At 33.0% G+C, this 71,641-nt stretch overlaps 4 protein-coding genes across 5 annotated transcripts; 2 read left to right on the top strand and 2 right to left on the bottom strand.

The window, feature by feature from the left end:
• Positions 1-1,142: 1,142 nt before the first annotated feature.
• On the bottom strand, positions 1,143-33,721 carry LOC134855338 (tetratricopeptide repeat protein 16-like). Of its 2 annotated transcripts, XM_063871834.1 has the most exons (13): positions 32,894-33,721; positions 32,178-32,302; positions 31,058-31,236; positions 25,832-26,041; positions 13,330-13,437; positions 12,915-12,999; positions 9,817-10,086; positions 9,391-9,492; positions 8,638-8,780; positions 7,922-8,124; positions 5,259-5,597; positions 4,917-4,977; positions 1,143-1,454 (listed from the first exon to the last, which is right to left on the bottom strand). In XM_063871834.1, the coding sequence occupies exons 1-13, from the start codon at positions 33,532-33,534 to the stop codon at positions 1,284-1,286; spliced, it is 2,637 nt and encodes an 878-aa protein (XP_063727904.1). In that variant the 5' UTR covers positions 33,535-33,721; the 3' UTR covers positions 1,143-1,283. The 2 variants fall into 2 exon arrangements, with proteins under 2 accessions (XP_063727904.1, XP_063727905.1); XM_063871835.1 differs by lacking the exon at positions 9,391-9,492.
• LOC134855507 (protein TsetseEP-like) lies at positions 18,902-22,448 on the top strand. Its single transcript, XM_063872048.1, has 2 exons — positions 18,902-19,456; positions 22,033-22,448. Exons 1-2 carry the CDS (start codon positions 19,195-19,197, stop codon positions 22,446-22,448), a joined length of 678 nt encoding a protein of 225 aa, XP_063728118.1. The 5' UTR covers positions 18,902-19,194.
• A 3,442-nt stretch (positions 33,722-37,163) lies between the features above and the next one.
• LOC134855497 (calcium-responsive transactivator-like) lies at positions 37,164-41,834 on the bottom strand. Its single transcript, XM_063872035.1, has 4 exons — positions 41,662-41,834; positions 41,053-41,256; positions 40,507-40,660; positions 37,164-37,411 (listed from the first exon to the last, which is right to left on the bottom strand). Exons 1-4 carry the CDS (start codon positions 41,673-41,675, stop codon positions 37,241-37,243), a joined length of 543 nt encoding a protein of 180 aa, XP_063728105.1. The 5' UTR covers positions 41,676-41,834; the 3' UTR covers positions 37,164-37,240.
• Positions 41,835-43,184: 1,350 nt separating this feature from the next.
• Positions 43,185-58,355, top strand: LOC134854956 (uncharacterized). Its single transcript, XM_063871337.1, has 4 exons — positions 43,185-43,539; positions 47,588-47,874; positions 53,659-53,811; positions 58,128-58,355. The coding sequence occupies exons 1-4, from the start codon at positions 43,275-43,277 to the stop codon at positions 58,353-58,355; spliced, it is 933 nt and encodes a 310-aa protein (XP_063727407.1). The 5' UTR covers positions 43,185-43,274.
• Positions 58,356-71,641: the final 13,286 nt, after the last annotated feature.

Genomic DNA, 71,641 nt, shown 5'->3' on the forward strand with positions numbered 1-71,641 from the left:
GAATTTATTCGTTGTTGTGTTTCCAAAACTATGATCCATAAAACTGCTTGCAAATACTAAAGCGTGAAATCCATAGTTGTAGTTAACCAATGTTTTAAGTTTTGATCGTAGATTCCACAGACAATGGTTAAATCCCTGCTTTTAAGTTCCGCATGTGCATAAGCAAATTCAGTAATAAACAAATTTCTTAATTCATTACAGTTTGCGGATTTCGCTTACAAATTTTGCGAATTCCACTTACATTTGCGGATTCCACATAGATCTTGCGGAATCTACTTACAGTTGCGGAATCCAGAACAACTAGCTATATTTGCTTGTCGCGGAATCCTCAACAAATTAAATGTTCCGACAAAATTTACCTTACAAATATATGTACACGGAATCCACGTAAATCTTGTATGTGGAGTATACCTACATTTTGGAACATGTTTTAAAACTTGTCTCTGGACTGCAGCATCTTACATACACAAAACTGCCCGCTTATCTAGTGCACAGTTTGGCCTGGTAGTGAAAAATGTTTTTTTAAAGTTTCTTAATATCAATGAAAAAACTACTGGAAGGTTTTAATATTTGAATGGTTCTTTGTGGTACGTTCTTTTGCGTGGAAAAAAAAACTGAAAACACCGAAACAGATTCAGAGACAAAGTTCCTCCCCGCTTTAAGTAGTGGGAATAATAATGATTCACTCGTCGTAGCTAAAATTGGTTGCATTGATTTGTGTTAGGTTGCTTAAATAGTTTGCGACGGAAGTCGATTAAAATTTTTGAAACATTTTTGAAAATACTCCCCCCCCCGTCCAGAAAATCCATCCTTGACTCGCCATTGATAATATTCACCCGGTGAATTATCAATTCGGGTCTTATTGTCAATCCTGTGGTTTAAGATGATATGATTTACCAAGTTGATCTCTGAGTGTGCAGAAGATACGCGTCTGGGGCTGTTGGAAACTTTCTTAGTTGCAATTTTCATAAAGCTACAAAAATTAGCACAGATTCTTTGACATTTCACACCTGATCATAAATAAAGTGATGCAAATCAGAGACTCAGTCAGCATTGACAAAAAAAAACAGAAACTTTTCTCTGAAACAGCAATGATTCACTAAAAGTTTAACACTTTTTTGTTCAATTTTGTACTTCGTAAATCAATTATAATACCAACTTCACACGTAAAATACTGTCAAAAACTCTTTATTGAACTATAATCTTTGTTTTTACTATTTCAAGTTGCTTAAAATTACTGATGTCACCAGCATTTTGACATCAAATGTACATCTAAAATAGTATTAGAGGTCAATCTTCGCTTCGTTTCTCTTTGAACTTGACCACCTGGAAGATGGCTTAGAGTTGTGTTTGTCCCTGAGGTGATTGGCATTCACCAGTACTTCTGATCTTTTGGCCAGTGATCCTCCCAGCTGGTGAGCTGTTTGGTACATTTTGCGCACGTCTTCATTTAACTGAACAAAAAAATTCCTGTAAGGTAATCAGATAGTAATCAATTATTTGAAAAAAAAAACACCATTTTTTGAACCATTTTCATTTCACGAAAAGTTCTAATTCAGCTAAAAACATTCATTGATATGAATCAGTAAGTGAATGTTTGATTAAAAAAACATTCTGTATTAATTCGAAACGTATTATTTCCTCGAAGTATGTTTCTCAAAGTATGATTCGGTAAGTATTCAGTAGATTGCAAACAAAAACATACTTTGATGTGAAACAAATTCTATTCACCAAACATTTTCCTTGAGTGAAACTAAACTCGTTGGGATTAATCAGAAAGTGTTCGCTCGAGCAAAAAAAAATTGATTCTGAAAAAATTCTTCAAACAATGGAAAGCATCCGTTTTTTTTTCATTCAGTTGAAAAAAAAATAATTTGAAAAATTTTTTGTTTAAAACGTTCAAGTTCACATGAAAACAATGCTTAATAAAATGAATCGAAAATTTTTGAACAAAAAATCGGTCATTACCGTAACAGATTGAGTAGGGCTTTATCAAGGATTCGGCAATGGGGCCATTTTTTCCATGATCTTTTTACAGTTGCGGAAATTTAGAGAATAAAATTTAAAAAGAGAGTCTGAAATTTTTTATCGTTTAAAGCAAAAAACATGTGAAATTTTTCCACAAATTGTGCTGAATCCAAATAAAAATAAGGAATTCAAAAACAAACACAATAGTTTATGCAGTTGATTGCGCGGCACGGGATTGTCACAATATCCGCAGTTTGAACTGAATCCGCATTGGTGATCAAATTTGTTTTCAATTATGTGGAATAAGCATTCATTTGCTAAACCCACTAAGTCATAATTGATCCAACTTTCGATACAAAAAAAAACGGAATGTTTGTGCTCGGTTTGGGTTTTTTCTTCAGACAAACTTTGACTATTTAACTGGCCATTTTTGATGAATTTTTGATATCATTCGAAACTTATGAGCTTAAATTTGAAAAGGCATTTCACCTGTGATCAATTTTCGTAAAGTTATGGGGTCTTAAGATTGCTAATTCGTCCAATTTGGAACAATTAACCAGCGATTATATTTCGCGCTGTTAACGCGTAGGCGGAGATTTAATCCGTCTTAGAAATCGTTACAAGTTGGTGGTTGAAACAAGCTTCTTTGCCATAAATGATTTGTTACAAGAAGCAAAATCTATCATTTTGTACTTTATATGACTTGTTGGGGGATGATTTTCATGAAAAATTTCAAATAGTCTGTATATAAGTTTTCTTATTAGTCTGCATTTAAGTTTTGAAAACAATCGGACAATGTGGTCAACAAACCTACTTGTAAAATTTTCCAGGTGAGGGGAAAAGGAAAAAGAGCCAATTTATGTTATTAAAGCTCCATAAGCTTTAAAAGGAAGTTGGAACATTCAGGGCTGTGCCCTGATGCGAGCAGTCTTGTTGTTATTGTTCACAGTGGAATTGCGCTGTCAGAGAGCCCGCCTTTTCTAAGCAGGATCCGCATTTTTTAAGCAGTAATGGTTTTTTGTCAACGCAATCCGGGTTTTTTAAATCAACCCACTAAGTGATGCGAGATCCATTTACAAATTGCGGAATCAACTCACAAATGTTCTGAATCCACAACAACTTTCCAAATTCACTCAGTGCTGATGCCGAGACACCATTAAAAGGACGAAATATTTTGCGCTACGAGCTTATTTTTGTTTCCAAAATGGTGCTGAAGTACTCAAAATACTAACTTTAGCTGAGCAAAACTGCCTAAACGCTATATTAAGCCTTTAAGCGGAGTAAATTTTACCGCCTAAATTAAGTAAATTTCACCGCCTAAATAAAGTAAATTTCACCGCCTAAATTAAGTAAATTGAGTAATTTTTCCCGCCTAAATTAATCATATGAAAGCCTTTAAGCTAATAAAAAAATATATTCTAAGCCTGCTCGCTGATTCAAAGTTAGACAAAAAATCAAAATTTCAAACCAATTTTTCTCCGCACTGAGAAAAAACTTTTACATTTTTAAAGTCGACCGAATCACGACTAAAAGTATCATTATTATAGCTTTCGGGGATTGCTTGTCTAGGTCTGTTCTCGCTCTCTAATTTAACGGCACCGCAAAGTGGCCCCTTTGGTAGTGAATTCAACGGGGCGACCGAGATTCACTACTATCCACAATCCCGAAAGGGCTAAGTTGGTGGCAACTACCCCGTATTGTATTCTGTCACTTGCCCCTTTCTATGCTTCTCATGCGGCTGTCTCGTTCACTCTCGCCGATCACACGAAATTTCAGCAATAATTAAATTCAAAAAATTATTGGCCTAAATGCAGAAGGGTCTAGGCGGCCCAAATTTAAATATTGTCCAATCAAAAGGAAAGGGTCCGCGATCAATCGATACAATTGCCTAATTTCAATTCGAGTTCCAAATAACTTAGCCAACCATTGTCTCATTTCTAGAGAATCTTAATTAATGAATTACCCAGAGTAATTCCGCTTAATCACTCAGTCCGACCTCACAATTCCTGATTCTCTTACTAACTGAGAACAAACCGCTCGTTCTCACAGCACAATTGTTCTTCTCTAGCTAACGAGAACCGACTGCTTTCCCCAGGGTTAGGGAAAGGCCCTTTTTAGGGGTCGCTAACTCATCCTAAGCATCTAACGTTCCGATCTACACTCTATTCTAATCCCGACCTTCTGGCTATCAGGGAAACGTAATTCGCTTTTAGGGGTCAAATGGTGCCAAAAAGCCACCTCCGGGGAGCTACGTAAGTATCCCATTCATTCATGTTATTTAGGAGTCCTACTGTCAATATATATGCTATACCTCAGTTACTGTCAATTACCTCTGGGACTACTTTTCTTTTACTCCTTTCTCCTAGTAACTAGTAACTTTCTCCTTGCTCCTAGTAACACATCAATTAAGGCAACTAAGCTTCCTTCAACCAGTTTGGAACAATTTCTAAGACGGATTAAATCTCCGCTCACGCGTTTATAGCGCGAAATATATTGCGCGTTAATTTTCCATAATCTTTAAACCCCCCCTAAGTTTACGAAAAATGATCACAGGTGAAATATCTTTTCAAATTTAAAATCAGGACAACAATACCTTTTGAATGATATAAATAAAATATCCCGTCAAAAATGGCTAGTTGAAATGTCGAAAATTGCTTGAAGAAAAAAACATACCCCGAGCGCAAATATTTCGTTACTTTCGCTACGAAAGTCGGAACAACAAGGATAGCCGGAAAACAAAAAAAAAACTAAAATACTCCCGAAAAAAAACTTTTTCAAATGGTCGAAACAAATACAATTTGCAATTAATTAGCTCTTTTTTATCATGACTAGTTTTGAAAACTGAATTCTACAACACTAAACTGTAAGAGAACTAGGAAAAAAGAACGTAGACAAAGTTTGCCCAATTTTTAAAAGAAAATAATGTTAATCCGTTTCATAAATTGTACCTGTTTTTTGCGTTCGATGAAATCGTTCGAAGAAATTTCTGTGAACATCGAAACGCTTTCCCTGAAAACAGAAAACCATTACTAATTGCGCAAAAAAAATCTATAGCAAACAAAGTGTATTCATCTTTTCGCTAGATCTTTCGCAAGACATCTCAAATTTCAACAGTGTTTGCTTTTTGGTATTGCTAGCCAGATTATCGATACCAAACATATTTCTGCAAACCGATTTTTGAAATTAATTTGTCTTCGTGGGTTTCCAGCCTGTTTAACGAGTGAGTGATTTATTAACTGGGAAGATACCAGATTATATATTTATAGTAATCAGATTAGATAGTATATAACCTTCCAGTTTCGTAATCAGGCTCATCGGCTGTTTTTCGGCCACTTCTCGAAACCGGATCTGCCATTCCGATCGATGACTCATTCCGTAAACTGCCCGAGTCCCGACCCAGTTTCGAACTAGTGTTCCTTGTTTCCGATACACGTTGGCTTGTTGTTGTAACACCGGTTGAACTTTTCTTTTTTCGTTGTTCGGTCAATGATCTCTGAGACCTCTGTGACCTTGCTGACCTCTGACCTTGTATTGACCTTGATGAAGTAGGAGAAGGTCCGACCAAGATTTGAATTTCGTTGCTCAAGTTTTCGGCAAGTTTAGTCGTTGTGCTTGCGCTTGACAGTGGTCTGAAAAAATCAAAATTTGATGATTTTAAAAGAAAAATAGAGAAAAACTCCGACTTAGTGATAGAATTGAAAGCAAAACATTTTTTATTGATGTATTTTTTAAATCAATTTACTTCATTGAACCAATGGCCTCATCTTATTTTGGATTCAGTTATTGTTAAAAAAAGTAGTTTCGGGCGCGTGTTACTATCATTGATTTGAAACACTTTTTTGAAGAAAGAGGAAAGATTAACTCAACATCACGTCTAAATCGACAAGTATGTATCGTTAAAAATAGCTAAAAATGTTTTCAGAGCTTAGAAAAACGGCTTAAGTGAAACTTGTTAAAATAATCAAATCGCTCTTGTAATCGACTCTATAATAGGCCTGCTTGCTCTCATGTTTTCTCATAATATATTAAGAAACGTCGTCAACAGACAAAAAAGTCATTAAATGCGAGGAAACCGAAAAAAATTATCGAAAAAAGACACGTTTTTTTTTTACAAAAGGCGCTTTCTAACTTAAAAAAAAAGAAGTTTATGCCCTTGAAGCTCGTGGGTTTCATTAACAAAATATGATTGACACTTTCCTGAAAAATTCACTTAATTTAACACTTTTTCTGTTTTATACTAGTTCACCATTCCTCTTGGCAAAGGAAAATATTTGAATTTAAAAAAAAATAAAAAGGCAAACTGCGAAAAATTGATTTTCAGCGTGAAAAAACTTCAAAACTTTTCCTGAAAAAAAAATAAAACTAAAAAAGGCATAAAAGGAATAATAAAAGATTGAATACAATGTTTTTTTCCACTCAATACAAAATCTTTAAATTGGTTATTCTCGACGATGATAAAAGTTTCGGGAAAAATATTTTATGTGCTTCGAATCTGGATTAAAAAATTTTATTGTGATATATCACTGGACACAATACGATGGTTGTTTGTGGTACAAGTTTTTACGAGAAAAAAAACTAGAAGAAAAATATAACGCAACTGAAGACAACGTTTCTCCCCACTTTCAATACACAGAACAAAAAATCATAGATGGCTTCTGACTTGGTTAAAGAGACAGTTTTTCGGCCAATTTACTTGTGCAGTCAAACCGGAAGCAATTTTGAATTGTTTATATTTTTGAGGTCCAACATCTTTTTCGAAAGATAGTTCGAAAGTTAGATCAAAAGATGGGCCCCCAATTTCCTAAAAAAATTTAAACAAGAGTTTTTGCCCAAGAAATGACGCAAAAAAGCCAACGTATAAAATGGGTTTCTATACCGAGGCGGATCTAGGGTTTTTCGAGGGGACGGGCGGACTTTCAAAATTTTTTTACGGGCGGATTTTTTTTTAGGTAGACCAATTTGACTTGGAGCGCTCCCAGAAAATTCAAAAGACCCAGTTTGACAAAAAAAAAATTTTGGAAAATTTTGATTAAAACTGCGTTTTTTCTTCGCACGCTCTCCATCAAACTTTGAATACATTAGCTTTGGTCGGTCTAAAATGGATATCATAAAAAAATACCAAAGGAGGACCCTTTAATTCGTCAGGGGTTCGAATCACTGAAGGAAGAAGCGTTAGCTCGGATTGCAGACAAATGCACTAGAAAGAAAAAAAAATGCAGAAAAAATAAAAGTTCTGAAATTTCTTACATATACATTTTTAGCGGTTCGAAAAAGTTTTGGAGACAAAAAAATTGAAATTTAAAATTCATGAATTTTGTTTAAAAAATCCACGTCAGCATTACCAATCCCAGAAATTAACAACAAATTGCAAATACCAGCGGCGCAACAGCAGCTCTCCGTAGATTAACATTCTCATTAAAGCGTTTCTATCTCGTGGATAAATCGCCCGATTTATGAACCAATCAAAATGAACTTGTTGGAACCCTGTTTTTGAAACTGATGACATTTTTCCGGGGCTAAAATCTTTTTTATTGATTTTTCAGTCAGGCTTTTTTAATTTTTAAATGATACCCCAATTAGCCTGCAAAATGTAACGTTTAAAATAGTGATTAAAATAGGCGCTACAGTGCCAGAGCATAATTGACCATTTTTAAGCTATTCGAGCTATTTTGCAACTTTTCCCGCGACAGGAAAATCGGAACAGCAATTTAAAGTCTTATAACATTCAAAAAAATTCATAAAAGAGTCTGAATTGACTCTTAGAAGATGTAAGAGTTTGCTAAGATCTCAGATTTAATCTTACAAGACATAAGATTCTTATAAGATTCTGAGTTTTAGTAACACCCGGGAACCGATTATTAACATGATTTTTTTTTAAAAAAACAATAGTTTTGTTTTGATTTTCAAACGTTTTTCATACTCCTACAAAAAATCCAAAAAACTTCAAACCCACCTTAGAAAATGGGGTGGTTTCTTTGGTGCTGATATCTGGAACGCCGTCTGCAGCTGTTTAACTGTGGCAACGTATAGCGCGCTGGATTTGATCTCGGCTATCTGTTTTCCAGGGAATAGTCTGGCGATTAGGGAAAACAACTCCTCGTTGTTGGGACTCAAATGCATGGCGCACAGGACATCTTCCCTCGCTCCTTTTTTGAACTAAGCAGAGCTTTTTCTTCATATCTATTGTGATCTTTTTATTTTGAACCTTATGGAACAAAATTCAGATCTGAGATGAGCGAAAAGCACCAATTTGTAATATATTCAATGAATTTGAAGAAAAAAATTGTTTCCTCTTCTAATAGATTTCATTGATTTGTTCATGAATTCTAATGTAAGTTTGTTAGGAGAAGAAAACTTTACGGAACATTGAACCTGTTTTAGCTATTTTTGAAAGCCAAAAAACGCATCGAGCGCGGATATAGGAATTGGGCACTTTTGGGGAAATTTACACCAAAAAATCGTGTTTTTTGGCGCTCTCACCCCCCTCTCTCAAATCCGCTACTGAAAAGCATATTAAGGCGTGCTAATTAGCTGTAATTGCAAATGTTTTTTTTATGAATCTTTTATGAACTCATGCAAACAAGACGAATCATTAAAAAAATAGTGCTCAATTCAAGTAATTTATTAATCATTTATTGTCAAATAAAACGGGAAAAGAACTTCTCTCACATCCAGAAGGTGTCTGACTCTGGCTCTGGATATGTAGTATTGGGACACTTTTGGGTTGTGGTGCAATGCGTGGGTGAATTTCTCCTCCGCCTCCAAATACCTCCTCTCAAAGTAGTCCATGATTGCAAACTCATTGAATATCACTGAAGTGTGTTAATGTTAAAGAAAATTAAAAATTGTTCTAACAAAGGGAATAATTAGTTCATAATTCACGAAAGTTTAAAATTATAATACAAAATCCCATTTTAGAAGTGCCCATCCCAAAAGCAAAAAGACCAGTTGGATCGCATGTTATCTTCAGGTCTACTTTTTTTCTAAAATTTTTTATGTGTTTGAGTATATTATTGAGTGATTTTTCTTCCAAAACTTTTTGAATACTTTTAGTGTAATATGTTTTCGGGCTTTCGGTAATTATCATTGTTATGACTGTTTTAGTTTTGCCAATCAAATGGCTGGATAGCTAAAAAATTAGAAAATTAAAAGTGAGGGATGTAACAACACATTATACCCCCGTCTTCTAGAACTTTATGAGTGACGGGTTTTCCAACGGTATTTTTGTTTTCCAGTAGGTAATTTTTGTCAATAAAAAACAATAAAATGATGTTTTAGAGAATTTTTTAGACTTTTTCTTGAAAAAATGCGATTTTTTAGATGTGTGTATTTAATTAATTAATTAATCTAAAATAAATTTGAGCCGGAGTTCCTTGAAAAACAACTGTTTGATTTCCCCAAAATTTCTTTCACTATACTGACGAGAAATGCGTGATTTAATGTCCCAGTCGTCGGAGTCCAAGTCCAGAGCCTGCTGGTAGTCGGCCAGTGCGAAATGGTAGTTTTTCATATGGAAGAAACAGTCTGAATATAGAAAAAAGCAGCCAGTTCAATCCTGCATTTTTTTTGTCCAGTTCAACCTTGCATTTTTTTTGTCCAGTTCAATCTTACATATGGGAGTAAAAGAACCCATAAATTTTTTGGACAGACTCTCTGCGATTGGAAATAACTTCAACTTATTGTTAGGATATGGTGCAAAATTTCGCATGATATTGAAATTATAAACTACTATTAATAAAATGGTTTAGGATTTTCTCGAGGGGGAGATGAGGGCTAGATTTTCAAACTTTTTATCAATTTGGGCATATTGAATTCACCTTATTCTTGATCACGTGAAATAATTCATACCTCCTCTGTTGATATAAAGTCCCTTTTCGTTTTTCTCAGCTCGGATTGATTTATTAAGCAGAGAAATTGCCTCTTCGAAATATCCCTTGCCGAAACACTCAACTGCAAAGTCGTTATAACTCAGAATAAGTTGTCGCATTGCATCCCGGTAGAGAGAAGAGGATTCGTCGTGGTCTGTTTTGTCGAGAGCCAATAAGAAGTCGTCAACTGCCGAGTTGAATTTGCCGAGTCGTCGGTAAATTGCGCCGCGTAACACGTGTAGCTCGGCAACTGTGAAGCAAGAATTTTAAAAAATCATTTAATTACTTTTCAGAAAATCGTAGAAATCGTGGTATTATTTCATATTTGATCAATCCTCTTAAAAAATTTAGAAATAAAAAAAAAACACTTTCTGCTTTTACTTTTACGAATTTTGCAAAAATTAACATGGATTTATATAATATATTTATACCAAAATAAGCCTTCTACTCGGCCCATTATCGGATAGTGAAACATAGTGAAGCCTACTGGCACAGCCGTACAGACAAACAATAGTTTTTACAGTCATTTGGAGATACTGTATCTTTATCAAAACTTGCAATACTTTTCTTCACATCTTGATATTTGAACCTAATCTTGGCGTAATTTTTGATCGAACAAACTGCACCCTGAATATTCTTCTTGAAAACGATATTCAAAATTTTTCATGAAAATTTTGTTCATATGCAATTTTTCACCTCGAATTAAAAGAATAAACCGAAGCATGCAAAAGTACAATTTTAGTATGTTGTTCCTGGTTGGTTCATAATCAAGTACTCTTTGTTTTCGTGAATTTGGTCAATAAAGTTTGATCAATTAAGTTGACCAATTGTTATCATTTCCTTGTGATAACAAGTTGACCATGCCGAAAAAATCTATTGCCATTTTTCAGCTTTAATTGTTTTTTATTTCTAAAAAACAGATTTGGCTGTCCTGCAATTTCTAAAAACTTCTGTGAGACACTTCTTCATTATTTCCTGTCTTCTTCTAAGGTAGTATTTAGATAATTTTGAGCAATTTTCCCTAAGGTTTCATTAAGGTTTCTCATTATGATTGTTAGAATCTGTTAAAAAGGTTGCATTCAATTTTTGATTTCTAAGATGAAGCTACGAATTAACGGAAAAACTTTTTCTAAGAAGCCCTCACAACTCTTTTTTATTTTGGCAATTATCATAAAAAAAGTTAAACAATTTGTTTGAATTTCAAGTTTCAGAAGTTAACATGGATTTATATAATATATTTATACCAAAATAAGCCTTCTACTCGGCCCATTATCGGATAGTGAAACATAGTGAAGCCTACTGGCACAGCCGTACAGACAAACAATAGTTTTTACAGTCATTTGGAGATACTGTATCTTTATCAAAACTTGCAATACTTTTCTTCACATCTTGATATTTGAACCTAATCTTGGCGTAATTTTTGATCGAACAAACTGCACCCTGAATATTCTTCTTGAAAACGATATTCAAAATTTTTCATGAAAATTTTGTTCATATGCAATTTTTCACCTCGAATTAAAAGAATAAACCGAAGCATGCAAAAGTACAATTTTAGTATGTTGTTCCTGGTTGGTTCATATTCAAGTACTCTTTGTTTTCGTGAATTTGGTCAATAAAGTTTGATCAATTAAGTTGACCAATTGTTATCATTTCCTTGTGATAACAAGTTGACCATGCCGAAAAAATCTATTGCCATTTTTCAGCTTTAATTGTTTTTTATTTCTAAAAAACAGATTTGGCTGTCCTGCTATTTCTAAAAATTTCTGTGAGACACTTCTTCATTATTTCCTGTCTTCTTCTAAGGTAGTATTTAGATAATTTTGAGCAATTTTCCTTAAGGTTTCATTAAGGTTTCTCATTATGATTGTTAGAATCTGTTAAAAAGGTTGCATTCAATTTTTGATTTCTAAGATGAAGCTACGAATTAACGGAAAAACTTTTTCTAAGAAGCCCTCACAACTCTTTTTTATTTTGGCAATTATCATAAAAAAAGTTAAACAATTTGTTTGAATTTCAAGTTTCAGAAGTTAACTCATTTGTTCAGGAAAAAAAAAGTAGTCCTGCTTATTTTGGGATTCTGATTTAAGTATACGTGCACAGGCAAAATACTGTTCCGCGATATCTGTTTCGTCAATTTTTGTCCTCATTTTGTCGAAAATTTTTAATGTTTTGTCATTGTTTTGTCCAAATTATTGGAAAAAAGGAGTATGGACGACCCCGAGGACAACAATTTTCTTGTAGTTAATTTCTCTCTTCGTAGTTTCAGTCTATACTTTTGTTACTTCGCTTTTGTTATTGAGAAAGTCAAGATTGAAGTCTTCAAAAAATACATACCCTTTTTAGACAAATTCTAATGATGCGACATATGACAGTTTAAGTAAGAGAGCTCTGAAAATTTTATCAAATATTTAGAGTAATGTAAACTGTTGTTTTTGAACAATTCTTGTTTAGAAGTGTGAAAACTTGACTGAGGATTTGTACGTGATTATGGGATTTTGAGTGTGCCGTTTCAATTCTGATACTTTTATTTAAGTATAGACATACGCCCCCTGCTTTTGAATTACGATTGCAAAGGATCATATCGCGCGTTAGTTGTCCCGAAATGGTCAATTTTGCAATCTCTTAACGCAAATAACTCTGCGAACCTTTATCACAAGTGAAATACAATCTATTTTTTTCCAGGACAACAATAGTTTTTGAATGATATACAAAAATTTCGTCAAAAATGTTTTAGTTAAAATGTCAATTAAGTAGACTGAGCATAAACAGATGAATTAAGTCTAAGTTTTGTACATCCAGTGGCATAATTTCAGAAAAAGTAAGTAGTTGAGAGACATAAAACTGAAAAAACACGACAAATTTGTGTTTCTAGCAACTCTAAATTGTTAATTAGATCAGAAAGTATCATTTATTGAAAATTTCGAAATATGAAATTGAAGTGTCTCGTAAATCGGCTTCACAATCTGATAAATTACTGGTAAATCGGTTTACTGAACCTGACTCAAAACTTAGCATTGTAGAAACAAAAATATATATACTTATTCATCCGGTTTGAAATTGAATAGATTCAAATAATACCTGTCGGGTCGTTGTCTATGGCTTGGCTGATTTTGCTCTGTGCTTCGGGCAGTTTGTCTTCCAACATCAACACAATCGCTTGATTCTGAAAAAAAAAAATTCCTTAACCCAAATACCTAAAAAGGCATCAGATTTCATGATTGGGTTACTAATTGTAAAAATCAATCAGAGTGAATTACGTTATTACAAAACATTTAGTTCAAAATATTTCTGGTTGTTTCCAATATTTGTATCATTGGTAATCTCTTTTTTTAAGACAAAAAGAGCGTCTTACTATTGTTCATGTAAAGAATTGTATTCTCGAAGGTGAACATTTCAGAGAGTTTTTCTCCAATAAATTTTTTTTATATCGATGCTGAATTCCAAACAGATGAGGATTCGTAGAGTACTTCGTAGTTGTGAGTTTTGTGTTTACCTTGAGTTGTATGGCTTTCTCGAACAACGCTTCTCTCAATTCCAGTGCCTGCTCCAACTCTGGCTCCAGTTCCAGGGCGTCTCTGACGTCATAATAACACAGGGTGCTCTAAAACACAAAGAGTGCTTGCTTTTTTTGAGGGCGAAGGAAGAAACTAATTCTGACCAAGTGAACAATCTCCCCCCTTAATCAATTAATGGGGGGGGGGGACTGCACTTGGTTAAAGTAAGTAGTTTTCTGCTAATCAGATTTTAACATAGTGCAGGCTTGAATTTGTAATTCAATTTCAAGGGGGAGATTGTTCACATTGGTCTCATTTTAGTAGCTTTTGGATTTTTGAATGCTTCTAAAACTACTAATTATTTGAATTAGTAATTCAAATAGTTTTTCAGACTTGGGTGGAATTAAAGCTGAAGGTTGAGAAAACATAAACCCCCCAACCTGCCCCACCCTTTTCCTCCACCTCACTTAGGGTTTGTCTCCTTCGCCACTCAAAAGATTCGACTATCGTTGGTAGTATTTTACGACGCTTATTTCCGGTTAGTTGACGCGTATTTTTTTTTCAAAAGGCGCTTTCAGCAACGATTGCCCACATCGGAGCTCCATGATATCAATCTATTGTATTGTATTTTTATATTTACTCTCCTTAAACTTCTAAAAGAATTGCGTTTTTTTTTTTCAAAATGGATTAAAACAAAACGCTAAGTTTAAAAAAAAACAATTAAGTCCACTTTGTATTGATTGCGTTGTTTGTGATGCTTTTTTCTGCAGTTTTTTTCTTCAGTTTTTTCAATGTTTTAACCCAACATAGTTAGTTATAATGGATGCTAATCTGCTTAAGTATGCCTGAAAATTTAATTTTACAATTCAGTATGATATAACATACAAAAACTGTTTCCCCCAACTCACTTACGCATCATTTCTTTGCCCGGGTTACCTGTGCATGGGAGGCAATTCCTGGGGTCATCCCTGAAACCAAATCTGGCCAGAGTGTGAGGGGTTAGTTATTGGGTTTCAATCCCGTGATTTGTTAACATGTACTTGACTGTCAATCTGTATTCTACTGTTTTAGTCTGACCTTCAAATCAGAATCCTCATTTGATACAATAAAAACTCTATCTTTTACCACTTTTTGTTACAGCGCAGCGAGAAGATGGGGACAACCCTGGGATTTGTGGCGTTTTGGCCACCCAACTAAATGGAGCCACCACTGCTGTGGGAACATCAGTCGTCGGACGAGATCTCATGGGCAATCTGGGAGAACAAGTTAAACAGACACATCCAGGGGGAGAAATCATGAACATCCAAAGAGCAAAAGGACATCGAACCTTCGAAAGGAGAAAGACATCGAAAGGAGAAGGACATCGAATCCTGGCAGCAATATTTCAGTGAGCTATTCCCTAAACTCTTTATTAGAATCGGGAAAATATAGGAAGCAGACTGAATTTTTCATGCCTGAATTGCTAGCGTGCACCAAACGAGACACGATGAGTAGCCAAAAATAGAAGCGATCGGATAGAAAACAGCCAACAAAACTAATCACAATCCAGGAACAAGCGGACTCAGATAGCGACGAAACACGACCTTCGGAGACGACGCTACTGCGAATGCAATTGGAAAAAGCCGTGCAATCGGAGGCTCTTGCTACTGGCCAAACAACAAGCCGCGCAAAAACGAATGGTGAAAGCCAGAATAAACGGGAAACCAGAGGCAAATAATCAAAAGACGACAAACCGATGAAAATTTTTGCAAATATACCAGCTTCAAAATCAAGAGAGAATCTCTCGAATAGCTGCCAGAACGACGGCAAATCGGAAATGCAAAGTGAGAGCTGGGCGAATCGGAGAAATACGAGACGAAGGGCTCCAGTTGATAAGTTGGGGGGAGTTATGATCGGCTGGACCAGGAAGGAGACGAACGAAAATCCAAAAGGCGAAAGAAAAGTAAAATTCCAGGGCGATGGAACTTACAGTTCAAAACTCATATCCCAGGGAGAGCGACTAGTCTGAAACTCAAAAACTGTTCCACATAATGCTAAAACTACTACATTTAATTTGTATATTATGTATTTAAATTTTACCTTCATAGGGGAAAACTGAGGGTTACCAATTGCATGTCAATCATTTGAGTTTTTATCTATAATTAGGAAATTTTGTCCTACTGTTAAATCATGGCAGGTACCTGCCTATTAATCAGTAAACTATCAGTCTTTCTGTCTTAGTCTGGCCTTTTTATCATAATTTTGCTCTGATACAAAAAACTACATTAGGAATTAACAGATTCAAACTCTATCTTTTACCAACTCTTGTTAAGGGCGAAACCATGTCAAATTTTTGTAGAAATAGCCCTGGTTTTCCATGTTTTTAGTCGAGTTCTGAAAATTGGAAAGATTTTCAAAGTTTTCCAAAACATAAAAAAAATCATCGATTTTCTGAAAAAGAAAAACCTCAGCCTAATTGGTAAGAAGTTCGCGTATAAACTGCATTTTATATTCTTCTTTGAAGTTCAAATTGAATTTTTGCTCAATCTGTTTTATCACAGATTAAATAGATTGTTTGACTTTAAATATGAAAACAAAAGGTGACGGTTTTCTATGTGGCTTCTATATAGCTTCCACCTAAAAAAAACAGTTTCAAAACAAACAGTTTTCTGTCAATCTTAAGCTTGTTTTTTTAATTGAAAGTTTACGTGAGGCTCCATGAACATATACTTAAATTATTTGTTCCTTTGCGTGAAAAACTTATTCTGGAAAAAGTTATGCCCAAAAAAAATCACTTATTTTCAAAATCAAAATGATTTTGCGGCTTTAAAAAATTTTAGAAAAAAAATTATAAAAAAATGCTTTTAAGTTTGTTTTCTTGACAGGGTTTTTAGACTCCCGTTGCCAGCAAGTCCAAGATTGCCTCCGACTCTCTAACTTCTGGCAGGAAAACCAAGATGGGAGTGATAGATGAAGGTTTAAATTGGCTGGGCTATCGTTTTTCATGGCTATCGGGGTAATAAGTAGTCATGTATGTGTGAGGGGGAACATGGGTGTTGAAATTTAGGGTTGTCCAAAAAGTATCGTTTTTCAAAAAGTTAATTATTTATGAATGGGTTTAGAAACCAAACAGACCAAAAGTAATTCAGTATTTCAAATTTTAGTTTTCAATTTGTAAGTTTTAATTAGTTTTCAATCTATTTTCATAGATTTTAATGAGTTTATTATCAATTTAATCACTAAAATTTAAAAAAAAAAGTTCCACTCTGGGCTTAGACTCCAATTCAATTTTGAAAAATTTGAAAAAATTTCACTATAAGGGATCTAAGTTTAGCTATATAATCCAACAAAATCAGCTTTGCATGAAACTCCAGTTCAGGTGTGTTGAAGTTAGTAGTAGGATCTCGCCCGAAAGTAAACAAATTGGTCGGAACCTTACCAGAAAAAAACAAAAACACCCTTTTTGGTCTTTTAAAAAATTTAGCGGCAGTGAAAAGATTTTCAAAATGGGTTTATCTTTTTCGTTTTGGTAGAGTTTTGAGAATCATTAAGTGGCCGAGTTGAGTCCATACGAAAAAATTCTTTTCACACAATACCATTATTGGAAAATACGAACAAAAAAGTGCATCATACAACTTCTATTTAAAAAAAGTTTTCCGACTTATGCACGGCAAACTATTTTTTCCATGCAAAAATTTTTTAAAATCTTTCAAATGTGCTTGAGGGTAATTTTGAATGAATTTAGTGCTATTTTTTGTGAGAGAGCCTTTATTTATCAAAAATGATTTTTTGGCATGTGAAATATGCTCATTTATGAAAACTGTATGATAAGCACTTTTCCATTATAATCAAAAGTAGACAAATTCTAAAAGTAGACGGTAAAACAGTTTTGTGATCAAACAAACGGTTTCCAAACGAGCTTTTATGAATGCAAAAACTTCAAATAGATCCCTATAACGTAAGCCAGACTAAATTGTTTTACAAAGAAGATTTCAAAATCACAGGAAAAAATTTTGTGTCGTCAGATTTCTTTTTTGAATTTAGATGAAGAATACGGCGGCTTTTGTCAAAAAAACAGCCATTGATTTTAACTGAGGAATTTTTCGAAGTAGAAGCTTAATAGCAATATGCGAAAAGTTAAATCTTTGGGATTCGACCCCCTGCCGACTTAAAGGGTCACCCCTTTGTACTATTTTGAGATATCCATTTTTGGTGATGAACCCTAAAAACTTTCTTAAGGCGCCTTAAGCGCCAATATATACAAGTTTTGAAGGGGGAGCGCGCGCCGAAAAAAAACGCGATTTTTTGGTCAAAAATTTCCAAAAAGTGCCTAAAAACGCCTTTTTTTGGCCTGTTTTTTTCAAAGTTCGGCCAAATAGGGGCAAAGCAGTGCTTTGGGAGAGCTCGAAAAATCAATTTGGTCGACGTAAAAAAAGGTCGACAAAATTTTCGAAATTTTTTGAAAATCCGCCCCCCCCCCCCTCGAGAAAATCCTAGATCCGCACCTGTAGTTAATTTTTCTTCGAAGTAGAAGCTTAATAACCATATGCGAAAAGAAAAATTACATCTTTGTGTCAATACTGGGTGAAATGTAACAATCTTCATGTTACGTAGCTTATCTCAATAACGTACATTTTTTCTGCAATTTGAACCCCAATAAGTTCACTGGTTTTCTGCCATGATAACGTTGTGGTTTATGTGGAATAGGACATACACGAAAATTTAAAACAAACCACAAAAAATGCTTTTTTTTGTAATACAATTTCATTCGTGGAAACAATGCTAGTCATACAGTTTTATAGTGGAAAACAAGCTTATCAAGCTATTTTCAAACAAACTTTTCTTCTATGGTGCTGTATTAAATTGTACCATGAGATTTTTTCCACTGATGAAAATTGTATGAGAACCAAATTTTGTCAACCGGATAGAACTAAAGGAAGGTAGACAAAAAACCCCTCTCTGCTTCCTCGAAAATGTTCTAGATCCAAACCTAGATCAGTCATTTTTTTTGATACTGATAGATAATTTTATAAGCTGCAAAAAATTAGTTTTTATGATTATTCAATTTGTTTTTGACACTATTTTGACTAAAACTACAAATTGATTAATTATTAGTACTGTTTACTTTTTGTATTTCAAAGAAGTTATTTTCTAAATTCCTTTAGAGAACAAGGCTGTTGTTCATTCTAGAGTTAATTCTACTGAATTTCCATTTTTCTTTTAGAAATTTGCTGATACAAAAGAAAGAGCGTTATAGGATTAATCCTGTTTAAACTCAAAACAAGAGGAGAAACGTATTCATTATTTTTAGAGAAATTTAAAAATTGACAGGTGCAAGCGACGGAAAATTGTATCTCTGTTATTTTCTTATTCTGTTATGCGGAGCTTTGCTAAAACAGAATCAAAACAACCAATATTCTTACCATGCTTCTGAAATCAGCAGCGCGTGCAATATGAACGATATTGTATAAAAAAAGAAGCAATTACTTTCGTTCATTTCGAATTTTTTCCCCTTTTTTCAATTATGCACTGACATATTGTAAATTTAAAAAAAAAACAATTTTCTTTATTTTTATGATCTTCGCGAAGCTTATAAATTTTTATTGGGTTTCCTTCGTTTAATTAAATATTTAGTTCAACTTCTCTCAAAAAATTTGTTCTTTTGTTACAGAAAATCATATATTTTGAAATTTTTATTTGAAGCAGCTCAGTTACATACAAATTTTAGTTTGGATTATAACAAAGCTTAGAAGTTATGTTGCAGTTTTTCTTCAGAGATAAGTTTTGACATTTTTAATTGAATTGATTTTCAACTTTGAATGGAAAAAAATTTTGAAATATCAGTTTGTATTGAAAATTTAACTTTTACAAGTTGACTTTTTTGAATGTCGTGTTGCGGAAAGTCGAACCGAATTGATTCGGCCGAGCGAATTGAAGTAAGAGTCGAGCCGAAAACTACAAAACCGAAACAGAAGAATACGACGACCAAATCGAAACATCGGCGAAAGGGATCGGGGGGAAGTATAAGCATAAGTGTGGACTTTGGAGGCCATGATAGTCGGGAACATAGAGTTGTGCACCACCACCATTACCATCATGACCAAGACCATGACCATGATCACGTGACTGCAGATCCGAAAGAAGAAGGTTCTAAATGTGCATTTTTTTTTTCAATTTTTTGTGCTTTGTTTTCTTCGTTTCATGGTTTTTTCTGAAAAAGACAAACAAGCCAAATGTCAAAAACACAGAGCAACGTTATTTTTTGCAAGCAAACAATTGGAAGATGCGAAAAATCATATAACTTCACACTCAATCAAATTTAAATTGTAAATTTTCATTTATCTTAAATATTCACCTCAAATTCTCAATTTTTTTTTCTTAGGATAAGTGCTACAAAGCTACAATGTTTGATAAAAAAAATTTCAGCAAAAAATGTTTTCTTTTCTGAAACCCTAGAAAAAGAAAGCTATGCTAAAATTGATTAAAGCTTTTTCAGTAAAATCTGAAGACAACATTTATTGGAAATGCTTATCAAACAGTTTCAATATATGAAAAATTTACGATACTCAGTATTCACCAATCAATTTTTTCAAAACCGTGAAGTACACGCAAAAATCGTTTCGAGAGTTATAGAATTTATTTTTAAAATTTGTCTCAAAACGGGCGAACACTGTGTTTACTTGTGAATTTAAAAGAGATTCCACAACAGCGTAGAATGTCATTTTTGTGAAAACGCAACAATAGTTATTTTATTTTCTAGTATTGTTGATGTGAAACCCACGGACAATTAACCAAAACATTGTGCTCTCCCAATGACTTTAAAAAAGCAAAACTATTGAATCTTGAACGCTTTGTAGAATCATTAAAAATAATAACTTTGTTCCGACTATTTTTGAAGAAATTGACGGAACCTTTGAGACAAAGTTTTTCACCTTCATGCAATCACTTTTTTCGCCATCACTTTTTGTAAAGTTATGAGGGTTTAAAAGAGCAATTTGGGCAAGTTGGGATAATAAACGCGCCGTATATTTCGTGCTAATAATGCGTAAGCGGAGTTATAATCCGTCTTAGAAGTTGTTCGACTGAGACATGCTTAGGTCTAAGTAAATTTTTGCTCTCCGCAAAATATATCATTTGGTACTTTAAATAGCGGGTGGGTGCATTATAAATAAAAACGAAATTTTTAAAAATTTTATTCCATTTTTTTGAAAATTTTATTGATTGATTAAATTGGAACACTCAATTGATTAAATTGGAACAATTGATTTAATTGATTAAATTGGAGGAGAAATTAAAATGCAGTCGGAACAACGCAGTATGACACGAGAACTGTTGTTGTTCCGACTTTCGTAACGAAAGTAACTGAATATTTGTGCACGGGTTGAGTTTTTTTTCTTCAGACAAATTCGACTTTTTAACTAGCCATTTTTGACGGACTTTCTAATTTTTATTCTAAATGTATTGTTGTCTTGAACTTAAAAATAAAAAATTATTTCACCTGTGATTATTATTTTAAAATTTATGGGGGTTTAAAGATTGCCATTCTGGCCATCTTGGCACAATCAACGCGCGATATATTTCGCGCTATGAACGCGTAAGCGGAGATTTAATCCGTCTTAGAAATCGTCCTGAATTGGTTGAAGGAAGCTTATTTGCCATAATCGATTTGTTACTAGAGCAAAATTTGTCACTTTGTGCTTAATATGGCGTGTGGGGTGATGGTTTTTACAAAAAATCCCAAATTTGAAAAAAAAATTTTTTCTTCTATCACAATTATTTTTTTCATGTTGTTACTGCTCCATAAACCTTAAGAGGCAGTCGGAACATTCAGGGCTTTGCCCTGATACGAGCAGTCTTGTTCAACTTTGCAGTGGATTGCGCTGTCGCTGAATCTGCCTTGTGTAAGCAGTATTTGCATTTTGTATACAGAAGCGGCACTATGTAGGAGCAATCGGCCTTTTTTTAGGTGGAACCCGCAAATTGGTGCGGATTTCATTTGATTTTGCAGAACCATCTTACAAATTGTGGAATCCATTTACAAGTAGAATTCGCAACATCTTTTTATATATTCCCTCTTTTCAGATTGCGCTACAATTAATGTGACGGGCATTTTTACGTTACAATTTTTTGCTTGTAGAATTTGGGGGAGCGGTGGTGAAGTGGTTACGTCTCCGCCTCTTAATCGAAAGGTCGGATGTTCGAGGCCCACCATGATCCGTGCTCGTTGCTTGAGGGTGAAGCAACATTACCCAGCCCAGAAAAAATACCAAAAAATTGCATGTAGTTCTTAAACAGGGGCACAACAGCGGTTCGCCGTGATGAGCTGTACAGCTCTTGTGTTGGTCCTTTCCCCCGTGGATAAATGATCTTAAAATCTTAAAATTTGCAACAAATGGATTCCACTCACAATTTGGAACTGGTTTTAATGCTTGTTTCCGGGATTCCAGTGTCCTATACACTCACTACATGGTGCGCGCATCCAGAACAGTTTGTCCTCGTTATGAAAAAGTACGCTAAGCACTTTCTCGTAGACTCAGTGTCCGGAATTGCATGATAGGCAACTTTTTGAATGGAGAGCAAACTGGGTTACCAATATTTTTACACACGAGTTGTTTTAAAAAAAAAAATGGAAATAATGAGCAAAAATATTAACAAAAAAAGTCATTTTTTTCTAATGCTTTCAACGATCAACGATTCTTTGGGTTAAAAATTACAACTTTTAGGTTGTGACGAAGGTGAGCCAGCCGAAGAAGTAGCAGATTTGGAACCCGACGAGGAACCGTTGGCAGAACCCGAGCCCGAGGGGGATCCTGAACCAGAACCCGAACCCGAATCAGAACCCGAACCCGAACCAGAACCCGAGGCGGAGCCCGAACCGGAAGAGGAACCCGAACCCGAACCCGAACCCGAAGAGGAACCCGAACCCGAACCCGAAGAGGAACCCGAACCCGAACCCGAGGAGGAGCCCGAACCCGAAGAGGAACCCGAACCCGAACCCGAAGAGGAACCCGAACCCGAACCCGAACCCGAACCCGAGGAGGAGCCCGAACCCGAAGAGGAACCCGAACCCGAACCCGAGGAGGAGCCCGAGCCCGAAGAGGAACCCGAACCCGAACCCGAGGAGGAACCCGATGAATGAAACTATTTTTCATTTCAGTTTTAATGTTTGTTGCAATAGATTTTAGGAACTATTTTTTTCTCTGCGATTCATGCTAAAAACTGCAGCGCTAGATATAAATATTTCAACCCAGGTAAAGCGCAAAAAGACCATTTTGTAGGAATGTGGCTTGAAGAAGTATCTAACTATAACTTTTTATAAAAAGGCACCACGATGCCCATTTTCGCAGCATGAAATAAGCTAAAAGTAACAAATGAACCTCTTGATTTGAAATGAAAAAAATCAAAGTGTTAGTTAAAAAGAAAAGTTAAAAGTGTGAATTTTTAAACCCATTTTTCTAGAAGTTGAAACTTTTCCCAGAAGTTAAAATTTTTCAGACGCGTTTTTCGAGTTGAAAAAGATGTGAACACAAACACTAGAAGGGGCAGTACAACAGTGCCGAAAAATAAAATGTTGTTCAAAAGAGCCGAATACTGTTTTTACTCATCTCTTATCACTAACAAATAAAAATTAATTCAAATCAACGGAAGTTGAATATTCAAAATTTGCCATTTTATTTGACAAAATGACAAAATACAAGCACGGCATCATTAAATTTTCTGAACTGTTAAAGTTGTCGAATTTTGGTTTTGAGGATATGCCATTTTGTTGCCAAAGGTCTCAATATGCCAGTTTTTACCATCTGAACTAGGTTTTGCATCGGATCGAGCTTTTTCTCGAATAGAGGGAGAAAAAAATTGTTCGTGCAGTAAGAAACATTCTGAGCGAAAAACTGAATTGTTCAGAGCGACAACTTTACTAAGCTCAGCTGTTTTTTAAAAATAGCACGCTTTTAGAAAAACTTGGTGCATCTGGTGAAACAAGACAAACTTAACAATTCCATAGAGGATGGCTCTGAGATTTTGCTAAGTTTTCCAAATCTATGCCAAATTTTTGTTTAGTTTTCCAGTGAAAGCTGTCAAAATCATCTTTCAAAAGAGACAGTAGTTTTTTACTGAGTTTGTACTGAGAGACAATTACCGAATTTTTTTTTTCACTAATGTGTTTACAAGCCGTACAAAAACATCAATGGAACCAGCAAAAAAGAAAACACCCGAATGCATTAATCGATAAACAGATAAAACCTGTTTTTTACCCTGTTTTTTACTGTAACTAAATTCGGAAAATTTAATGTAATTTATCGGAAGAAACCAAATGGAAAATATTTTTAAAAACATGAACGACAACTATAAACTTTTTTGTCATCAAAAGCCAATCTTGTTTTTGATTTTTAATCAGTACGTAAAACACTAGAAAAAGTATAGTCAGATAGTTCCAAAAAAAGTAAATGCTTTCATTGTGATCACATTCAAATTGGTAGCTTGCTTCATGGAGATTATTTGCTTATCAACAACTTAGGGGCAACAAAACTTTCTTCTTCCAACTCTTAAAGAAAGTTACTGAATAATTGTACTCGGGCGGTTTGTTTTCTCAAGACAGTTTCAACTTTTTGACTAGCAAAAAAACCTATCGAAAAAATCGTTTTCGTGAGCTCAAATCTAAAAATCATGTTTTTGGAAAACTTATGAGAGTTTAAGGTTGCCAATTTTGATAACTTGGGACATTTAACGCGTGATATATTTTGCGCTTATAGAGCATAAACGGATATTTAATCCGACCTGAAATTGTTTCGAAATGAACTAAGTCATGCGTTTTCGTCAGTTTAATGTTTTTGTAAGCTCAAAATATAACACTATCCACTCTAAATAGCGTGTCAAGCAAAATCAGGTGACAATCGTTTCATTACATAGAAAAAGAGGCCAGAAATTGAATTACTCAAAGTCAAATTACGTTGCTCAAGTTCCACGATTTTTCTAAAAACTGGCCATTCATTTTATACAGAGAGACTTAAAAGGCTCGGACAAAGTTAGTTTTTCAGACATTTTTCAAGTTTGCTCCTGTAATTTGTTTTTGATTTTCTGATTTTTTGGCTAACAAAAACAAAAGACTTCTCTTAGCAGTGCAACTCCGTGAAGGTTCTGACTGCGTTTTAAGAAATTTCTATGTTTTTTTAGGAAAACAATCTTGCTCATTATACGCTATAGACAGTATGCAGTGAAGTTTTCCGCACTCAACCAACTAAAAAAAAGACTAGCTAGCATGCCTGAATTAAATTTGGAACAAATTCTAAGACCGATTAAATATCCGGTTACGAATAAATAGCATGAAATATATCGCACGTTGATTGTCCAAAAACGAATGAAATGGCCATCTTCAAACCCTCATAACTTTACAAAAATCTTAGATGAAATATCGTTTGAAGTTTGAGCTCAGGGCAGCAATTATTTTCCAGTGATATGACATTTTGCTTTGTTTTGATATATTGTTTTGCGTGTTGGAAAGTAAAAATTTGTCTGGAGAAAAAAACCACTCAAAAACTTTTCCGTCACTTTTTCGAAAGTCAAAACAAAACGTTCATGCAAATCACTGCTCCGATCTTGGATGCTGTCTATCAAAAACAGTTGCAAAAATCACAACCAACAAAAAATAATCAAGAAGAGCTAATTACTATCCCCAGAAATCTAGCCAGAAGTTTCCCAAAGATAATGAAAAAATTAATGATTAGTCTTTTTTATGTTTTCTATTTTCTGATTTCTGGAGGAAAAAATGCTCATAAATTTCGTTGAGTTTCAAGATTCACTTGTATCAAAGTTTTTTGTTGATATCATTCCACCTTGCAAAAATTGGATCATTGGGCAAAATTTTTATCCGGATAAGAATTCTAAAAATTTTAGTCCACTTTCAAAAAAATGAACTTATCAATTTTTAGCTGAATTTGCCTTTTCATAGTTGAAGGCAAGTTTTTTGTTAATTTGAACTCAAAAACTGTATATTTTGAATATGTTTTTTCATCAGTCCATTAACATGCATGAATGTATTTCTTATCTTAGCGTAATTTAAGATTTTTTCCAATTTAAAAACAAACAAACAAAATACTTGAACCTAAACATGTGTCTTCCTTACGTTCAGTGACTCTGATTAACAAGAAATAGAGAAAGCAGACAAAAATTATGCTTCAAAACAGCCTGAAAAAAACTGCGAACAAATTGTTCATAAATCGAAAAATTATCTTTCCAAATATTAATATGTATGTTTTATTTTTTGCTACTTTTTGTCATAATAACCTGCTGATTTTCTATACAAATTTAGATGTTCAAGCTATTTTGAGATTCAAATTTGCTGAAGTACAAAACTTTCTGAAAAATGACACTTGCTCTTTTTAAATTTTATATTCAGATTCGCTCTTTATCATTTATTTTGTCTTCCCAATTGTTGCAAATCCGGCCCATGTCAACAATCTCCCCCCTAAAATTAAAGGTCAAATTGAAGCAGTAAGGCCTATTTTGTACTCTGCTCGAGCTTACGTTTCCGAACAACTGGTGAAGTCGTGCTCTCATCACGAACAGGTCTGGGTTGTCACTCTCGGCTTCGATGCGTCGGTTCACGAGAGCCAGACACTCCCCATGACGCTGAAGAGATGCCAGACAAGCTATGCTTCTCGTGTGGTAGCCGACAGTATCTGGTCGCATTTCAGCAGCACGAGAAAAACACTCGAGGGCTTCTGGAAACTGTCCCTAAAAACAATTTTTTCCGGTTTTTTGAGATAAAATTCTAAAATCATGAAATAATCCTAATTTATCCACAATTTAGGATATTTGACTAGTAGATGCCTCAAGTTCCAAGTTGATAAATTGAATGAACGTAAAACCGCAATCATTTTTTTTGAGAATTTGGTTTCGCCAAGTTTTCAATTGACTTATTTTATTCTGCTCTTTAACTTTCATCTTTACTTAGACAAAAATATTAATTTTTTTTTGATATTAGGATCAAAAAATTTCGGTCAAGAAAGTCGAGAAAACGAAACATATCGAGTTTTTGCCGAAAAAGTCGAAGCATATCTATGCGGGGTCAAATAAACAAAAGTTTTATAAAATATCTGCCAAAAGAGTCAAGAAAGTCAAAACATATCGAATTTTGGTCGAGAAAACTGAAACATCTGAACTGGGTCGAACAAAGTCGAACACTTTTTGTTGGGTCGAGAAAGTTGAAACATACCAAAATTTGGTCGAGAAAGTCGAAACATACGGTTTTTTGGTCGAGAAAGTCGAAACATACGGTTTTTTGGTCGAGAAAGTCGAAACATACGGTTTTTTGGTCGAGAAAGTCGAAACATACGGTTTTTAGGTCGAGAAAGTCGAAACATACGGTTTTTTGGTCGAGAAAGTCGAAACATACGGTTTTTTGGTCGAGAAAGTCGAGACTTAAACCGAATACCCGGAAAGTATAGGGGCAAAAAAAAAACAGTTTTTCTGGACCACTTAAAAAAATTTCCGAAAAGGAACAAGATTTGCGGTTGAATATTGAACCACCGGCTATCCGAAAAAGAAAAAACCAGCTGTAAATTGAGAAAAAAACGGCTAAATTTTCCGTATATAGGTGATTTGTTGATAGTAAATTTTTTTTGGGATGGTATTGCTAGTATTTGGAGTGATTCTGGAATATAATACATTCGTGTCGTTTAAATTTCTGTCGTCTCATTGTCCTATTGACTTATTTGCCCCTATTTGCCCCCTATTTGCACAAACAACCATCATATGTGCACAAACAAGTTCTTCATTTTGTAACGTGGAGGTGACAGACAAGTCGTATCTCAAAGTTCCCAGATTGACGACTGACTTTCATACACGGAAAAAATTAATCATGCAATTCCATAAAATAAGTCTATGAAAAAATGATAATCACTCGATTTTTTCTTAAATTGTGTGATCGAAAATCAAAAGAACGTTTTGCTTCTTTTGGAATATAATTCGATGAATCGTCTTAAAAAAACAATTTTGGCATAAAAATTTGACATACTAATTCCATATATGCAAATTGTATGACTAATCTTTTTTGATGGCGACAACAAATGTTTGTTTACACAAATTTTGTGCCGAAACAATAGATTGGTAATATGGAGAAAAAAAATTTGCCAACAAAATTTTTTAACGTGCATAACGTAGTACTGGATACACAAAAGTTGTTCCTCTTTTGTTTCTCTGGTTACGTTTCGTTCAAAAGTTCTTAAAACAGCGGACTCTAAAACTTCTACTTCTTGCATGGTTCGTTCATTTATGCCTTGATTAATATTTGAATTCTTAAAAATTCAAATTTCGAAACTGACAAAAAACGCAAGCCCACCACAAAGAGTCCACCCTTTGAAATTTTTTGAGATATCCATTTTTGGCTGACGAACCCTAATTTTTTTCTAGCAGCGCATTTGGCGCCAATCTTAACAAATCTTGGTAATTTTTTTTCCAAAAAGTGCCTATAAAACTCTTTTTTTGAACTTTTTCAAATACCGGTTTTTATAGTGATTAGTGAGAGCTCGGAACATTATTTTGGTTGATTAAAAAAATTTATACTTTTCGCTTCTTCAAAAATCCGCATCCTGCCCTCGATAAAACCCTAGATCGGTCCCTGATGAAAAATGTATCATAAGACTTTTTCAATATGAAAAAAGTACAACTAGTTTTTTTTTGTGAATCCGGGTTCCATAAAAAATTTTGGAACATGGCTCTTCAACGGCCCCTTGAAAACATGAAAAACGATCAAAAATGAGAAAACGGGGAAAATGATAAAAAAATTAATTTTTTTTTTAAATGGAAAACACGCAATCAAGAATGAAGATTTAAAACTAATGAAATTAACACAAGTCTCGAAATCAAGATTAATATAAAATGTCCTGAAAATGTGAATCAGAAATATATTTAACAAAAAGTATCGAATACTTAGGCAGCTAACTCTTTTACAATTTAACTCTCGTTTTAAAAACAAAATGATGAAGCTTAAAATGTCTTTCTTATTTATAACTTAACAACAAATTTTCACCCAAAAAATTATTCATTGTTTTTTGAAATCTTTGTCAACATACATTTTCCATAATGTCTTGACCAGATTGGGATTCCAACTCTTTGGATAAGCGCGGTTTTTATCCAAAGATTTTTTATTTTTTTTTAGAAAACTTCAGAAATAAAACTTTACAGTTAACAGGAATAAAAAAGCTTGTCTGACCGTTGGAAGCTGTTCAAAACAATTTCAATTAAGTTATGAACATTTCTAAAAAAGTTCTGATTTGAATGAAAAAAAGTCTCACTGCAATTACATTGTCAACAAAAACTTTTGAGTTGAAATCTAAGTTTGATTAGTTTTTTTTTTATCAAAACCAACATTTGGCATCTTCAATATTAAAAAAAACGATCAGAGCACATACGTTTTTTTTTCCTTTTTTTTCTAAAAAATTGGTGCGAAAACGACGTTTCGTCATTTTTCAGAAAATGTTCAAATTTGAATAGTTTGTGCAACAACTTTTGTACACGGGATTAAAACCAATATGTACTCCGCTCAGAATGTTGATTCGATGAAATTCAAAAAAACTGTTTTTCTTTTTCTTCAACTCCTAATTTTTTCTCGAAAACTCATCAATCAGCTTTATTTCAAAAAAACGTTATGAATAACAGATCAATTACTTTAACGAGCAGAAGGAACAATCAGGGCTTTAACTTGACATGAGGTTGCTTGTTTTTTGATAATAACTTTAATCTAGACCATTATCCAACGTCAAAAGCATACCTTGATTTAAATAAATTTGATTATTTGACGACTTTGAGCTTGACCCCGAAAACCGAGAAGTGTAGTAGTTTTATGAGAACTTGTTGTTTAATCTTGATTGTAGCTACAGTGCTAATTTAATTTTACCAAACATAATAAACAACGTCTGAAACTTCAAACGTGTTTTTCTCAAATTGGGATGAGGTTAGACAAAAAGTGAAGAAAAAAATGCTTAGATTTTCATCAAAATAAACATGATGCGAGTTGTGTTCATAAATTTGCAACCAAAGTTTTTCCCCAAAAATGGATCGTTTTGATTTTTTTTTAGTTAATCAAGAATTACACTGAAACTAATAAGTTAATTGATAAGAAAAAAATGTGCACATTTAAGTTTTACGCAGTCCACAAAGTTATAGATGTGTAAAATTTTCGAAAAAATTGTGCAAAACAGTTGCAATTTGTTTTTAAGCAAAGATTTTGCTTTTTACATGTAGAAAAACGACAGTTTTGGCTACCAGCCAAAAATATGTACGTTTCTTTGGAGATTATCAATACTCTTGTTATAAATTGTTGGTTTCTAAAAGAGGCTCACTTGGATATAAACGTGTCAGTTATTGACCAGGTACTTTGAGCGTAATTTTTTATTAATTGCAAAAGCTAAATATAATCCAATTTTAGGGCCGTCCGTATTCAGGAAAAACAATTTACACCAAATAAATTCTGTTAAAATTTTAGGCAAATTTTGGATGTCGTCTTTTGTAATCTAAAATCAAACCAGTATAAAAAAAGCATTTTATATTTCAAGTTTGTGCATTTTGTCCGGATGATTTAAAACAACACTGTATAGTTGGTCCGTGTATGCAAACAAAAAGTTAGGGATTGAAGAACTATTGAAAAATTATTCTCCAGGAATGAGATCAGTGAAAACAAAGCAATAAAAATTTGACAAAAAAGGCGATCGACTTCGATGAAACACCGATGTTTGTTCCCACAAAAAAAATTTAGTGATGAAACAGTCAAAAACCGTTAACAATTTTACGCGACTTGTAGTTGTATACATTTTGTTTGAGAAATACTAACTGATTATTGAGAAATCAATTGATCAACAAAACTTTGAAACCTTTATAAGAAACGTTTTCTATTTCTACATTCTTTCTCATGTATGCCCGCAGTGAGAAAAACATAAAAAACTTGAAGATAAGTTTTGTCACACCGTGTGCCCGCTGGGTTTGAATTTCAATTGGCACAAAAGACCGCCTAAAAAGTAGAAAAATATTTGCAGATAAATTTTGACAAAAAATTGAAAATTATTCAGATTTCAACTCTTTTCAAAAAGTCTCCCATGCTCGAAAAAGTGTCATGTGTCAAAAAAGTGAAACAAAAACTAATTTTTTCGAACCCGAGTCACTAGTAGCGGGTTATGATATGATATAAAAATCGATCCAATAAGAAGTTTGTTTGGCGTACATTTGTTTGGCGTCGGAATAAGTGAGCCTCAGAAAAGTTAATTTTCTTTCGCACCCCTAGAGGGATGGTCATAGGAGCAAATTTGAAAGAAATAGAGCTACTCAATTTGCGCTGTGAAAAACCTGTGAACGAACCTGTAGGTGCTCTCCCAAGCAAAAATTTCTCGCGTGGTTTGTGAAGTTATCAAATACCCACAATGTAATGAGAACATTTTGTTATGATTATTATAAAAAGAGATCATACCAAAATTGGTCGGAGCAAAATGGTCGGAACAAAAGTGGTCGGAAACTAAAGTGGTCGGAACAAAAGTGCTCGGAACAAAAGTGCTCGGAACAAAAGTGCTCGGAAAAAAATTCGGAACAAAAGTGGTCGGAACAAAGGTGGTCGGAACAAAGATGGTCGAAATAAAGCTGGTCGGAATAAAAATGACCGGAAAAAAGTGGTCGGAATAAAACTGGTCGGAACAAAAGTGGTCGGAATAAATGTAGTCGGAACATTTGGTCGTAACAAAAAGGAAATAAAAAAGGTCCTACCTGGTCGAATAGCACTTGTCCGTAGAAGAAATAGATGAAAGCTAATCTCTCAAAGTGTCCGGCTTCTTCCGGCTGCAAATGGCACACTTTCTTGTAGTTCAAAATAGCCGACTGGAAATCACACATGTCCAAATAAATCTCAGCTCGCAATTTGTAAGGTTCTGCTAAGTCAGCGGCGGCTAATTGATCAGGTCTTTCCTGTTATTACTAATCCCAAGTGGAATTTCGAAAATTAGCAACCAAAAAAAGTGTTATCAGATGCCTGCTAACCGTGTTTTTGAGATAGATAAGCGGGTAAAAAATATATTCCAAATGGATCAAATGAGCAGCGTCCCCCGCTGCACTCTCAAAGGAAGGTAGCCGATTGAGGTGAAATTATTTTTCTTTTATTATTTTTTTGAAAATTAAGAGTCAATCAGCATCATCCCTTGTATTTTGCTTCTTGGGGGAGGGGGAGGGGAGTTTTGTTTTTAATTGATCCAATGAACTGTATATGATATAAAAAAATTCAGAAAAGTAGGATCCAAAAACTAGAAAACAGGTAGAACAGTGATAGTTTTCCCTTTATAGTTAGTAAAATTTCTCCCTCTTAATCAGAAGAACGCTGGTTCGAGGCTCAGATTAGACATCCTCTTTCGCTAGCTGCTTGTTCGTGTATGTCAAAGCAAATTACTGCAGTACCAGCAACATAAACAGTAAAAAAGACTTAAAGACTTTTTGGATAAAAGATCTCTAAAAATTCACACTTAAAGTTTCCTAAGCCAGCAAAGAGCCCCCACCTGAAAACTAAACTTTATTTTTTTTATCAAATCAACGAAATTTTTTTTTACCTGGAACATCAGTTTAGAGTTTTTGCCCGTGAAAAAAAACTATTTTCAATGGTAGAACATATACAAAAATGTACCTGGGTACTTTTGTTACGACTTCCCCACGGTTTTTTCAATGACGAGATAGTTAACAAGATGCTGGTCGTCTTGGCCTAATGTTGTTTTCCAGACATTTTAGATTTTTTTTCGTTAATTTGTATAATTTGTTTAAATAAGTTTTTAAAAACTGTAGATATCGTTTGGAAACAGTTTATTGTTTTTTTGCATGCGCCAGTTGTAATAACAGGAAAGACCTAATTGATATTTCAGGCCATCTTCAGACGGACGTGATGCTGGTTGAATCATAACTAGTTTTGTTAACTTGGTCAACGCTTCGTCTTTTTCACCCTTCTGAAGAAAGATTTCGGCTTCTCTCAATCTGAAAAATAAATACAGGGCCCAATTTAGGGTGGGGACGCTTTTTGCTTCTCAGGGATTCGAGCCCCATCACCAACCGAAGGGTTCCCTAAATTTGAAGGGGAACACGCGCCGATAATATTTGAGTTTTTGGTCGTAGTTTTTTATAAAAAATTCAAAAACGGAGATTTAGTAAGTAGAGATATAAAATACAAAGATGTAGATCTTCGGATTTTTAAAAAAGGAGGGAAAGATTATATTTAAAAAAATTTAATATGACTTTTTCTAAATATTTTGTAGGTCGGCTTCAAAACTGGATTTTGAAAAAGAAGCAAGGGGGAGCGGGTCGTTTAGGGCGCCTCAAAATTATGATCATGAGTAAATCGCAGTCAGTTTAAGAATCAAGTACGGCTCATCGGCCTTTTCGTTTCAATCATCCCGAAAAATTTTACGGCCTTTTTTCACAAAAGAACTTCACGCCCCTCCCCTTCTCCCTTTTCTACTCAGGACTTTCCGGACCACCCAAAAAATCCCACAATTGGTACCACAATACGACATCAGTTTTGGTCAACCAAACCTTAAGTTTATACAACAATTGTACCCTTGTACTCACAGATTGACACATTTTCCATGCAATAACGAATTGAAGCTCGGCAACAGTTCTCGTTTTTTCACCTCTTGTGTATCGCGTTCACGCTGTTCTTTCAGTTCGGCCATTCTTCTCACGTCTTGTTCCATCTCCTTACTCGTTTTTCGCTCTTCTGAATTGTCGACTTTCAAACTTTCGGCTAAGTTTCCACTGCTCTTGGCTGCCTCTATAGCAGATTTTGTGACATCAAAATTTTTGTTTTCCGAACTGTCGGCTCCAAAGTTTTCAGCTAATTTTTCGTTGTTTTCCAGATTTTTGTTACCGGATTCCTCGTGAAGATTTCTGTTCTCCAATTTTTTGGCTTTTAAACTTTCGGCATCATTTACATTAGCTTCAAGTTCATCACTTTTTTCAATTTTTGTCTGATTTTCTTTGGTCGGATTTTCTTCGGAACTTTTGCCGTCTGAATTTGTGTCGTTGGTAATTCCAATATTAGGTGGTAAACTCTCAAAATTTTCATTATGTGGTTTTTCAGATATGCTTTGCTCGGATTTGGTTTGGTTTTGTGGTTCAGTTTCTGAGAGCTGGTTATCAATTTCTTCAACTCTCGATTTCGATTTGTCATTAAATTTTTCGGTATCAGAAATATCAGAAGTGAGATCCATTTTTCTTCCGTGTTGCGTTCGATAATTTGCACTATCTTCAATTTTGATGTAAATCAAGTCTAATCGATTATATAATTTGATATGCTTAGTTATTTTTTAGTTTTGATTAACAGTGAAACGATATAACACATCAGATTGTGCTAGTAGAACATGCTTGATTTTATACGTATGTGCTTTTTGTAGTAGTCGCACGTTTACTTCACATGGTTTGACGCTAAGCACGCGGCAGCATAAAAATACCTTGACTGAATTGTTTTTTTTTCCTATTTTGATGTTAAATTTACCTGTTATCTACAATCTCTGCTAACCAGAGAATACAGTGCTGATTTAAATTATCTGGTAAAAAACGAAAATCCATCGAAATTTTAAAACGTTTTTTTTTTCTCAAATTGCGGTTAGTTTAGAAAAAAACGACCAGAAAAACATGCTTAGATTTTTAGCAGAATAATGTGTTGCAACTTATTTCGCAAAGATTTGTCCCAACATGAAACACAAAAAGAAGCATTTTTCTTTTTTGTCAAGCAAAAAATAGGCCGAATGGATCGGTTGAATGGCTAACAAAATTATCGCAAAGTAGGACTTTTATGTAGGCCAACAAAATTTCAGAAGGTTATAATCTACAAAATTCTACAAAAAAATATTCCGCTTGACAATAAAAAAGTCAATTTTACTATCCGGGTTAACCTCGAATCACGAAACATACAAGAAAAAAAATTGTTCCATTATTTTCGTACACAATTATATTTTTAGTCGTAAGATAATTTCTATGCTCAAGTGTATTTTTCGAAAGATATTTGCCCGCAAAATTTTCTGATCTTTGCCTATAACTTTGAATGAATCCATAATTTTATGCTTTTGTATGACAAATGAAACAGAAATTCTTTTGACAAAAAATCGCGCCACAGTTTCTGATATTATCAAAAATATTGAAATCTAAATTTCGCAAAACATCTAAATAAATTGTGCAATTTTATTTCAGCTGAATGTGGAAAAAAATTTAATTTTTTTTGTTTAAAGTCAAATTAATTTGAGAAAAATGAGTTTTACAATGAAAAATTACTCCATCTGTGTCAGAACTAAACTTGATCACTATTGATTAAATACTTTGATCAAAAAAACTAAGTTGGTGCTGAAGTTGTATTTCTTCGTGTGACGGACTTACCTGACTATCAGAAAAAGCTGACTATAAATAGGAAATTAATATAAAATTTTAGAACAATTTCACAATCATTCAAACTTTTTGAACAATTTTTGCTCCCGATAAAAGAAGTATACGACTAGAATCAATTCCGGTTTTGCAGAAAAAAGAAAAATTCCCCTTGGGTTCAGAATCGATACATAAATCAAACAAAAAATTTTGTTTTGAGAGAAAAAGGCTTGTATTTTCTGTAATTTTTGTTTTAGTTGCTTATAGTCATCTGTGATCAATTTTTACTAACTTTTGGATGCATATGGATAAAATGAACAGCTTATAAGCTGAGATAAACATCTGAAACTCAGTTAAAAGAGGGGAGAAAACTGAATTGCACTGAACCAAAACCAAAAATTAATATAGGAAAATTAGAAACCAAAAAAAGCATGATTCTAAGATCCATATAGTTTTGCCAATCCTTTTTTCCTTATGTTTTTTTTTCTGAACCCACAAAACTGTCGCTCCATAAACGTGTTGGGCAATTGAAACATGTTCCGGGATTCAGCTTTCATTTTGAGGATTTTGCTGACAATCACAAAATATACAGTGTGGTTTCATAATATGGGTTAATCTTTTTTGAAATATTAAAATTTGCTCGTTCTAAAACGACCAACACGTTAATCCGCACTCTCCGCGCTTTTGCAATTTTCTGCATTTTGGTTGCTTGATTCCGCCTCAAAAACGGTTAGCGCCAAAAAGCGCTTTTAGCAAATATTGAGAATCTGTGGTCGAAAAGTTTGTCGTAACTTAGAAGTACCGAAGAGTAAAGCCTTTGGGTGGTGTTCGGTTCAAATTCCTGAAAAAAAACGTCACCCCCTTATTCCACCCTTGATAAGCCGGTCAATTTTGCCAACGTTTTAGGACTAGGAAACTTACTTTTACAGAATCAAATCAAAGTTTCGCACAATTTTGAAAGTATAGCCTGGTACTCTGTTTTTTTTAAAAATATTTTTTAAACTATTTTTATTAATCTTTATTCTTTTTGTTACTTTCTGTTCTTTTTCACATTTTTAGTTCCCAGCTTAACCAACAAAATTAACCTTCATTTTGATCTTTGAGGCGATAAAATTAAGTTTGAGAAGACGATACCAGCTTGAATTGCGAAAATGCTCATCGTCAATTTTAAGAATACAGAATCTGAGTTTCGAACTAATTTTTACGGTCGAAAAACAAAAAAATTGCAAGAAGCCTCATGGAGTTTTTAATTTTTTAATAGGACAACTAAAATTATTAGTTTTTAACTTGGACGATTCGATCAAGCCTCTTACCCAAAAGAAAATTTCGAAAACTTCTTGCTATGTTTTTGATTTTCAACCGTAAATTTTAATTCGAATTTCATAATCTGTATTCCTGAAACTGGTAAGAACTTATGGAGTTTCAATTCAAATTGCTTTCTCAAACTTAATTTTTTGCTTCAAAGGTAAAAAAAGTTTAAATTTGTTGCTTAAGCTAGGAACCAAAATTGCTTGTAACTAAAAAAAAAAATAACAAAAAGAACGAAAAAAAACTAAAAACAATAGGAAGCTAGCTTGCGATTTTTAAAAAAAACTGCGATTTTTTGTTCGTTTTTTTTCTGTGAAATATAAACAAAGACTTGCTTCAATTGTCCAAGAAAATAGATCTGTTTCTGCTCATCAATTTGCTGAGATCAGACCGATGCAAGGCCCATCAGAATATTTGAAGAGACTCAGTTTGGTTGTCAAAACTGAATAAACTAGTCAAAACTGATTTAACTTCAACAAGGTCAACAAGTGATTGCAAACTGATTTATTAGTCAGTAACTAATTAATGATACTTTTGTAAAACGTTTAGTTTTGTGATTTTGTCAAAACATTTTATTCAGTTTTTCATTGCATTCTTGAACAATTGCTACTCAATTCACATCTCAGACTAATTCCCAGTCTGCAACGCAGTTTTTTCAATTCTTGTTTCTCTAACTCTGAACCTGACCTTAATTGTTGCAAAAATGTTGCTTGTATTTCAAAAAAAATCAACTTTTTGTATCTGGTTAAAAATTGATTTTGAATCGATCATCGAGCAGTTGTCATCTGCCAGATTGAGTTTCAATAAAATTGGGGCAAGTTAAACCCTAAAGACATTTTAAAATATCAAAGGCGAAGTATATCTTTGTTATTGTATGTTTTCAATAAATATATCGAAAAAAAAACATCAAAACTCAATCACTTTTATCGACTACCGGAGTTAGCAAATGAATAACACTGGCCAAAATGCCAAAAAGATGTTATTTTTGAAGCTAAAGTTAAAAAATTGGATTAACTTTCAAAGCATAACCTCGGATTTATTCTCGCCTTTTTTTCAGTAAATGGGAAGATTAGATCAGACAAAACTAGAACGTTTATATTACTGACCTTTATTTTGTTCATTCAAAAAATAGAATTAAATATGATTTTTTTTCAGTCAAAACATTCAATTTCATTTATAATTTTTATATTGAAAGAGTGTTTTTCTAGTTTCCAGTTTTGTGACTACTTTTTTGTGGTGTCAATTTTCCGATCACAGCACTTTACACATGCTCTTCTTTGTCACCCAGGGGTTGGTGTCCTTTAGAGACCCGTTCAAGAAGGGGTCTGACTGCATGTTGGAGTGGCAATAGTGCACTAATGAGGGAATTGTCTGGGATAGTGGCAGTCGATTCAGCTTCGCTTCTTGTCTCAGTTGCATCACCTATAGAAAGAATCGAATTAACTATTCAATTTTTTTTCTTTATCAAGCTTAAAAACGTGAGAAAATTATTTTTTTTCCTCAAATCGCACGATCTGCAAATGTATTACAACCAACTATTGAATTTTTTGGTATAAAAACTTTGGAAGAGGTGATAATTGTTTTTTTTTCTCAGTTGCAACACCTCTAAAAAGAATTATATAATTTTAACTTTTTCTTTTTAAAAAAAGTTAAGAAACGTTATTTGCAGAAGAAAGATACGCCATAAGAGAAGTATTCTGTTTTTTTACTAGAAAAATCATTTCTACTTTTTTAAATTCTGCAGAAAAAAATCATCGAAAAAAGAATCAACAGCTAATGTAAAAATTACCATTGAATCTTTCATTTTGAGCTTTTGAACAAAAATGATTCTTGGAATTGAGAGAGCATAACGTTTCTTTTTTTTACGAGACTGGCTGAAACTTTTTTGATTTCCTCAAATAAATTTTTTGTTGAAATTTTGCTTTAACGCCCAAGATTTGGAAGATCATTTTTTCTCAATTGCAAAACATGCTGAATAAATGGAACAAATCTTCAGAACTACTTTATTTGAACCTGACAGAAAAAAAACATGAGATCTTCTAAAGAGTGTTTTTTAATATCAATTAGAACTCTGCAAAAAAATTGAGAAAAAGAGGAGACGGTCACTGTGCAAGTAGCAAAGAATGTTTCGACCACTTTATTTGAAAAATAAAAAGTTTAGGCCATCATTCGAGTGTGGCGTGAAGCCAATATCTGAAAAAAATGTTAAAACTTCACTTTTGGTCTTATTTATTGTCTTTCGCGAATCAAATAAAAAACCTCAAAAATTAAGCACAAGCGTCATCTTAAAAGATTGAATTTTTAGAAAATGATTTTCCCTAAAATCCAATTTTCAACTTGTTGTTTGAATCCCGATTGACAGGATTTCATTATGATTTGTCATTCAATTCATTTTGATTGTGATTTGCGTGGGATTCAAAAGTTAGAAAAAAATATTTCAGTGGGTGAAACAAAACTCAGCAGAATATCTTGATGAATTGTTTGGAAAATAGAACCTTTTTCCAGGCTTTCACCTTTATTTGCATGAAAAAACATCAGCAAAAAACCTTCCGTGCTTGTTTTTAAAACTTTTCCCTCTAACAATAACAAAAAACGCGTTTTTTTTGTTTCAAATTGGCCAAAGTAGTTCGATAGATAATTTGATCAAAGTAGCTCATCATTAAAATTTCGAAAAGCTATGTCAGAGAATTTTCGTTTAAGTTTTGCACTCTTAGCATCATCTTCTTTCAAAGATTAAAATTGCAATAAAAAACTGCTGAAAAACTCAAAGTTTGTTGCATAGAGTAACTTCTTATGCATGAAAACTTATCTGACCTTACGAATTTATCTGGCCAAAGCATGCCAAAACAAAACAGTCCGGAAAAGTATGAAAATGAACTAAAAAACAGTCCGGTACGAAACAGTCTGAAAAACAGTCCCAAGTAAAAATTGTTTTAACAAGCTGGTAGGCCGAGAATTGCCCTTTGTTCAACAAACATAAAGAACAAAATACTGAACGCCTCAGTCGCACCAAGGGGTTGCGAGCCTGCCAACAGAGGGTAGGACTTACTACGAAATTTAGAGCCGGCAACCTTAAACCGGACTGTTTTGTATTGGACTGTTTTTTTTCCTACATTACATGATTTTTTTGACTATTTTGTATTGGACTATTTAGTATATGCACCCTTAATTAATTGCCTGATAACGTTTTTCTGAAAACAAACAGCTATATTCTCATCAATGATGTTTATCGGAAAAAATCCCGGGTTGACCTCCATACACCGAAACTGCTTATCATACGATTCCATACAATAAAAATCATTTTCATACCATTCCATACATCAAGTGTATAGAGAAAATGCTTGCCATACATTTTTCATACATTTTCGAAAAACAGTAGAAAAAAAATTAAACCATTTCTGCGGCTTTTTGAGAACAGTTGAACAGAGTGGTGACCAAAAAACTGATTTGATTTTTTTTGAAAAAAAAATGCTTACCATACAATTTCCATATACGACACAAAAATTTTTCAGTAGAAATTTTGAATACTTGCCCCGAAAACTTGTTTGTTTTTTTTACGCAAACAAACATTTTCCGAAAAATATATTTTTTTCTTTTCACTTAAACTTTTTGTTTTCAAAACACTGAAATTTCCTATTTATTTTGTATGGCGTGTTTTTGTATGCCTTGATCATTGTCTGATAAACTGAAAATTCAAACATTTAAAATAATTATCATTGACTAATTTTGCCAAAACTTGAAAGTTTGTTACTTTTGTTATATAATTTTTGAAAGACATCTCGAAGACATTTCAGGTCGTTTTCCATGCTTTGTAAATGCAAGACCGTCTAGCCTTTGGTGCTTTGAGTAACCAAGGTCTTTGTCACTTGTGTTCGGTTGCAAACACATCCAAAAATTTAACAGAAAATAAATGTAGCAACAAAAAACAACTTTTTGATTTATGGAGAAAACCCATATCATTCAATTTCCATTTATGGGAAAATGTTTATTATAACGATTTCATACAATTTTCTGTATGTACGGAATTGTATGGAACTTTATGAAAAAAAATTTCCCATTTATGAGAATTAAATGATAAGCATTTTTGGTAAACCCGGGTTATATTAGTCTTTTATACCAGCAAAAAGTTTAGCTACAACAGGCGGTTTTAAAAAAAGCAAATAGCCTATTTCGGAAGAAGTTTGCATCTGAATTCTAATTATGCATGTATTGACTTGCCGAAAATTGAAAGTTACTTATTTTGGATTGAGAACTGCTTTGTCTATTCAATGTTTTGATATTAATTATAATCAGTAAAAAAAATGAAACTAACAAAACTAATTAAAAATATCAATCTGGCAAAATCAAGCATAACTGACCTTGAGACATCAATTCTGTATGAAAAGTCTTAAGCCTTAAGTTTTTTGTCTCCATAGTAAAATAGTTCTCACATTTAATTTTTTTAAACAGGGATTTTGCTTTTCTTCATTATATTGACAGATTTTCATTTTTTTGCTTTATATTTTTTTATATCAGACCTGTTTCTGTTCTTTCATCAACATCCGCTTGGAAAATCCTGAACTGCCATGAGTCGCCGGAGTGTTCTGGTAGCTCATCTTCTGCTGATACTGATGACTCATATTGCCCATTCCAACATGCTGTTGGGCCATGATTTGGGGCATAGAATGGGCTCTATGGTCAAAAATTGAAAGGGTGATTCTAACAATAAACAATTGAAATAATTTGTTGTTTTTCTGTGGAATTTTGGGCACTAAGCAAAGTATTTCGGAAAGAAATGTTTGACGATTTACTTCAGAGTTATTTTCATAAATTACAATTTACAAAACAATATACATTTTAGTTATTTTTGAGATTTCCGACAATCGCCCGCCAGAATTTTGTTTTTTTTTTAATGAAATTTTTTCATGAAAATTTTTTCTTCGAGGTTATTCAAAAAGTTTTAAAAGACTCAGCACAATTTTTGAAAAAATTTCAAACGTTTAGAATCAAAACAAAATGAATTATTGGAAATTTTCATAGTTTTTTACAAAACTGATTTTCAAATTGAAAAAAAAATGTCTCACCTGCTCGTCTGTTGTTGTTGATGTTGTTGTTGATGTTGTTGTTGATGATGTTGTTGTTGATTTCCATAGTAAAGATTATCTCTGCCCCCGATCCCTCCTTGCGTGTAAGTTGACTGAGTGTACTGTGCATATTGGGGGGTGTAGCTGTAGTCTAGGGGGGCACCCCCGTAGTAGTTCCGAGTGAGGGGGTCCCTCGCAACCAGTCTGAAGTAAAAAAAACAGAGGAAGCAAAAGAAAACAAGGTTGTCCAATATTTTTCGTGAAAGCGTGGACACAAAAATTCGTTTCTTTGAATAATTTGTTCATATTTTGAAATTATCATAATTTTTTTGTTTCAACAAATTCACAAAATTTATAGTGTTACGTTTGTCATTTATCCGATTATGATATTGGACCTTAATTACATGTGCATGTTACAAGATGTCATTAACTGCAAAAATAATATCGGGTCCAGATCGGATATATGACAACTACAAAGGCTATAAAGTCGCCATTTTGATCTAACAAATACAAAGGTTTTGATTGAAATTTTTGAGGTTATGTTATCATTGGCGACATTGAAATGGAAAAAAAAGAATCAGTTCAAAAAGAAAGAGATTAATTTAGTACCTGTTTGAATCCATTTCTACACTGTTTATAATTTATGAGTAGATGATTTATGAACTTATGAATAGTTAACTGATCAATACACAATATGAAAATTCGAAGCTTGATACGAACTATGAAAGTTCTTTTTCAGTCAAGATTGATTTTAACAGATAAATCATAACCTGGTTATTAAAAAACTTCGCTGCAAGTGTAGCTGGTAGAATATTTGTCTTACTTGATTTTGCGTTTGGAGTGAATCACACAAGTAACCAAAACTAAACATGACAACTCATATTTATAATATGCAAATAAAGCTGATGATATTAAAATTGAATTGATATTTTTCTATTATAACTACAGGATAATGAAAAAACACAACGATCTTAAAAAATGCTCAAAGATTTTGAAGTACGTCTTGACATCGCAGCAAAGGACTTCATTGAATCAGACCAATGACCACCTCGACGTTCAAGACGTACAGATCCAAGTTACAAGGCATCCCCTCCAAATTCGAGCTTCACGCCACTCCCAAACAAGATCGAAACACAGTTCTCCACCGAACAAGAACAAAATATCATAACAAGCCATTTGGAAATCAGATTGATTTTGTTAGCGGTCACAGTCATTGTTGAATGACAAAACGATACTCACGATTCCAGCTATCTGGAGCTTCCTCCTCCATGAACGGAATGAAAATGATGCTCGGGAAATACAAACGACCATCATCCACCCTCCGTTACAGATAGATGTCAAAGAACAAAAAACTCTGTAAACCCCGGTTGGGTGGAACCAGATCCAAACTATAATTTAATATTGGTAATAATTTAGATATTTTATCCCTATAAAATATTAAGGACTAGCCAATCACACTCCATCAAACTAACAACCCACTTATTTGTAAGTGCTGAAATTACTTGTAATTTCAGCACTAGAGAGATTTGAATTTAATTTACAACTTAGTTGCTTTCTCCAAGAGACCGACTCGTAGCAAAACCAGTATACTCTAGATCTATTGAGACTAAGAGATATAAGAGTAAGATTAAGATCTGTTTTAGACTAAGAAGTTGCACGACTCTATCCGACCGAAAATAAGATAGCGTGACGAGCAGACGGTGTACCCTATCTGAAATTACTCTATGAGTTAGACCTTAGGACATAACTCAAGTCGGTTCAATTAACAAAAATCTTGTTTAAATTCAATTCTCAGAGAAAAGGTTTCGCGCAACTTCAAAAAATTTTCTTTGTCCCTTTTTAATTGACGTTTAGCAAAGGCGCCTGGGGGGTTAAGTTTTTAAGACTTAAATAAAAAGTTTCAGAAGTTCTTTTCAAATTCCATTTATTCGAAAACTAATTTTTTGTTAATTGTTTTGTTGTTATTTTAGGGCGCCAGTAATTAACGTCAAAAAATGGGTTAAAAAGAGTTTATTTGTTTTTTCGAATAATGCATTTGAATTAAAAGGCGCCCAAAATCTGTTCTCCCTGAATTGAATTAAATCAACTTTTCTTTCTTCTAACCAACTAGAAAACAGATTTTCGCCCTAAAAGTCAGAACCTTCAAAGATTGTTTTTAAAAACCTATTTTTTTGTGAAACCAAAGTTTTCTGAAACAAAAGGAGGAAACATATCTCTCAAACATGTCATCAGTATTAACAGCAGTAATACCGAACTCAACATCTTTTGATCTGTCTGAGCGCGAGCCACTGATTTTGCCTCCTTTGGAAGTCATGCTGGCTACAATCGTCGGTAACTTCCTCTCAATCTTCTCTCAAATCATCGTCATCATGATTTCTCTAGGGCTAGACGGCGACAACTCCGCCCAGACAATCATGATTGTTCAGTCAGTGGCCGAAATCATAAAGAGAGTGAGCACGTTTCCGCTGGTGCTTTGTGGCCTGACAGGTAAATAGACTTCAAACTAATATACCCAAAAGTTACACCGATCACTATTTAGCCAGATAAAACTTTGTTGAATTATTTTTATAGTTTCTTTTTCTTTTAGGTTGTTTTTATTGATTTATTAAAATTTTTTATAATTTATACAGTTTTTCTATTTATTCTTTTAGTTTTTTTATATTATGTTTGTTCATTTATATTTATTACTTCATTCAATGTTTATTTAATTTTTTTTCTTACAGTTCTGCTACGACCATTTGCAAAAGAGGGAGGAACTTTGTATTCGCGTGTGTTCTAGTTTTTATTTCTTTTTGTTTTCCTCGCCAAATTAGGTATCACAAACAATAAGCTGAATGGGTCTAGTGATATATCAAACTAAAGTTATTTTCAGTTACGATATTAGGAAACGTTGAAAAATATCTCTCAATGTCGAGAAAAACGCGTTTGAACTTTTGGGTTTTGTTCTAAATTCGAGCGGATAAAACAAGCAAGTATGTTAATTGTGCGTAATTTAGGTCATTTACAATAGCCTTGTTGGGTTAAACTTAGTTTTACTTTCAGCAAAATTTGTTTCTCGAATCTTTTCAATGCTTTTTTGGGAAACAAAAAGTTCAGAAATTCAAAAACTCTCAGCAAAAAATGTTATTCTACTTTTTCTAATTGTTTATCAATAATTTTTTTTAGTAGTCTTTTTTCTGAAATTATTGCCGTCCAGTTTGCGTTTTTCATCAATACTTACGTCTAGTTGTTCGTTCAGATCCTCTCATCACTTCTAGCGAAAAATTTATATAATTTCAACTTTTAATTTCTAAAATTTTCTATTTTTTGCTCTTTTATCTACTCACTGAATCATTGAGTGAATAATTTATAGTTTTTTTGTTAATTTTTTGATTATAGTTTTTTTAAACTTTGATTCCTAAGTTTTTTGGTTTTGCTTGTTATTTCCTTATTTTTTCTTACAGTTTTTGTTTTTTCATGATTTCATTTAAAAATCTTTTTTTTATTAACTTTTTAGTTTGTTTTTCAACTATTTTTTTCAACTTTTCTACTATTTTAAATGTTTCTGCCTTGTTCTTACCAATTGGTTTTTTATTTGTTTTTTTTTTGTCTTTTTAACTTATCTATTTGACTTTCGATTTTTTTCTATTCAGTTTTTTTAGAAACTTTTTTGTTCATTATTTTTTTTTTCATGTATTCATTAATTCGTATAATTAAACCAATATGAAACAAAAATTGATTTGAAAATCAAAGCAATTTCTGGGACACCTAGCAAATGATTCAGCGCACGTTTTCTGTTTTTTACTTTAGTTAAGAAATCGGTAATGTGCTATCCATTTGCGTTTTCTGGGCTTGTTTATGCAATTAGCTCAATTTTCAAACAGTATTTTCGAGATGGAAGGGCAAAGAGCGCACAAGCTCAAATTCAATACAGCGCCGCAACTTTGTCTTGACAACAATTTACTGCAATTTTATCTCGATTAATTTAGAAGGCTCTCTAAAGCTACGGGTTTGTTTTTCTGCTATTGTTCCGACTTTCGATACGAAAGTAACGGAATATTTGTGCTCGGGGTGGTTTTTTGTAGACAAATTTCGACTTTTTAACTAGCCATTTTCGACGTAACTTTTAAAAATCAAACGAAAGGTATTGTTTTCTTTAACTCATAATTGAAGAAATGTTTCACCTGTGATCATTTTTCGTAAAGTTACGGGGGTTTAAAGATTGCCATTTTGGCCAATTTGGGTCAATTAACGCGCGATATGTTTCGCGCTATTAACGCGTAAGCGGAGATTAAATACGTCCTAGAAATTGTTCCAAGTTGGTTGAAAGAAGCTTATTTTGCTTATTTTGATCTGATTTTGCTCGAAAACTTTTTTGAAAACGTTTTCGAAACCTTTGGACTTTTAATAAAAAGAAGTATTCAAGAAAAAATTCATAGATTTTTGGAAACAATTTTTTTTGCCTGCTCCATAGACAGTTTTTGAAACACATTTAAAAAAAAATTTTCAGCTACACTTCATGTTCAAAATTCTAGTTGAGGCAAGTTTTTTTCAACAAATTTGATTAATCTTAAATGAAGTAAAACAGCTCGCTTTGTCATCGCATAAAAAAACAGTGTTAGAAATTGTTCGAAGTTGGTTGAAAGAAGCTTATTTGCCATAATTGATTTGTTACAAGGACTGAAAGCTATCTTTTTGTACTTAATATGGCGTGTGGGGGGTCGATTTTAAGATTTTTTTTTGTCATTTTGTTTTATTTTGTTTAGTTTTTTCATATTATTCTTGCTCCATAAACCCTAAAAGGCAGTCGCAAGATTCAGGGCTCTGCCCTGACACGAGCAGTCTTGTTTTATTTTGATCTGATTTTGCTCGAAAACTTTTTTGAAAACGTTTTCGAAACCTTTGGACTTTTAATAAAAAGAAGTATTCAAGAAAAAAATTCATAGATTTTTGAAAACAATTTTTTTTGCCTGCTCCATAGACAGTTTTTGAAACACATTTTAAAAAAATTTTCAGCTACACTTCATGTTCAAAATTCCAGTTGAGGCAAGTTTTTTTTCAACAAATTTGATTAATCTTAAATGAAGTAAAACAGCTCGCTTTGTCATCGCTTAAAAAACAGTGTTAGAAATTGTTCGAAGTTGGTTGAAAGAAGCTTATTTGCCATAATTGATTTGTTACAAGGACTGAAAGCTATCTTTTTGTACTTAATATGGCGTGTGGGGGGTCGATTTTAAGAATTTTTTTTTGTCATTTTGTTTTATTTCGTTTAGTTTTTTCATGTTATTCTTGCTCCATAAACCCTAAAAGGCAGTCGCAACATTCAGGGCTCTGCCCTGATACGAGCAATCTTGTTTTATTTTGATCTGATTTTGCTCGAAAACTTTTTGAAAACGTTTTCGAAACCTTTGGACTTTTAATAAAAAGAAGTATTCAAGAAAAAATTCATAGATTTTTGGAAACAATTTTTTTTGCCTGCTCCATAGGCAGTTTTTGAAACACATTTTAAAAAAATTTTCAGCTACACTTCATGTTCAAAATTCTAGTTGAGGCAAGTTTTTTTTCAACAAATTTGATTAATCTTAAATGAAGTAAAACAGCTCGCTTTGTCATCGCATAAAAAAACAGTGTTAGAAATTGTTCGAAGTTGGTTGAAACAAGCTTATTTGCCATAATTGATTTGTTACAAGGACTGAAAGCTATCTTTTTGTACTTAATATGGCGTGTGGGGGGTCGATTTTAATTTAAAAAATTTCAATTTTAAGAATTTTTTTTTGTCATTTTGTTTTATTTCGTTTAGTTTTTTCATGTTATTCTTGCTCCATAAACCCTAAAAGGCAGTCGCAACATTCAGGGCTCTGCCCTGACACGAGCAGTCTTGTTTTATTTTGATCTGGTGTTGCTCGAAAACTTTTTTGAAAACGTTTTCGAAACCTTTGGACTTTTAATAAAAAGAAGTATTCAAGAAAAAAATCAGAGATTTTTGGAAACAATTTTTTTTGCCTGCTCCATAGACAGTTTTTGAAACACATTTTAAAAAAATTTTCAGCTACACTTCATGTTCAAAATTCTAGATGAGGCAAGGTTTTTTTCAACAAATTTGATTAATCTTAAATAAAGTAAAACAGCTCGCTTTGTCATCGCATAAAAAACAGTACGAGGCAAAACTAAGCGCATGATAGGCGCCCATTTTGTTTTTTGAATTTCTCTGGAGCCCAGAGACAAGTCTTTAAACATGTCAAAGTTTTCTCGGAACGATCAAAGAAAACGAACGAACTAAAGAAGAACAAAGAGAGCGTTCTTGTTTTGGGAGTCCGGACACAACGCTAATTTTGGCCTCAAAAAGATGGCCGAAAAATTAAACTGCTGTAGAAGTACAAATTTTTGACTGATTTTTTTGTTAACTAGTGACTGAAGTTTTATTTTTTTTTTCATAATTTACAGGACCGTTATAAAGCCCAAATTGATGTCTGCACTAAGAGCAAGCGAGCTTTCAATACTCAACTGCGTTTAAATCATCCTTTTTGAACGAAATTGGAATTTTGATTTTGTTTAGGTGGTGATGGTTGGATATGTCTTTACCTTACGGATCTTGTTGCGTATAACCTGAAGGAAGCTGTTATAAGATTCGCACGCTCTATCCCGGACGTTTTGGCATTCTTGCTGTCTTTCGATCGCTACATTGCTATTAAATACGCTGCCTGGTACCGGGAGAACTGCACCCGCAGAACAGCTTGGTACGTCGTAGCGCCTGCACTCCTCATCAGAGTACCAGATGTCGCGCTTATTCTGTGGATGTCGAATTGGACGACTAGCGGTGACGGGTTCTCAAACACAACTTCGGTATAGTTTTTTTTTTCGTTGTAAATAAACCATCCGATAAATATAAACCAAAAATGCGCAGAGTGTACACACCAGCCAAAAACACAGCAGCCAAAAACACAACAGCCAAAAATACACCAGTAGAGTCATCGGCCAAATAAATGAAGTTCGCATAATTTTGAGAATTTGGTTATCCTGAGAAAATTTGGACGAATTGGGTAAAAAAACTGGAAAAAAAACCGAGTTGTTGCACAAGTTTTGCACTGAAATGTCTCATAAATAAAGTTGTAAGCGAACAGTTTTGGTTCATTCCCAAAACACAGGCAAACTGTTAATAACGGAAGACCGAAACTTATGCACTCATTTCTCCTAATTACACAACAAGAGCATGTTTAACCAACAGATCTGACATGCTAAATTTTTCCTTTGCTAAAAGTCAAGAACAACTAGAAAGGCCCATAATTTAACAGCATTAATCCAAACACAACCAAGTTACACCAATTTAACTTTGACAAGTCAAAAACCCAGTAATTTTCAGCCCGAAACACTGAAAACCTAATCTATAACTTTGCTGTGATTTCAGAACTACCCAAGATACTGAATCAAATCTGACTCGCTTAATCTTTCCTTTGATAACATTCAAGAACAACTATAAAGGACCCCATTTCATCATAATATATTTCAGTTAAAGTTATATATTTTTAAATTTCTTCTAATCAAATTTTAAAAATAACGGTCCAAATGCTGAAAAGACATGTATATGGATTGTAGAACGTTGAAATCAAACGATTTGTTCTGGGATTTATTTGTTTGCAAAAATCAGTGTGACTAATTAACTAAATCTTTTGTACAGAAATGACAACTGGAGACATGATTTCAAAATTACAGAATAAAAAACAAAATTTTTATTTCAAAGTCTTAGAAAAAAGAATCCGATTCAAAGTAAGTGCTAAAAAACTTGAAACAAAAAAATATAAAGCTGAAAGAAAGCCCAATCTCTGATAAAAGCTCTGGTAAATATTTTGATCAGGTAAAATCAACAGCTCAATTGTAGAATGTCCAAAAAATCTTTCGGCTTTAAACTGGATGATACACTTCGTTTCACATTGATTGTTTCAAATTTTAAACAAAAATCACAAATTCTTGTATACCACTTTATACTAATTGCATTGAATATTTACTCAGAATGGCTTTCGAATAATCAAAAAATTTATTTATCAATATATCAAAACGCACTACTGATATATGTAACTGCTAACAACAAACTGGTACTTCCAAATTGCTTTCGTTTTGAAAAAAAAAAACAGAACATCCCTCAACACTAACAGACAAAACTATGTTTTGTTGTCGGAGATTTGCATGTTTCCAAGTTTTTGAAATTAATAACTAGCAATACGGTTCTCTCTTTATTCAATCTTATCTATGTATTAGACAAAAATTCAATTTATGTGATATGAAAACGTCAAAACAATTAACTAAGGTCGATTTCGTATCGAACCAGAATCTTTTGATAATCTGTGATAACGAAAAATTGATGAAAATTTTGTTGTACTTAGAAACTCAACGGTTGTCATTGTTGTTTGCTCATGAAGACGCTAATCAATGAGCAGCTAACTGCCGGAACTGAACCTTCTTTATGATAATATCCCTGTTTGGAAACTAATTTTTTCATTCACGCCAGCAAAAAGCGTTTTCTAACAAAAATCGTTTTCATTCACGCCAGCAAAAAAATTTACAAACTAATTTCCAAGTTAATGAAGATCCAAGGTGAGGATCCTCAATACTGATTCCCTAAATGTAATTGTTTCTTAACTTATTTTGAAGATTAAACAATCCAAACCAAGAGTTGACACTTTTTTTGTTTATCACAAAATTTTGCGACAGCATTGTTTTCAAACATTTTAAAACATGAGGGACAATTTTTTTCAGTCGCAAAAATTTTCTAGACTTAAGCAAACAAAACTTAGAAACTGCAAACAAAATTGGATTTTTTGTGTCTAGAACATAGTTCATTCACAACGACCGTTTTTGCACAAAAAAAAACATTTTCCAATTGTGTGATTTTCTTGAAGCCAGAAATTTTTTAAATATCAATTTATATGAATCAGAGGACCGTCATGAAAAGAAGCCGTGGTTTTAAACCATCTTTTTTTGCAAAAAATCACTTGGCTAGCCGTTATATAAAAAATGTCGATGTTTGATACATTAATAAGTGAAAATACTACACTACTTAAATGGCGAGCCTCCGTTTATCAGTAAGATTCCTGCTTTACAACCTGCTGGTTTTCTCATGTGACTAAACCCAAAATTTTGAGGCGAAATTATGCAACAAATAAAGCTAGACAAACAAATTTATACAGACTGTGCCATATTGCTATTTTTACAATTTTACACTGGAAAAAACGGCTAGTTCTAAAGTAAAGTTCTAGTTTCGTTGGTGGGAATGGTGTTATTAGCGATTTTTGTCATCCCAGGCACGTAAAAAAAACAAGAATAAAAAAACCGTTGGGATTTTAGCGGAGTACCACAGTACATGTTTTTGGGAGTTTTTTTTAATAAGTTTCGACAAGCCAACAATAGTTCGCTGCTAACTGTTAAATCTTGAAAAAGATTTTAAGTTCAAATCCATGAAAAATTTTTACTGAACTTACTTTTGAGAAAACTGCCAACTTGGTCTTATACCCAATTGTTTTTTTCAAGAGAATTATGTTTTTCATTGCAGCGCCAAATCAATTGCGGCGATTTATCTTGTATATAAACTTCTTCGGAAATGACGAAATTTCTTTTGCGAAGATTAAAACGAAAAACTTCTGATCATAAGCAATATAAAACATATTTATGTCCAAATCATAAAACCTAAAAATATCTTTTTGTTAGTTTTTTGTGTAGTTATTTGTGTTTTAACTTGAGACTAGTTCTTTGAATAATTCGATCTGGGAGAAGAGTTATGCGCTATTTACACTATTTTTACTGCTAAGCGTGAGCTGTAAGAAAAAATCAAATCAACATAATTGAATCGAAGCAAACTAATTGTTCAAAAGAATGCCCTTCAACTTGAAAAACAACTCATTTTTTGAAACAGCCTGAGGTGTAAATATTGTTTAAAACTCATAAACAAATTTGTTTTCCTAGTAATCAAAAGCAATCTTTGATACCTTTATAAGCAGTCAGATGATTCAACGTTTTAACTTCAAGCAGGGTTTCTTATACTAATTATCAACTGTTCAAAATTGAAGTGAGCTTTAAAATTTGTATATTACTAGCTATTGGACAGTCGGAAAATTTCAAAATTAGTTCGGATAGCAGAAATTTTGTATAGATTGTAACCATTTTTCGAAATTTATTCTAATTGGTGAAATTACCAGAAAAAAATACATATAAAGAAACATTGCGGAAAAACGATATTTTTTTCAACTAGTTTACTTAGTACCAAAAAAAATACAATTTTGCAAATTAAAAAAATTGTTATGAACAGTGTTTCAAACAAAGTGACTCAAAATTTAAATTTTTTGATCTCAACAACAAAGCTTCAATTAAATTTGAAAAAAAAATAGATGAAGAGAAAATTTGGTAAAAATAGAAAAGCATTTGCTAAAAAATAGTTTTTCAGATGAAAGCCAATTTCTGCGATTTCCTTTTTTCAACAAATCTCATTAAAGTTTATCCATTTGTTATCCTTACAAGTTGTGTACCACTTATGTCATTAAAAATGTAAATCGCAGCTCGTTTTTATACTATTTTCAAGGCCACTCTCCACTTTCTACTAATCTCAGATCTTAAAATTGGAATAAGGTCATGAAATTGTAGGTCGAGCCGTAGATTTCATTAAAACTTGCCCGAATTCTACTTGATATAATTAATCTAATTTTGTTTAGTAAGTTTGTAAACAATTGTTTCAAAATAACTCAATGGTTCGTAAAAGTCATTTTAAAAAAGTCATTGAGAAAGAGTTCCTAAAGCAGTGTTTGCCTCAATCAACCAGCATAGTATAAAAACTTACAAATTGACCTTTGATCTGTCATTTTTTGGGCAAGTCATCCAAAGTCATTTGGTGGATAAATTTAAAATATGATCTCTCGAATCAGGGTAAAAATTCGCCGAAAAACTTCCCAATAACAGAACCTAAACAGTTTTAGGTGATTAACTTTTCTGTGAATGCACGGGTTTACCTGCATAGACTGTTGATCATGCAATTCCATAATTTAGCTCTATCTATAAAAATACTAGTCACACAAATTTGATAATTTTTTTTAAAAAAGGTGAATTGAATTTTTATAGAACTTTTGTCTTGTTTTGTCTTAAAAGTCGATGTAATGAACTAAATGCAAAGCAATAAAAATTGCCGAAAAAGCTAATCATACAACATCCTTATAAAAAAAAGTATGACCAGCATTTTTTCGATGGCGACTACAGAAACTTTTCAGAAAAAAAAAATTGAAATGAACCCAAAGCTTTTATTGTTTTTTTTTTATTGCAAATCGAGTTTTGTAGTGAAACAAACTTTTTTCATAAAAGAAAGTTTTGTGTGCATTACGTAGTCCAGAATACACAAAAACAGGATTTTTTTTCTGTTTATCTTGATAACTTTTTTTCAAAAACATTAAAAACCCTATTTCTTTTGTATTGTATTTTTATGCTCTGATCAATGTCTGATACTTTAAATTTTCAAATTTTGAAAAAAAATCCTGGATAGTTTTTTCCCAAAAACTAAAAATTGTTGCATTCAGTATATAATTTGTGATGAAAGCTCTTATCGAATGCTGGTGATTTCCATTACATCCAAAAATGCAAATCGATCAAACTATGGTTTTTGTCATTTGTTTTTGGTTACGAACACATCCCATAAGTTGTGGGAAATTAATTTTGACAAATAAACATTTTTTTTGACTTATGGCAAAAAGATAGTCATACAATGTCCATATAGAAAAAATCACTAATCATAGACTTTTCATGCACTTTACTATACTTCTGGAATCGCATGAAAAGTGTATGATTAGCATTTTTTCATATAAGAAAATTGTAGGACTAGCATTTTTAGTCAACCCGGTTGACTACCCAATAGACTACTTATTAACAGATCCTAAATGGTTGCAAGGGTTTAACTTTTTTGCGAATGACCACTCAATAGACTACTTAATAACAATTTCTAAACTGTTGTAGGTGCTTAACTTTTTTGCTACCTTCTTTTTGTGAAAATTTGAAAAAATTTTGTTTGATCTTCGAAAACAAACATTGTCAAATAATAACTGTTGTAGTATAGGTTTTGTATAACTAATGCAAAATAATCTGCTCGATTAGTTATCTGATGTAGTTTTTTATTAGTCTAAAAATATAAATAGTTTTTTTTTTCTGACATTTTTTACAGCACATGCTGTTCGATAACAAAATGTACCTTTTTCCCAAGTAGTTAAGCAGTATTTTGAGCAATTGGTTTGGTTCAAGTCAAATTGAAAATATTGATGCGCGGATGTAGACCACCGTTTGTATAGGCACCAATAGAAATCTTGTAATTAGTGCGTTTTGAAGATCTTAGTTTGAATTTTTCTTTCAAACTGATCCCCAAAAAATTATTTAAGTTTAAATTACTATATGATATGTTTTATGAATTCTTTCATCTTTCTGAAATCATGTAACAAATATTGCTAATTGGCGACAACGAAATGCATCTTAATAATTTTTTCAGCCTAAAGACTAAAATCATTCCAAAACAGCTCCATGATTTCCCATAAATGTCTGATTGCACTTTCATATTTGGTCAATTATGCTCTGTAAATTGAAAATTTCATTCTTATTCCTCTCTTTTAGTTGCATTTGTCGGTTGTGAACACAGCAGTTGATGTTTTGGGAGCTGTGATGGTTTTGGCGAATACTATCGTGACGTCATTTCTCATCAAGGAAATCGTGAGGAGGAGAAACCGAGGAGTTACGAGACAGAGCAATGAATCAAAGGCCAACACTGTAAAAATGGGCGGATATAGTATTTCCGAAAGCTACAGCTTTTGTTTTTAATTGCTTTCATTTAGCGAATTCGTTTGAATAGCCAATTATTTTTAGCTACATTTTTAATTTTTTTTATGCTAATTTCGGCCGAGTGTTTAAACAGTCCGCAAAAATATTTGTACTCAACAAAAAAGGAAAATTGTAATTATTTTGAGAGAAGTTTTTGGTAAATTGGGGTGATTGAATTTGGGTCTAACTATGTTAAATTAACTCCAGTTGTGACAAAAAAGCATCATTTTTTTTCCAGTTTTAATCGTATGCGTAGCGCAAGTGGAAGCTCAAACGTCGTCTCACAAAGGGTTCTACATTAAATAGAGGCTATCTAATTGTTCCAGGCTAGCTAACTTTGAAACTTCGCCTGCACGAAGTTTTTCCATCATTTTTAATATTTTTTTTACATTTTTTCAATTCTACCAAAAACTACTTACTAGTCCTTAGCAAATTTTCTACGCGTTGCCCTGATAAAAACAACCTGGTTCTTGTTTGTGTTTCCGACTGTTTTTTACTCAACTCAAAATAACTCAACTTGATATTTTTCATGAAGTTATGAGCGTATAAAGATGGTCAATTTGGCCAACGTGTCAGAATCGTTCCAAGGAGGCAGGCTCTTCTGCTTATTCAAAACTTTGCTTCGTGAATATTTCACTTGTTCCTTACATAGCGTTTAGGAGGATAATTTAAAAAAAAACAGTTTGAAATTTTTTTTATTGTTTCTGATAAATAAAGTCTGAATATTTTAAGTTTGGAAGTAAAGATTGAAAATATAATCCGAGACTGAAATTTTCAGAAAAAACTCTTTTCAGAAAAAACTCATCGTTTATTCTTTATAAAGTTCTTCATAGAACTTTTCGCCCTGATACGAGCAGTCCTGTTCAATTATTTTAAGAAGTTTTTTCAGATATCATGATGTTAGGAAATTGTAATTTTCAAAACAAACGTGCAATGTTATGTAAAAAAAAACACACTACTTCAGAATTTGAGGAAACAAAGTTCACTATGATAAAAATCTAAAGTTCACCGACATACTACTCTGACTTAATATCAGTGCCACTTTGCTAATATGAAAAAAAAACACTTTATTTTGAAGAAAATTGGAAAGTTACGAGAAGATGTTTATTTTCAGGTTGATTGTTGGCGGCGCAAAAGTAGCATTAACGGCTGCAGGGTTGAGGGTAGAAGGATCGGACTCCTGTAGTTAACTGTATTAACTCAATTTGATAGGTTTTACAACTAGCTGAAAACTAGCCAAATTAGGGGTAATTTATCGCAAAAATTTGCTATTGTGTCATTGAAAATCTATAATTCATCGATGACGATCGCTGTTTTTTTTCGGATTTTATCGCTAGTTTTCATTGTAAGCTCAACTCGGGAGCGCAATTTTTCTAATAACGAAGAAAAAACTTTCTGTTTGAAAAAAATTGGAACATTACGAGAAGATGTGAATTCTCGGGGGAGTTGTTAAGGCTCAAATTATAACAAAAACAAGATGTAGAAAATTTTTGTTCAAAGCCTAATTGAAAAAAAATAAAATCAACTTACCATTTTTTTTTAAATTTAAGTTGAGCGCCTTTCTGGCTACAATGAATAAAGCTGTATTTATGAGAAAATAATTTTTCCCCAAATTAATTCAATAGTAAATAATTTTTCAATAGCTTAAGTCTTTTAGAAAAAAAAGAATGCGAAAGAATGAGTAACGCAGTTCTATTAAACCAACCCTAATTGCTGCTTTGGGCGATGAGTTAAAACGCAGATAGGACTGTTCATATCAGTTCGGAATTTCAATATCAGTTCGGAATTTCAAAAATTTCGATCGATTTTTAGAATCTGTCGATGATTTTTTTATCTGAGCAATATATAAAACATGAAAAACGAAAAAAGATACACTTTGGATTTTTCTATTCAGTTTTTTCACTCAGAGATCTCCCCTCTTCCGCTAAATTCTAAGCACAGTAGCGGTATTCTAAGCAAAATTGCGTTATTGTCTAGTATTGTAACAGTAACGTCGAGTATCTTGCCAATTTTTTACATGGAAAGATTTCCGAGATGAACTGAATCAAATTTAATAGCACCAAAAATGACGCGTATTAGCTGTAACAACTAAAGAAAATTTGAGCTTTCACGTAACTTTTGAGTTTTCTGTTTTATACGTTTACTGGTAGTGCGTATTTTTAGAATTTCAAGTTTTTGAACACTTTTTCATTCTTGACATCTTCAGAAACTGTTAAAAAAATAATCGCATGTTCAAAACCGTTGCACTTTTAAGCTCAACACATGATGACTTTTGTATTGGGAAAAATAAAAACTACTTAAAACTACGGAATAAATGCGAAGAACTGTCAAGAATTTATCTTTGTTTTCGGAATTGGAAACAAAAGTTATCTATGTATCTGAGGTTATAACGGACCTGCCTTGCAAAAAAAGGAAACGAAAAATCCAGCTTTTTTCAAATGGAGTGTTCAACCTTTGTCTCTAAAATTTCAACATAACAAGTAAAAAAAATTTTTTTCTCAAAAACATCACTTAGGTGTTTTAGCCAGAATCTCGCAGAAAGACTCGTCGCTTTTTGAATATTAACGCTATACATTGTTTATAGTAATCTAGAATGCCTAGAATACATCTACGTTGAAAAAATTGTTGATTGAAAACTGAGACCTGTTTTTTGACATTTTTTTTATCAAATAAAACAAAAAGTCGTTCTGGGTTTTTGAAATGATTATTAGATATTTGGTTATGAGTTACGTTATTGGCACAGACTTTATGATATACATGCAAATTCGTTTTCTAGAGTTTGTTTGTTTCACCATAAAAACGGTGTTGCGACTAATTTTGACAGACGTCAAATCAACGTCAAATTGTTTTCTCTCAATCAAAAAATACAATCATGTTAAGTTCTATCAACTTGAAAAAAAGTTTCAAAAAACGACGACTTTTTGTAAAAAAGCGGACCGTGCAATTTTGATGTAGAAATGGCATAGATAGTTTTCTTTCTAATGAGTTGTTTATCTTCAAATGCTTTTGGTTTCTGCTGTCTAAAAAACTTATAAGCAGATGTTCAAAAAAATTGTCTAAAAGGTTCAAACCTAAAAATTAATTTAAAATGTTTGCTGAACTTTTTTATGTACAATGACGGAATAGCAACTTACGCTCTTTTTATGGAGATCATCGCGGACTTGCATTATTCTTTCTTCAATTTGAGTTGTTTGCATACAATATAGGTTTTTTCCCAGAAACAATTTGAGACCATTTTTTTGCGCCGAAGTTTTTCAATCTACGTTCTGTTCTACTCAGGCGACCAAAATTTTCAGAGTAAAGAACCTGCTCAGTACTCGGAAAAGTCCGATTGTTGAAAGCTCCACTGTTTTTGGAAACTTTGCATTTTCTAAAACAAACTAACATATCTGAGATAAAGAACTCATCAAAAAAACCGCCTATGGGATAAGCGACTAAGATTTTTTTGCACGAGCGAGTACGCCTGTACTTACACAGAAAAACCATTATGGGCTTGCAATTGTTGAATTTTGGTCAGTTTTTGGAAACGGTTTCATTACCCAGAAATTAACCCACTAAATCTGAGATTATGGTTTTAGTAGAAAAAGCAGGTTATGGGAATTTATTCTGCATGAGCGTTTTTAAGTTGAGTGGAAAATCCTATTTTTGACATTTATACCGGTTTTGGAAACTTTTTTCCAAAACCAAATTCTGATCATCATCAAGTTTTATGACATTTTAAGGAGTATTTTATGACATTTTAAGGAGTCGAATCGAAAACACAAGATCTAGAAAAAGCTTTTGACTGAGAGGATTTTCACCGATTTCAATTGAAAAGCAGCTATGGAGTTAATAAATGCCTATTTCGAGTTTCTGATTCGTTTTAGGCATTTTTAAAATTTTTCTCGACAACTAAGCCATTGATTTTTTTAATCACCCGAGTTCAATCGGAAGAACAGTTTGTGGGTTTTTCTTCTGTGTCATTTTTTCATTTCTTATTTTAATAGAGAAACTATGCTGTAGACTTTTAAGGCGGTTGTTTTGTGTTTTGAGTCGAAAAAAAAACGACCGATGCAATGTAGGACTGGTATAATTTTTTAAATGGCAAAGCTTCAATGACTTCTCGCTGTTTTCTTTGATTTTTTTTTCAATGTTCACCAAGATCATAAAAGTCAAAAAACAAATGCAATTTCATTTAGACACAAGTTGAGATGTTTGTCTAAATAATGGTTTATAATTATGGCGCAGTTTGAGAAAATTTTTGGAGATAATTTTACTCGTTTTAGGTCACCCGTGTTCTTGCAATCTACAGCGTCATCTACTCGCTTTTCGGAGTCATTCAATACGCGTTGATGTTGCCAATTCATATTCGTGTAAACGAGACGACATTTTTGCTAGGGGGAGCCGCGTATTTAAGCTCTGCGATTGCCCAAATTGTGCAGGCCCCCATTTTTCTTTTCATCTCATCCATGCGGCAAGCACTCCTGAAAACACTCGTCAGAAACGGACGCTGATTTTTAGCGATATATGCTCTTGCAAAAAATAGCAAAAAAATCTACCGGATACCAAATGAATGGCTTGAATCGAGACCTGAACAAGTTTATTTATATGGACCTTCCAAGAAAACAATTTTAGGCCATCCCTTGTATTCCTCAAGCATGAACAATAATTTAACCTTAAATATTTGTTTTCTTTTTTTACAAGAGAATCCGAATTAGCTAAAAAATATATTCCTGTTTTCTATTTATTTTTTTTCTTCAAAATTTAAATTCTGTTGTAAGCACAAACGGAATCCAGCAGCGAATTTCAAGATTGAAATTGAAATTTTTAGTAGTTTACCAGCTACATATACAACGCCAAAAGCAATATATTATGCCTGGAGGGAAATCCTAAAGAGCAGTACTGCTCATCGAGTAGGATATCCTGGAGAGTAAAAATTATTCAACAAACTAGCTCAAGCGAGAGGCTCTTTTCTTTTAAAAAAAATAAGATAAACTCGGGACATGCAATTGGGGTCCAAATTAAATCGTCGTCAGTTTATCAGCTAGAAAAACTTGAACTGCCCAAACTCTCTTACGACTTTTATTTTGCATGTTGTGCAATTTTTTGAAAACATTTTCCGTTATTGCAGCACAAAAGTTTTACTTGATTAAAAATGTGCCGAAAGAATCAGATCAAAAGGTAGAAAAAAATACAAAACCCCGATTGCTCCTTTTGCCCAAAGACTAATATTGACATTTAGCTGCTACAAAGACTTTGTTGAGGATATAAATGCTTGAAAAAAAAAGTTTTCGGCAGAATAAATCGGCCTGAAAAAAAAACACAATTTTTAATGGAACTTCAAAAAAAAAACGTTCATAATAACAAACTCAGCCATAAAAGACCTTAAATAGGATTTTAGAAAAATGTGAGAATTGTTGTTATTTATTAGGTTTTTTCCTTCTGACAATAGAACAGAGAGAAAAGTTGAAATAGAAAAATCATACTAATGAAAATCATACTTAGAAAAAATAAATGATAATCACTTTCTGCTTAAGCATCATAAATAATTTTTTCATTTTTTATGATAAACCGCACTGATAAAAATTGTTTTTTGATTGATTCAATTTGATTTCAAATTGAGTTTAAATCCATCCAAATAAAGTCACAATAAATATTTGTGAAAATGGGATTTATCAATTTAAATCGATCTTTCCTGAGATTTTTGGATCGATTTAAGTGTCTTAAGAAACCATTTAACTCGTTTTGGATGGATTTTCGAACTAACTAAAATCCATCCGATTCTTAGTTAAATCCATAGAAATCTTACCAAAAATCAGATATTTTGAAATCGAATTAAATTTTTTTTAAACTAAAATTACAAAATTATGAAATTAAGAAAAAACTCAAATATTATATTCTCGACTTTTTAGGTAAAAAACTTGCATCACAGATACATAGAAATTATGACAAAAGTCAAAACGGATCAGCAAAAATTGTCAAAATGAACCAGTTTTTGGTCAAAAAACTTGCAATTTTTTTTAATGTTCAAAATATACAGTTTTTTAATCTATTTTATGATTTCTGTTTTTTTGTCTACTCGGGACCATTTTGCTTAATTAAGAGCATACTGAAACTACTTCATTACGAGGCCAAACTGGGCATTTCATGCATTGTAAGCGTATTCTGCAACAAGGACGCTCCTTTTGTTCTTCTTTTGTTCTTTACTTTCCTTTGATCGTTCCAACAGACATTTAACATTTTAAAGACTTGTCTCTGGAATCCTGAACTTACAGACAAAAAATACGCGCCTATTCCAGTGCATAGTTTGGCCTCGTAATGTTTCAATATGCTTCAGTACAAGGCAAAACAGCGCATTGAATAGGCCACAATTTGGTGTGTGTGTTTCTCTTGAATTCAGAGATTCCGGAATCCGCTTACAATTAAAAAATAACCGATTTGACTTTGTAATTATGTGTTGTCACAGTTTTTCTATTTTGCTGGCGTAATTTTAAGAAACTTTTTAATTTTTAATTACATTTTGAACTATTGCTTCTGATGTTTTTATGACAATGATTTAGATTCGTTTGAGTGTTATCAAAGCTCTTGTTCCACAATGACAAAAAAAGCTTAAGATTGATGTCAGTATGGAAAAAAATCAAAGGGTGCAATCCATTGCGCATCCTTGTTTAATTTACATCCATAGCGCATGTTACCTTTTTTTGGGAAATCTTTGCATATTTTGAGCTCAAAATTTGGTCTGTTTAAAATATTTTCTGGACAAAAAACTCTTTCAATTTTGATAATTTTTTATGTCTTCCGTGCATGTTTTTGAGCTCAAAAACATGCAACAAAAACATAAAAAACATCAAAAATGAAAGAGTTTTTTGTCAAGAAAATGGTCTAAACAGAATATGCTCAGAATATGCAAGGATTTCACAAAAAAGCTAATACGCGCTATGGATGTAAATTGAACAAATATGGACAATGAATAAATGCAACACAAACACGAAACTGTTGAAATTTGAAAAAAAAAAAATCAATTGAGTTTGATTTAAATTCATTTTAATCCCCTTGAAACTAAAAAAAATAAATTAAGAGTAAAAATTAGATTTAGGTTGATTTGTTCTAGCAGGTTCTTAAGATCAATTTATATCATTTTAAAACAGATCCTAATCAATCTTAAGTGTTTCTATGTAAAAATTGTACTTTTTTATGTTCAAATCGATCTCAATTGCACCCTCAATTTTCCCATACTGATAGCAGTCTTAAGCCTTTTTTTGTCAGTGCGGGAACAAGAGCTATGATAACACTCAAACAAATCGAAATCATTGTCATAAAAACATCAGAAGCACTAGTTCAAAATATAATTTTACAATTAAGAGTTTCTCAAAACTACGTCAGCAATGTTGAACAACTGTGACAACACATTCTTACGAAGCCAAACCGGTTATTTTGTTAATTGTAAGCGGATTCTGGAATCTCTGAATTCAAGAGAATAACACACACCAAATTGTGCGCCTATTCAATGCGCTGTTTATTTTGTACTAAAGCATATTGAAAGTAGTTTTATTTTGCTCTTAATGATACAAAATGATCTGAAGTAAAAAAACGCAGAAATCGTAAAATATATTACAAAACTGCATTTGAAAAAAAAGGTACATAAGTATTCTTTTTTTCAATAAAATAAAATATTTTTTAAAAAAAGAAGAACGAAAACCGTTAAAAAACAAGGACAAAACATTAATGAAACACACCGTTAAGCAGTTAATGATGAATTGACTTAAAATCGACTTGGATCTAATTTTTAGCCGAGCCTTAAGATTAAATCAAACCGAACTTTATTTGATCCAATTCAATCTTAATTTTTTTCTTAAATGACAACAAATATATAACAGTCTTGAAAAAAAAACAATTATTCATGAAAATGACAAAAAAAACCAAGTTTTAAAATGTTTACCAAGTTTTGATACTAGCTAAAAAAGAAAAGTTTTTAAAAAGCGTAAGAACCCAAAAAAACTAGACCTAATCACCCGTACCAAGGGGATTTTCTTTTCAAGATCTTTTTTTTATTTGGATAAGAATTTCAAAAATTCTCATCTAAAATTTGAATCTGAATTAGAAAGGTTCAGATCTGAAATGAACTTGAAAAAAAAAATTATAAGACTAAAATTAGATCTGAGAAAGCCTATTTTGTTGAAATATAATTTATGCACCTCGAGCAAACAATTGAGTTTTTATTTTTTGATGATTCTCCAATAAACAATCATGTTTAGATTAACAAGCGGTAAAAAAAAACCTCCGATTATTTTCACACACAATTTTTTTTAAATAAATTTCTTGTTCAACTGATTAAAAGCTTTCAAAAACTGTCAGAAGACCTAGCAGTTTTTTGACTTTCAAGCGCTACTAATGCGTTTGCAATGGTTATTTCTTAGTTGAGGAAACATTTTTGGCAGTCTTCCCTTGCAGAATTTGCTTAGTACCTTCTAGTAGCTAGCAGAAGCTATCAAGTATAAAAGTATCAAAAATAGCAAAAATTGTGTCAAGTTCATTGATTTTTCAGATCTGAAATAATCAAGAAAAACTAAATTTCTGAAATAAAATTAGATCTGAAAAGGATATTCAGATCAGAAACAACCAAGAAAAACAAAATTTCTGATCTGAAATTAGATCTGAAATAAAGCGTCACTTTAACATTTCACATGACATTTCAGATCCGATAATCAGATTTGAATTAGAACATTTGAAGGTACGTAGCCATCAACGACCAAAATTGTCCTTTAAGTCAGTTTTTTGACATCTTTATTGGGTTGCAGTCAAACGCGCCTGCAAAAATTTGGCCATTCTGTAATCTTTGTCCGATTAAGTCACTGTGCTATTATCTAAAATTAATGCAAATGATATTTGTTTCGCTAATAAACACAAATAGTCTTATTTCGGTGTTTGTCTCTTAGAAGTGTTTAAAATGTAATAAAATTTTTCAAGTGCACCTTTCTTTCACGGAAACGTTGCTTTTGAGAATCTGTCAGATCACCCATAGTAGAATGAATTACTCACAAACAAAGCAATGCTGATACAAAAGTCCCATGATTGATACTGGTTTTATTTTCAAAAATATACTGCATATCTCGATTAAAATGTTTAATCCAGAAACAAGAAACGATTTCTTATGACAACGATTATGTTTTTTTTTTGAAAAATATATGTATCTTAGGTTTTTTCTTCTTATGAAAAGAAGGAAGCTTATATATCCCGTCAAGACTGATTGCGACGAATTGGTCCACTTGATACGGGAGCAACAGGTCTTTCTCGGTGTGTTTTGCCAAATTTAGGAACTAAAAATGCGAAAAGTTAATCGATTTGGTAATATGCTAGTTTCTGTTCTAAGCCGATCAAAACAATTGTCTTCTTTTTAAAACTGGTTTCGTATTTTTTGATGTGCTTCTCAACTAAACTTTTGGTCCTATTCTGAAACAGGAAATATAGTAGCTTTAACTCAGGTCAGATATCTATTTTTATTGGATAATTTTGTTCCAATTCTCAAGAAAATGACGAAATTTTTCTGCTCAAGTTTGTTTTCTCTAGAAACAGACTTCATTTTTTTAATTACATTTTTTGACATACTTTATATCATCTGCAAGGTATTGTTTTTTTGAGCTCGTTTTGAAAAGGTATTTCACCAGTGATTTTTAAAAAGTAATGTGAATTTAAAAACTGATGTATGGCCAATCTTGGACAATTAGGGCGCAATATAACTCGCGCTATTAACGCTTGAGCGGACATTTATTCAGTTTTAGAATCCTTCCAAAACAAAATGAGGGGAGCTTTTTGAACTACCCGGTTTGACGAAAAACGCTATTTTACCAAATTCGTATATTGAAAAGTGCAAAACATTCACTTTTCATGCAAATCGATTAAAACAAAAATTGCAAGAGAAGTCTATGATTAGTGATTTTTCATATAAGAAAACTGTATGACTAGCGTTCTGCTAATATATAAATAAAGTTTTTTAAATTTTGTTTTCTCAAACTTTTTGCGTTTTGTTCGTAACCGAAAAGAAATGGCAAAGAAATTGGTTACTCAAAAATAGAGTCATCAAAGTTTTGATCGTCTCGCAATTACAATTCATCCAAAACGGTCTGCATAAAATGGAGTTGTATGAAACGAATGATATAATGAATCTATCAAATTTTTAATCTTTGGCATTTTTTTATATTTTGATTTTTTAACTAAAAATGCACTGATCAAGGCACACAAAAACATGCCATACCAACTAAATATGCGTTGAGAAATTTAAAATAAATCAATTTTTTTATTTCCAGGACTTCGTTATGCATAAAAAAACTAACTTTTGCATGCCAATTTTTTTTTTCGATCGAAAAAAAACATTTTTTGGGACAACTTTGATCCTTTTTAAAAGAATGCTAGTCATGGAATTCCCATATGTTTATTCCCGAATATTTATTACTTCGCTAAAATCGGAATCTATCACTTTGGATGACCTTATCACAAATCTCGGAAAAAATTACTTTTCTCATTTTTTGTAATTTTTTTTACTTTAGATATATGTTGAAAGAGGTTGTAAAATTCAGTAAAAACCTAACTCTACAAAGTGGAACTTTCGGTAAACTCATTTTTCATTTTTTGAAACATTCCTAAGTATTAAGCAAACAACGCTCAATAGACTCCAAAAGGCAGTATGAATAATCAGGGCTTCGCCCTGACACAAAGAGTCTTGTTTTATATGTTGCATTAACATTCTCCGGTCGCTTTTATATAAACAATTATCTAAGCAGAGGTATAGCTCGTAAGTCAAGTCCTGTTATACAGAAAACAAAATTTGCGAAGTTAAATTGCCCCCGGAAACTAAGAAGAAAAAACCAATTTAAGAAAAAACAGTTGAGAACCAGTATGCATATTTAGCGACTGAAATTACTTTGCAGACTAAAAAAATCAATTTTGACTAAGCCTGTCATATACTTTTGGACGTGTTGCATGTGGGCTCCAGATATATGTTGACAAAGGTTGTAAAATTCAAAAAGAACCTAACTCTACAAAGTGGAACTTTCGATAAACTGATTTTTCATTTTTTGAAACCTTCCTAAGTATTAAGCAAACAGTGCTCAATAGACTCCAAAAGGCAGTATGAATAACCAGGGCTTCACCCTGGCACAAACAGTCTTGTTTTATATGTTGCATTAACATTCTTCGGTCACTTTTATATAAACAATTATCTAAGCAGAGGTATAGCTCGTAAGTCAAGTCCTGTTATACAGAAAACAAAGTTTGCGAAGTTCAATTGCTTCCGGAAACTAGACACAAAGTGTACCTTAATTCATATATCTTGTATGTCGAAAGGTTCAAGTTAGCTGCGGATAGTACTTGATCGCCACTAGTTAGACTTTCATTATCAATCAATTCTGTCAAGTTCACTGAAAAAAATGCTTCCTTCAGGCTGATTGATTGCATCTACTCAAGCCTCGATGCATTGCATCGAGTTTTGTCTGCCATTTTGGCTAATGTTACCATTTGAAACCTTGTAAAAATTTTATCTTGTAAGATTGAACTTGAAACCTTAAAAAATTTACTTGATAAAAAAACCAATTCAAAGAGCCGTTAGTCATTCAACAAACGCCAATCTACAAGGATGTATGATCTTGTTTCGATTGTCTCCCTGCATTTACACTCGACACGAGAGGATAACGTGAATTAGTGTGTGTTTCTAAACAAGTGTGCTGCTAAGAAAACAACTATTTTACATCAGCACAGCAAGTGTCTCGACTGCCCTGGTTGACCATCCCATAAACAATGAACATCTCTGAGAAAACATTATAAGATTTGTAAAAAAATTTCTATGAGAAAATTTCAAAAAGTTCTAAGATGGCATTTTTTGCCAAAACTCAAAAAACTTTCAAAAATGTTTTGAATTTATTTTTATTTCGCAAGAGATAAGAAAATTTTGGAAAAATTTCGTTTTTTTTATGAAAGTAAAAGTTTTAGATAGTCGCTATTTGGTAGGCTTTTTGAACACAAAATACCAAAAATTTTTAAAGAAGAAAAAACCAATTTAAGAAAAAACAGTTTAGAACCAGTATGCATATTTAGCGATTTGAAATTACTTTGCAGACTAAAAAACAATTTTGCCTAAGCCTGTCATATACCTTTGCACGTGTTGCATGTGGCCTCCAGATATATGTTGACAAAGGTTGTAAAATTCAGTAAGAACCTAACTCTATAAAGTGGAACTTTCGATAAACTCATGTAGCAAAACTCATGTAGCTACGAGCTTACGTTTTTGTACTTTGCGACAACGAAGAAACTCAAGTTGCTTGAACGAGGCCTTTTCAAAAGAAGTGAACAAAATTTTTTGTAGGAAAAAAGTCGACTCACAACTTTTTTCTAGCAAAAATCAACATCTCTTAGTTTTCTCACAAAAAAGTCCCTATTTTATAACATGCGTGTAGAGCCTAACTTTGCGAGAAGTGGTAAGACTCTTAAAGGAAAAGTTTGGCTATTTTGCACCCCCACCCTCCTCCCACAAGTACCAATAACTAGGTTAATTATGAAGACCAAATATGTTTGTCATTACTTATTCATTCTGTATATCAAATTTCATAACAACCAAAATTTGTGACTTGAAAGCAAAAATTCTAAAATAGCGACTTTTGATTTACTATATTAGCATTAACTCAGGTCAGACATTTACTCTAATTGGAATTTTTTGCTCCGGCTTTAGAGAACATGAGGGATTATTTGTGCTCAAAGGGTTTTTTTTTCTCCAGACCAATTTCGACTTTTAACAGCCTTTTTGCTATACTTTTAAAACCGTCCCTAAAGTATTTTTTTTGAGCTCGTATTAAAAAGACGTTTTTCATGTGATGATTCAAAAAAATTGGAATTAAAAATTGGCAACATAGCCAATCTGAGACGTGTAGAGCTTATGTTTGCCTGAAGTGGTGAGATTCATAAAAATACTTTGACTCTTTTTCTTACCTCGCCCTCCCTACACAAGTATCAATAACAAGGCTAAAAACGCAGACCAAAAATGTTTGTCATTACCCATTTGTTCTGTATCTCAATTTTCATAACAATCAAAATTGGTGAACAAAAACTTACTTCTAAAATATGCAGTTAGAGTTAAAGGATGTTTTAAAAACAGATCTCGTTCGAATAATTACTTGAAGAAATAGCAAGTATTTGAACGCAGAGTTAAAGCATTACTCGAATTTTATTCCATTTTGCATTTCGCATTTGAACAACCATTTCGCGGCTGACTCGGTATAATACTAGAAATAAATTTTTGGGACCATTCAAATTTTCAGCTATCTCAAAATGCAGCAACATCAAAATCAACCTTGGATCAAAACTCGTCAAAAACTGCAGATAAATAATCAAACATTTGCTATAAAACCAATCAACTTAGAACAATTTTGAAATTTTTCTTCGCGCCTAAACCTGAAAATCAGAAAAAAAAACAAATATTGTTGTCGACTGCATAAAAAGCCAGTACAAAAACACTAACTACTTTTAGAGTAAACCGTTAAAAACACCTCGATTTTCATCTTCATTGAAAAACTAACATCAAATTATTTTGTTGTTGACTCCATTGGAATTTAGAAAAAACGAATAACGATGAATTTAACTCAAACTACGCCAACCAGGTTTAGCAAACACACAAAAGTGGGAGGAGGAGCTAGTGTTGACCGCCAGGCATGTTGCAGTGAGTGCGCCAAAAAATTCTACAGTTCTCGTCGTCTTCCGGATTGCGGACACATGGTGTGTGGGCAACCCTCCCCCAGCCATTGCGCATTCAATGTCCTCTCACCGGAACGGCGACGATGTCCGGTCTTGTCATGCTTGATGACGATGAATGCTACTATTTGTGTTGAGGACCTGGAAGTTCCGAACCTAGATGGAACCGAAAACTTCCTTTCAAAAGAGTACAAGAAAATACTCAAGAATAGACTGAATCAACCATCAAATGGTAAAAAAAATTTGATTGCAAAATATTGCGCTTCGCCTATAAAACGTCAAGTAAAACGTTTCTTTCAGATATTCGATCCCCTTTCTGTCCAAAGGGTCTCGTGTTAAACAGTTTTAGGGCGTGAATTTCCAGCCAACCGACCGTATAAACTTTGGAGGCTGCAAATAAATAATATCTGTGAGAATAAAGCGCTCATCGAAAAAAACTGCATTTTAGCCGGATTTTCTAAAAATTGCCAGCTGCACAGATTTTTTTTGCAACGTAGGTTCTTTCTAGTTTCTTTCTGTTATTTCTAATTTTTCTTTGTAGGCGAATTTTCATCGAGCCCAGGAGCTGTTTTGAAAAAAAAACCCAACCAAAAACAGCTGAACTTCAGCGGGCAACATGTATTGTAGAGAGAGTCTAATTGACATTGAGCTCCCGAAACTCCTCCTTGTCCAGTACGATGCCAAACTGTGCATTGGATACACGCACAATTTTGTATCTGTTGTAAATGTTAAAAATCTTGTAAATGTTAAAAATTTGTCGGAACGATCGAAGAAAAGAAAGACTAAAAGAAGAACAAAGGGAGCGTCATTGTTGCGGAATCCGCTTACAATTCTTAAAATGCACAGTTTTGCTGCGAAATTTCGGTAAAACCAAGTTGACCATCCTACAAAAAACTCTGCTATTTTAAAACCTCTCATAATATTTTTGGACGTTTCCGTTTTTTTTCTGAATAAATTTTTTCCCAAAATTTCCCAAAAATGTGTTTTTATACCAATAAGATGAAAATAGATTTTTTTCATATAACTACTATAAACCCATATAAAATTTACTTAATTTAGGCATGTAAAAACTTTTAAAGTGTTTATACTGCATTTTAAACAAAAAGTGATGAATTTTTCAAAAAATTTTCTGTTTAACGTAATTAGCGGTCCAATTTTGTGACGAATCATTTCACGTAGCCTCGGATGTAATGTATGTGGGCTTCAGGCATCGACAATTTTTTGTTAATCAGCAAAAAAAAACATTAATTTATAGATTAAGTGGGTCATGTTGCAAAACGAAATTTTTTGCCTACGAGCTTCTGTTATGCAACTCTGCGATAGTGAAAAACTGTTAAACTGGTTATAAAACTGAAAAAATCAACTAAAAAATGAACAATTCCTTGTGAGAACATTTCCTATCTTAGAACTTTCGTTTAAGAAATGCACTATCTTACAACTTTTGTACAAGAAAAAGCTTCAGTCTTCTCACACTCTTAAATCCTTAATAGAAATTCTACGATTCATAGAAGACAAGTCCTAACATGGCGTCTTTTGATCAACTCGACAGAAAAGCATTAAAACTATCTGCGCAACTTTTGAAATTAAGGGTGCTTGAAAGAAGAAACTAATAACTGTTGATCATTTTTTTCAAGCTTCGTTAAATCTATAAAGACTCAAAAACGTTTTCTGCTGCATGCAAATTGAGTTAAGACCGATCCGTAATTTCGGATAGGGTACACCGTCTGCTCGTCACGCTATCTTATTTTCGGCCGGATAGATTCGTGCAACTTCTTAGTCTAATACCGATCCTAATCTTACTCTTATACTTTCTAGTCTCAGGGTGTTTAACTAGTCTCTGCTAGGCTCAATAGATCTAGGGTATACTGGTTTGTTGCGGCTACTGAAGTTCTCTTGGAGAGGCAACTAATTTCTAAGTTAAATTCAAATCTCTCTAGTGCTGAAATTACAAGTAATTTCAGCACTTACAAATAAGTGGGTTGTTAGTTAGATGGATCATGATTGGTTAATATTAAATACTTTACAGTGGTAAAATATCCAATTTATCCAATCATAAAATATAGTTTTTATCAGGTTCCACCCATCCGGGTTTTACAGAGTTTTTTAGAATCATCTTTCTGCAATTCAAAGGATGGATGATGAACGTTGGTATTTGGCGAACATCAGATTCTTGTCCGGTTCCTCTTGTTAAAGAAGTTCCAGAACGCTGGAGTTAGGAACCTCAATCGTTGTATCATCTTGTGACAACGACTGTAATTCCCAATAAAATCAATTTGATTTCAAAATGGTTTGCTATGATGGGTTTTTCTGTATTATGTAGAGAACTTGTTTTGTGTTCAACCTCGTCTGGGAATGGCGTGGAGATCGTGTGTGGAAGGGATGCCTTGTAACTCGGATCTGCACGTATACTTGAAAATCGAGGTGGTCATTGGTCTAGTTCAGTGAAGTCCTTTTCTGCGAAGTCAAGTCGTACTCTAAATCCTTTGAGTTGTGATTGTGGACGGCATATCGGTTGTGGTTAGCCATTCTTGTTCGAGTGTGGTGGAATCATTTTGTCTTTTGATGTTCGTCTTTGTTGTTGTGTGTTGATCTATATACTGCAAGGTATGATTTAAATTTTATAAAATTATATTAGTTCAGTTTTTTAATTATGAATTTAGTTAATTGTTTTCACAAAAGCAATTTGTTTTAGTTCGGTTATTTTGAAGAGTTACTCACCCTTGAGTACCTCTTATTAAAAATAGAAGTGTGGTCTCAAAGCGTTGATGTACCGCGGTGGGTTAGGCCGGCTATATAGCATGCTCAGGACGTCCTCTCTGGTGGGTTAGGCCAGGAGTGGGAGTATGATTTTGTGCTGTTTCTTTGAGAGGTCCTGTTATGTGATAACGTTTTTTGTTGGGTTTATGTTGGTCTTTCTTATGTTTCTTTGGTTGTGTCCTTTTTTCAAAAATCAAATTGTTTTTGGTATGGGTTTGTCTTGCGACTTTTTTGTGTTTTTTTATTTCTTTCTTAGACTTTATAATAGTCTTCAAAAGAATAATTATCCAGTTTTAAACTGGGTTAATCCGGTTTGGGTACCGTTGGTTTTCTTTTCTTAGTCAAGCTGTTATTTTATGATTTGTGGTGTTTAGTAAGCTGCGTTGGTTAGATTGGTTTAGTATATAAATTCTTTCCAACAGGGTTAAAGGAAAGTTTGAAACTTGTTATCGCGTGTTAGAGTTGTTGAGTGTTAAAACTTGAAACTTAAAATCATTATTTAAACAATTATTCATGAGCGAGCTGTGCTAGTTTGGATAGAATTCTTGTGCGAGTGAATGAAAATATCAAAAGGTTAGTACTGCATGTTCATTTTATCAATTTTTTACATAGAATTTCAATTTTACTGCGTTTGTTGGGGGAAATTTTAAAGTTATAAATTTTCATCGTAATTAATTTTACTGCTTCATGGGGAAATAATTTATAAAATAAATTACTACATTTGGTATGAATTTTATTATTTTATTTTGTGCAAGATATTAATGAAGTTTAGAAGAATTTTAACAAGTTTTATTTTTTATTTTTCTTTTCTGTTTTTTGCAGATGATCGTGGTATGAAGACTAAAAACATAAAAGAAACATGAATGAAGAATGGTTAGTACTACTTTAAATTTATTAGTGAAAAATATTTTGAAATTATACTTACCTGTTAATCGTCTGGGAAAAAGCCGTGGGGGAAGATGTCGTGTATCATGTCCGATGTTGTTAGTAATTTTGCTAGTATGCGAATGATGTTTTTAGTTTGGAGCAGTGGCCAAAGCAATTGAAGTGCTTTAATGGTTTTTAGTTCTTCGGTGCCTACTGCAAACTCGTAAGGTGTGTTTTGAATGAGGTTATATATTTTGTGATTATATTTAGTATTGTGAATGAATTCTAATATTGGGATTTCTATAGGCTGGATAAATTCATGTGGGACAAGGAAGGGTCTGGATTCTTCGGCGTTAAAGGTCTTCGTGATGGGACAAAATATATACATTTGTGTTACTGGGTCATAATTGCGGAGGATGCCGTGGAGGTTAGCATCCTTGAT

This window comes from Symsagittifera roscoffensis, chromosome 10, assembly GCF_963678635.1.
Source record: "Symsagittifera roscoffensis chromosome 10, txSymRosc1.1, whole genome shotgun sequence".
Taxonomy (NCBI): Eukaryota; Metazoa; Xenacoelomorpha; order Acoela; family Convolutidae; genus Symsagittifera; species Symsagittifera roscoffensis.

Excerpts from the sequence above, each read along its gene's own strand:
- LOC134855507 (XM_063872048.1), top strand. The coding sequence starts at position 19,195 with ATGTCGTGTTGCGGAAAGTCGAACCGAATTGATTCGGCCGAGCGAATT. Across the intron at positions 19,457-22,032 it reads TGCAGATCCGAAAGAAGAAG|GTTGTGACGAAGGTGAGCCA; the intron begins GTTCTAAATGTG and ends TACAACTTTTAG.
- LOC134855338 (XM_063871834.1), bottom strand. The coding sequence starts at position 33,534 with ATGGATCTCACTTCTGATATTTCTGATACCGAAAAATTTAATGACAAA. Across the intron at positions 31,237-32,177 it reads TGGCCTGAAATATCAATTAG|CCGCCGCTGACTTAGCAGAA; the intron begins GTCTTTCCTGTT and ends CTGATCAATTAG. Across the intron at positions 9,493-9,816 it reads ACTTTATATCAACAGAGGAG|ACTGTTTCTTCCATATGAAA; the intron begins GTATGAATTATT and ends TTCTATATTCAG.
- LOC134855497 (XM_063872035.1), bottom strand. Across the intron at positions 40,661-41,052 it reads CAACAACAACAGACGAGCAG|AGCCCATTCTATGCCCCAAA; the intron begins GTGAGACATTTT and ends TTTTGACCATAG. Across the intron at positions 37,412-40,506 it reads TGATGAAAGAACAGAAACAG|GTGATGCAACTGAGACAAGA; the intron begins GTCTGATATAAA and ends TTCTTTCTATAG.
- LOC134854956 (XM_063871337.1), top strand. The coding sequence starts at position 43,275 with ATGTCATCAGTATTAACAGCAGTAATACCGAACTCAACATCTTTTGAT. Across the intron at positions 43,540-47,587 it reads GGTGCTTTGTGGCCTGACAG|GTGGTGATGGTTGGATATGT; the intron begins GTAAATAGACTT and ends GATTTTGTTTAG. Across the intron at positions 47,875-53,658 it reads GGTTCTCAAACACAACTTCG|TTGCATTTGTCGGTTGTGAA; the intron begins GTATAGTTTTTT and ends CCTCTCTTTTAG.